The sequence below is a fragment of the Lynx canadensis genome, chromosome C1, assembly GCF_007474595.2.
Source record: "Lynx canadensis isolate LIC74 chromosome C1, mLynCan4.pri.v2, whole genome shotgun sequence".
In the NCBI taxonomy this organism is placed as follows: Eukaryota; Metazoa; Chordata; class Mammalia; order Carnivora; family Felidae; genus Lynx; species Lynx canadensis.
Window position 1 is genome coordinate 111136879 of NC_044310.1, and position 68397 is coordinate 111205275.

Below are 68397 nucleotides of genomic sequence, written 5' to 3' on the forward strand. Positions count from 1 at the left end.
AGAATATTTAGGAAATTAAGAGGAAAAAATCAGCCATAATCTCTCGACCTTAAACAAAGCCTGTTTCCTTTGTGCATGGTCCTTTTGAGTCTTGGATCACGAGCACTTATATTTATTTTTAGTGGTTGCAAGGACAGAGTGCATGCACAGTGTTTTTTGTCTTCTCCTTTTTGCTCACAACTATACTGTAAGCATTATTTTCATGTTGCTACATCTCTGGATGGTTGTTTAGAATGATCCCCTAGCTGACTCCATCCTGCTGATAACCATCTAAGTTGCTTCCAATTTTTTTGTCAAGTGATATTTTGCAACACCAAAGCCCAGCGAAGCACAATCTCCCACTGTTCCCTGGGAACTGATTGTAATACGGTTTGACTTCTGCTTATTTCCTCCTTTCCTCCGAGGAGTGTTGGGAGACAGCGCTCTTAGAGAACGGTTAGAAAAACGACAATCATAAAATTAGGAGAAGAGAGACCATGAAGTGAAAGCACGTTGAGCTTTTAGAAAAAAGTCGCTTTAACAACTCAGGCTGTGCTGTTTATGTTTTGTTTTTGTAATTCACGAATCGGGCATGAGTTTATAATCATAATTTTGACAAAATGCTTTCCATTTGTGCAGTGCTTGGTGCTTTTTCTGGGACGCTGTTCGATGTATCAGCTGAGGGCTTTAGTGCAGGAAGACCAGGGTTTGGATATCTGCTTCTCTCTTGTTATCTTCAGCTGCTGCAGCCCCCAGTCTGTCTTTCTGCAAAATACGAGTGGTAATAAGCCAGGAGGGAGGACTGGTTAAGATCATCCCTTATGGGCACTGAGCAGTAATGGGAAGAAGAAGGAGGAGGAGTGGCCAGAGTACAGGAGGCCTTCCACAGCAGAGGGAAGTGAAAACCTTTTATTCCTGGGCCTCAGTTTCTCCATTTATATGGGGGCGGGGCTTGGTGTATGGTCTCCAAAGCCTTTCCTGCTTCTGGGAGCCTCCCAGGGACCCCTGCCCTGGCATCTGTCCACCCACCTCAACAGGGCGTCCAGGACTCCTCTCTCCACTCAGCTCAGCCTTCGGTGCCTGAGAAACCTTGCAGGGCAGTGCCCTGGCCTCCAGGGCAGCATAGGGCTGTGGCATCCTTTATAGCCTCTGACATAATTTGGGGAAGCGGTGTGAGTGGGATCTGTAGATTCAACACATATTTATAAATCTCGAACAAGTGTCATTGATTTGTTGGCAAAGCTAGTTAGCAATAACCTTATCTTCTCTTTGAATAACGATCATTAATCATCCCCCCTCCCCGCCTCGCAGAAGAGAAGGCAGCCCAGTATATAGTGGTAGAGAGCCTGAAAGGCAGAATCAGAGATTTGGTTCCAGGCCTCTCTGCGCCCATTTGTCAAATGGGAATGATAACAGCACCTACCTCATAGGGCTGTTGTGGAGACTGTAAGCTATACCGCCTGTTCAGGAGACAGCGGAGTGCCAGGCACACAGTAAGTGCTCAGTTAATGGTTAGTTGTTATTACCGTAATAATTATCAGCAAATGGGAAGACAGAGCGCTTTGTAGGCATGGGACTAGGTGCCAAGGACAGAGATGTGAAGATGTCCTAGAGGCCCCCCCCACCCCCGAACCCAGGTGAAAACTGGTGAGTCTACAGGCCAGGACGAGGCCAAGCGTCCAGCGTGAGGCCAGAGCCAAACCCAGGGCTGGAGAGCGGGTTCCCGCCGCGCGCTCCAGGCCGGGGCTCCCCGATCCCGGGGACGCGCCCCGATCGCCGCCCTTAACCTCTGGTTTTGGAACGCACCCTTTCTCAGGCTGGTCTCTTGTCCCGGGAGGACCGCGTCTTCGTCTCCGCCCCGGGGCGGTGTCTTCGGAGCTCCCGGGGAGACCCGCTTGCCGCAGCACTGGGCGCCCTCGCGCACCTCCCCTCGCTCCGGGTCCGCGGAGGGTTCCGGCGCCCGCGGAGGCCCTTTAAAAGGCAGAGTCTGGTCCGCAGGGGGCGGGCGGGGGGCGCTGACCGCCGCCCGAGGCCCGGCCCCTCCTCCCCGCCCCTCCCTCGGTCCGTCCCTCCCCGGGTCCCCGCGTCGCTCGCTCGCTCGCTCGCTCGCCGGGCGAACGCTCCGCCTCCGTCAGTCGGCTCGGCTGTCGAGAGAGCGGCGTGGAGCCGGAGCCGGGGCCGGACGCGCGGCCGGGGGCTGGGGGCTGGGAGATCGGCGCCCGCCGCCTGGCGAGGCCTGAGCCACGATGGCCGAGATGGGCAGCAAGGGGGTGACCGCAGGGAAGATCGCCAGCAACGTGCAGAAGAAGCTCACGCGCGCGCAGGAGAAGGTGAGGGAGCCAGATCCCCGGCCTTCGCGCGGTCCCGGCCACCTGTCCCCTCCCTCCCCCTAACCCCTCACCCCCAGGGGCTGGTCCTCACCCGGGATCAGGCCCTGTCACCTCCGGACGACCGCTGCTGGGAGCCTTCGGGGGTCCACGGGCTGCAGCCCCCAGCGTTCTGGGCGCCCCCTCCGGTCCGCGTCTTGTCTCCCCACCCCCGGCAGGGGCAGGAGAGGGCGCAGCTGTCCCCTCAACCCCCCCCCCCCGCCCTCGTTTCCCTCCCCCTCCCCCCCAACCCGCTTTGTATCTCCTCCGCCTGTCTGCAGAGAAGAGGCGGCCCACGCTCTTCTCGGGGCGCGAGGTCCAGAAAACCCAACGTTGGAGACCGAGGGCCGGGAGGCTGGGAGGCTGGGTGGCACCCCTAGCCCCTCAGCCCCACGCGAGCCACGCGGGCGGGGCCGGCTCCAGGGGGAAGGAGGGAGCCTGTTACCCGTCCCCCAGGGCCGCCGTGCTCCGGGAATCCCGAGGCTGCCCCGAGGCCCGCGGGTGCTGGAGCACTCGCTCTCCAGGCCTCTGGGCGCTTCCTACGCCCTCCGTTCCCTCCTCCCCGCCCGCCTCTCCACCTTCTGTCCCCGCCGGCCGCAGGAGGGATCGAGTTTCCTTTGCCGAGAGGTGCCCGCGGCCTGGCCGCTCCCGCCCGGCCCTCAGGGAGCACGGCGCTGCGCGCCCCTCGGGGAGGTGCTCCCGCTCCAGCCCCGGCTTGGCGTTTCCGGCGGCTGGGGAGGGGGTGGTGGCTCCGGTTTTGGGAGCCCACCACCTGGGTGGGGAGCTGGCTCGAAGGAGCTGGGGCTAAGCCGGGGGGCATGGAGGGGCGCCTCAGGAAACCCGACCCCTCGGCGCCCAGGGCAGCGGGCAGCAGGCGAGGGGGGACGCAGCTGGGGCTTCCAGCGGCTCCCTGACGGTGCCGGACGTGCGGGACCCGGGGGCGGGGGTCCGCGCGCGCTCACTTTTCCCTCCCAAGCCACCTCTGGTTCATTGAATTGGATCACGCCAGCTGCTGACGCCACTTCCCCTGCCGCCTCGGACTCTGAAATCTAGGATTGTAGAATCCGTGCTCCAGCCGGGGTGGTCCCCAGGGCCCCCCAGCGGAGTCAGCCCTCTCTCCCGCCCGACGCTCAGCCGAGAGGAGGAATCTGGGGACCGGTCGGCCTTCCCCTGCCTGGCTGTGGCTGTTTATAAACAATGACTTTTGCAGCTAAGACCTGCGGGGCTCCCTAAGGATGCGGTCACGTGATTGGGGCGGGGGGGGGGGGGACGGCGGCTAGAGCTTCCCGGGCGCCTCCCTAAGTCCCGTCGCTCATCCTTAAGGTCCCAGGCTAAGGAGATAGGTGGGTGTGTGTGGAGGTTAGGGCCCTCAGCCAGTCTCCAGATCTGGCCTGGCCCCAGCAGCTGTACCACCCCCCCCTCCGGGCCCCGGGCAGGGGGAGGGATTAGAGCACCGCAGATAGCTGGTGTGTGTGTGGGGCGGGGGGGGGGGGGGGGAGGCTGGGAAGGCTTCTATGAGCGTCGGTGGGGGTGGAGGGGCAGATGCTTCTGCCCTTGCTTCCTCCCCCTCCCCCCTCCCTCGCCCTGGACTGGGTAATCCATCTAGGTGCCTGGAGCCGGCAGCTCTGGGCTAAGCCTACTTCCTGCTGCTGAGGGGCTGGGAAAGATGAATGGGAAGCAGAAGGTTAGCTGAGACCAGGTCCCCGCCCCCACTCCACTGACGTCCTATTCCTTCCTAGCTCCCCTTGGCTCTTTTGGTGTCCCCATTGTCCTGGTTTGCCTTGTCTCTGCAGCAACTCTTTCAGTAACTTCAGGGACAGCAGGCATGACCTGTGTCCCTTCCTTGTAAGTGGCAGTATGTCATTACTGACCCCACTGAGCTGCCACCCCTCCCTCTTCAGCTCCTGTTCTGTGGCATGGGCAGTTGGCTGACAGCTGGTCAGCCATGGGTGCTGGCCTTGGCCAAGGGCTGGCACTGCCCAAGCCTGGGCTCTAAGTGACCGGAGTTGTTGAGTGCTGCCTGTGTTGTGGCCCTCAGGCACTGGTGAGGAGACCCTCCCCCCATCGGAAGCCAGAGAGTAGCCTTCCTTCAGTCTCCTCGGTTGTGGGCCCTGCCGCGGTACCCCCTTCCCAGAAGCCTGATGCATCTCCCCTTTGCCCTCCTGTGGTTCAGAGTGTGTCATCTGCTGGTGGTCTTCAGGACCATGTCTAATTCACAGTGTCAGTGGTCTCACAGGTACCACCCCACCCCGCCCTTCCCCCACCTGGCCTCTGCCAGATCAGTGAATGATGGGGACAGTTCCAGCGGTCCGGTTGCCCTAGGAGGGCATCTCCTGGTCAGGGACAAGCAGTAGCTGGGGTGGAGGGCCTAGACAGTATCCGCATAGGTTCAAGGGCCCCATCTCTCCTTTTCTTCTTTCCCGATTTCCCCACATCCACTCCCAGCCCAAACATCCAGCAGGACTCCGAGGGCGACAGTGTGCTCAAGTTTCCTTGCTTGCCCTCTGGTGCCTACGGAGCCAGCTCTCCTGTGCCCCCAGCCTAGTGGGTGTCTGCATGGGTCTTGGCTTGGCGTTACCCATCTCACCCTCCCCCATCCCTGTGTCGCTGCTCTGGGTGCTGTCCCTGAGGGGAGAGCAGACCTGCGTGTGCACCCAAATGTTCACCTGGCCCTGGCGGAGGTACAGTGACTATGTATGAACAAACAAGGGCATTTGAGGGCTTGGCCTGGGAGTCCTGATGCAGGCTTGTGGGTGGGCTGACTTGTGCTGTGTGCTCCTCGTTCAGCAAATTCTGCCTTGGGCATGTGCTGTGTGCCTGGCCCCGGGCCCCGCCGAGGGTGCCGTGGGGAGCGGGCTGTGCTGGCTTTGACTGCCGTGGAGCTTACTGTTGTAAGGTCCTGTGGCCTCTGGTCATGAGGACGGCGTAAGCGTATATCGGAGGGGCCAGCAGGGTCTGAGCTTGGCAGTGACACTGCTCACCTCCCAGCCGCCGGCTGCCCCCAGAGTGCTGGGGTGCAGAGCGTGTGCCTGGAGCTCGGCCCGGGGGCGTCATGAGGTCACCTTCCCATTGCGTCCATTTTTGGGCCTCAGTAGGGTGGCTGGATAGAGCCAAAGGTAGGGTGGAGCCCGGGTCAGATGACAGAGGATTAGAGGTTGGCGGGCTGGGCCCCTTGGGGGAGGGGATGGTGGGGGAGAAGGGACAGCTGGGATGGGGGTGGAACCTGGCCTGCTTGCCCCTGAGGCCCACTGCTCAGGCGTCCTCACAGAGCAGAGCAGTGTGCTTGAGGGAGGCTGTGTGCTGGCAGAGCTGGGGCTGCTGATGAGCACAAGGAAGGAGGCTCCGGCAGGGGGTGGGAGTATGCACTCTGTCCCCCTAGGCCGCCTAGAGCCTGCTGGGAATGGGGAGGCCCAGCTGGGAGAGGGCAGGGCCCAGGGCTGGCAAGTCAGAGTGGAAGGTGCGGCAGTTATTTATAGGACCCTGACACATGGCCCCGATGGCACCACATTTGCCTGGTGGTCAAGGTCTCCCAACAAAGTGGCTGTGTTAGCCTCAGCTGGAGCCAGGCCTGTATGACCAGTCTTTATCCTCACGGCAGCCGTAGAAGAGCCGTGCCATAGGGAGGAGCAGGTGCCCTGGGAGTGGGGCCCACCTGGGTGCCTCCCAGCTTCCTCTCACCTCCCCCCTTCCCCAGGCCCCAGCCACCCATTGCTCCCCTCCCCCCACATTCTGCATTTCTGTTTCCTTATCTTGGTGTCCATCTCTCTGTCCCTGGGTGTCTGAGGACTCTTCCTCCCCTCTCTTTTGTCTGTGCCCACACCCTGCCCCATGTCGCCTGTTCCTTGGCCTCTCCCTATCTGCCTGCTCTGTGTCTCTTTCCTCTGAGTTTGCACAAGGCTTTTGTACCCGCCTACCCTTGGAGCAGCTTGTCCCTGAACCTCAATTATTGATGGAGATGGTTCACCCACTGGACGGAAGGCTCCTGAACCAGGCATCATCTCTGGGAGCATGTCTATAGGGGCTCAGGACATTTGGCTAGGGAATGTGGACACGGAAAGATTGGAAGCATGGCCTCCAGACTTCCCTGAGCTCTGGGGGTCCTGGCTGGGCTGGGGCCTGGGGGTGAGCTGGGTCCCCACTCAGCAGAGCCCTGCTGGCTCATGGCAGGACTCAGAATGAGGCAAAGGCCGTTTTGCCCAGGGGCCTGCAGACCAGGATGTGTTCACTGGGCTACGTGGGGCACGGAGAGTGTTCTGGGAGGGTCCTTGTGGGCTGAGGTATGGGGCGAGAGTGAGCACAGGAGGCCAGCAGCTCGCTGACCACGTCCCTCTCCCTGGACCAGGCAGTTTGGATTCAGCTTGTCCCTTACAAGCTGTGTGACTTTCACGATGTGAAGAGAATGTTTCTGTCCCTCCTTCCTGCCGGAACCTAAGGCCAGGCCTTGCATTGTTCTTTTTCCATGAGTTTCTAGAATCCCTGGGTCCTCCCCTCAGTGTTAGGCCTCTTTCTTACTACAGGAGAAGAGACTACAGGAGCACGTCAAAAAGGCAGCCTGCATGGGCTTGGCAGGCAGGCAGTCCTTGGTTTCCCTATAGGACCTTGGGCAAGCAGCAGGACCTTCATCTATAAAGTGTGGTAATAATGGTTCCTCTGTGCTTATTTGTGTTGGAGAGTAAAGCCTTGGACGGTGCCCGGCACATAGCAAGTGCTCACTAAATGCCAGCTCTGTGGGGCAGGGCAGTACAGTGAGGCCACCCTGGAGCCTGCCGTCCCTGCCTAGGCCTGCTTCCCAACCTTCTCCCTGTGAGTGTCCATTACAGACCTCTACAGACAGCTAATCCCTGCTGAGCCCTTAGCTGATCAGGGCTTATGATGGTGTGCGTGTGTGTGCATGCCTGTGTGTGTGTGTGTGTGTGTGTGTGTGTGTGTGTGTGTGTGTTTAAAGGGGCAGCCGGCGGCAGGGGAGGGAATCAGACAGCTCTGGAGTGAATATCAACTTTCCTACAGATAAACTCGGTGACCCTGGGTAAGTTATTCCCCCTCTCTGGGCTTCTTCACTTTGGCCATCAGTAAAGTGAAGGGGGTTGCTCATCCGTTCTTTAATTCATGGAAGGAACATTGAGCACCCACTATGTGTTGGGCACTGTTCTAGGGACAGGGGGTAGAGGGCTGAGCAAAACCAAGCCCCACCCTCAGGGAGCTGACATTCTAGCTTGGGGAGACGGTAAAGAAACAAACATGTGCTGGCAGGTGGAGTGGGTTCTGAGAACTGGGCTCAGCGTTTCCCGAGCATCCCTTAGTTACCACTGCTGAGGACTCAGGTGTGGATGTGAACACGGGCTCTCACACAGTGCAAGGGATTGGCCAGGGAGAGGCTGACTGGAAGCTTCTGGGCTCCAGGTAAGAGGGCACCTGGAGGAGGAAGGCTTTCCGTTAGATGTCACCCTTGGATGTTGTGTTTCTCTAAAGACTCTTTGGGAAGAGTTTCTTTTTGGGACTAAAAGTGCAAAGGAAAGGATGCCCATGCTAAAACTGCTCAGCAGGGCACTGACGGAGGACAGGCCCGGGCAGCTTGGAAGCGGGGCAGGGGCTCTGGGTTTGGAATGTAGAATGAGGGGGTCAGAGGGGCCACTGAAAGAGGAGGAGGGAGGCACCAAAGATGACCCAGACTTGGGGGTGGATGTTTGTAAGACTTTTTAGGAAGCTGAGTCTGAATCTCTCCCTAGCATTACTGCCCGTGGGCAAGACTCATTGACCTCTCGGAGTCTGTTCCCTCCCTTGGTATCGGGGTGTGTGCCTTGCGGGGTGCTGTGCAGATTAAATGCACGGGGCTCACCATTTCCCAAAGGAGCTGGTCTTGTGCTGTGGATGGGACACCCTCGTGGGAACTGGCTGGCACCTGGGGGTGCTGGTGCCTCCCCAAAGGGGCTGTCACCTCCCAAAGAGGTCACTCACTTCAGGCAGAACAGACTCCATGCTAAGGGCTGACAGGGGTCAGGGCTGGGCAGTTGAAAAGGGAAAGGCAGGCCTCTTCTTGTTCCGAGGGAAGAGTTGGTCAAATATTAACTTGATAATAACAGCCATGGTTTACTGTGTACCTGCTGAGTGCCAGGTGCTTGGTGAAAACTCTCATCTCCACTGCAACCAGGTGAGGTCATTATGATTCCCATTCAGCAGATCAAAACACTGAGGCCCAGCAGTCGTATGACTTGCCCACGGGCTCTCCTGGTCAACTATCTGGGTTACCAGGTCTCTGGCAGAGATGTGAAATGAGATGTGAATCTCTAGTGACCCCTGCTGACCCCTCCTGACCAGGAAGGCCTTGTCTATCAGGTGGATCATCTGACAGATTTGGATCCCCAAGACCTTCTTCCTCCCCCATTAAATGAGTTTTGGGGGCTCTTGTCCCCTCTGTCTAGCCGTACACTTGGGGTGTGACCTTCACTCTTATGGGTCTTGTGGTGGGCTCTGGGGTGTGGAAACTGCCGGAGGTTTCCTGATGTAGCCCAAAGCAAGGGTTTCTGCATGCAAGTAAGGACTAACGAGGCAATGTGGTGTGTGTTTATGTGAGCGTGTGTGTTTTCCCAAATATAAAAGCTGTATCCAGTTCATTCAGTATAAAGAAACACTCTCTATTCTGAGATTCTGTCTACTTTTGTTTGTATTATTGTAACAGTGTTTCTTTTATGAAATGATGTTAATAGAGTTGTTTTTTAATGTTATAGAGGAGGATATAGTCATGCAATTGACCATACACACATGCTGGTCTTTTCCTGGAGTGGAATCTGAAAGTCTGGGACTTACTACCCACCCCTGGGGGTGTGAGGGGGGAGGGGGACCTTGCTGCCCAGCCCCACGCAATTGCTCTGGTGGGAGGCAGGTCTCCTGGGTGCAGGCTTGAGGCTGGCCCAGGGCAGCCTGAGGCAAGCTCCCTAGAATATCTGCTCCACGAGGGTGGGTCCCGCCTCCTATGGTAGCTGTGGCACCTCCAGCTCAGCACATGGCACGTGCTCAGTGCATAACTTCTGCACAGGCTCGTGGATTCCTCAGGCAGGGCTGGCCAAGGCCTGGGAGATGCCCTGAGTGTTCAGGGTGCAGGGTGGGTGGTGTAGGAGAGCCAGGACTGCAGGATTTCAGGCCTTCAGAGAGCAGAAAAGGCCAGAGTTAGAGCTCAGGGCTTGGAGTCAGATGGAGGGGCACCTCCTGCGCCATGAAGGCCATTCCGAGGGACCCAGGCATCACAGTACCATCTCCCCCAGTAAAATGGCCCAGGACCATGGCGGGGCGAACCTGAGCCAGAGGCTGCAGAGCTTGGGCCCAGAAACCGGGAGTGGGCTGGCGCCCTGCTCGGGAGCCCTGCCTGGCTTTAGGCCAGATGCCAGAGAGGACGTGGCCTGGGCCTCCTGCCAGAGTCTTCTTCCAACCTGAGAAAGCTTTTAGGTGACACAGGCGCTGGGGATCGCTGACCTGGGGGTCTGTGTGGTTTGCTGAACCCGCGACCTCGCTGTTAGGGCCGGCGAACTGCTGTCCTCAGCCCCAACCCTGCTGTACTCTTTGCTGGACCTCCTCCCTCTGCTTCCTGGACTCACCTTCAACCACACTGCAGCGCGGATGGGGTGGGATTGGGGGCCCAGCATGGGTGGAGGCGGGGGGTTGGAGACTGGCTGCAGGGATGGCCTCAGGGCACGGAGAGCTTCTTGGTGCCCTGCGGGTGGGCATTTGTGCCCCCCCCCCTGCTGTGTCCAAGCCTGAGGCGATGCGCTGCCCCCCCCCCCCCCCCCCGTCCCCCCCAAGGGCAGTGAGCCGAGGCCGCCTCCGCCTCTGCAGCACCAGGGCCGCAGTGTCTCTGGGTTGTGCCCCACAGGCTGGGAGTGAGTGGGCGGCTGCCAGCCACAGCGCCACAGGGCCGTAGGGAGGGACTCCTTGCGGCTGGTGCTGGGCCAGCGCTCCGAGGCCTTCTGGGCCCCTGAAGGCTCCCTGTTCCTGGCTCCCAGGGCACCTTTGTAGGGACGTCCCTGCTGGCTCCGTGTTTTAGATGCCTCTACCCACACTGAACTAGCTCCCTCAGCTTATTTTTCCGGCTGTCCTTCCCCTGTCTGTGGCTTGCCCACTGCGGGCCAGGATGCTGAGATGCGGCGGGTGCTGAGAGAGAACCTGCCCTGCCCTCAAGGGGCTCCCAGTGCCCATCACGGCACTCGGGGGAGACTGAGGGCAAGGGCACTGGTGCCCTGGACATGAGAGCCTCTCATCCACCTGGGGCAATCAAGGAAGTCTCCTCAGAGGAGGTGGCACTTGAGCTGGGTTTGAAAGGCAGAGAAGGTGGGTTGTGGGGTACGCAAGGATGTTTCTGGCAGCCTGTTGAGGGTGGCTGGAATGTGTGTGAGTAAGGGTGGTGGTGGGGGGTGGGGCCCGAGACTGAAAGGATAGGTGGTGGGGGGTGGGGGGGAGCAGGCCCCGGAGGGCTGGGAGGGACCCCAGACCCCTATGCACCTCAACCTGCTTATCTTTCTTCCTCACGTGTTGCCTGAGCCATGGGTCTGTCGTCCAGTCTGGGCTTAGCTGAGGACCCAGTGTCTCACTGGCCAGGGCCCAAGGAGCCCCTGGCTTTGAGGAAAAGGAGCCCCAGGGTAAGTCCTGCATCCCCTGAGGGAATGGCCTCTGGCTTGGCCAGGCTGGGATCTAGGTGTGCCCGGGAAGGGGGCCTGGGGTAGGGCTGCCATCCTGGAGTCCACCCTGTCAGGTGATGTCTGCTCCCCAAGCTTGCCGGAAACCACACAACGTCTTATACTCCCTGCCTCACATGTGTCCCTGCTTCTGGGTTTTGGGTCCCCAAGGTGACACTGAGGGTGAGTGACACCTCTAGGTTTGGAGAGCTTAACAGCCCGGAGGGGCCATCATGGCATCAATTCACCCTCTCCAGGCAGCCCTGTGGGCTCCGCCCTTTGTGGCCAGGCCACTGGTCAGATGGCCACGTGGGGGTCCCCTAGTTCCTGGGTTGGAAAAGGGGGGGTCCTCAAGGGAGGAGGGGTCGTGCCAGCGGGTGGGGTCTCTGGCTGTCAGCGCAGACTGCAGGGAGAGGAGTGGACAAAGGAAAAGTACTGTTGTACGGATGGAAGCCCAGGGGCGGCTCTGGCTGGCGAGGCGGTTGGCCTTCTGCTCCCGCCTGTGGCTTGAGGGGCTCTCAGAGGCCGTGAGGCCGGAAGGCGGATTGGGTAACGGGAGAGCCTTTGTCAGACTGGCTGCTTTTCCAACAGCTGCTGCTACTTTCTTTGGACCCTCTGCTCAGCTCAGCCTCTCCCCAGGACTGTGGCCAACATGCCTGAGCCCTGGACGAGCCTGGGCCCACCATTGGGCACCAGGGACAGACCTGGCGCAGGCAATCTGGGCTGGAAGAAACCCCACAAGGGGCCCCCCGCTCCCTACCCCCATCCACTATAGAGCCCCTATTTCTCTGCTCTGAGGGGGCATCATCACTCTGCCAGGACATGATAACTATCTTGGGGGTCAGATACAGGTGGGGGTGATGCAGGTGCTAACCTGGGGCCCCGGGCACTGGCAGTGGAGCAAGGGCAGAGATTGAACTGGGGTTAAGAGGTGTGTGCGGGGAGGAAGACAGACCCTAAAAGAGAGGATGGAGTGTGGCCCCAGTGACCGCTCGCCTACTCTGCGGGCCTGGGCCTCTCTGCAGCCCCGTTTCCTCCTCTGTAAATGGGAACAAGAGTTCCTGCCCCACAGGCTTGTGTAGAGGGTCCAGGAGGAAGTGAATGCAATCAATGCCTGGTCCCTGGTGGGAGCTGACACATGGGTTTTTTCCCAGGGAGCATCTTGGGGAAGCACCTGAGAACCCACACGTATGGACCATTCTGGCTTTGGTGTTTTGAGCTGTTTTGCTTATGACAGGATTCTTGACATTGAACTGTGGTGTACTTTTTTCCCCTTCTTTTTTTTCCTTTATTGGCTGAAAAAGCTAATTTGGGAGGTGGTGGTATCACCTCCTAGAGGAGGGAAGTCAGAGCCCCCGAGCCAGAGCCCGATTGAAGGAGGTGGTGGTGGGGGGAGGCAACAGGTTCAGGTGGGCTGTGCTTTCAGGGACCGGGCGAGGGGCACAAAGCTGGGGTCAGAGGTGAGGGGTCGCCCATCATTCGTTCATTCGAGGAGCCTGATGTGCAACGGAAGACTCCAGGCTTGAGAGACTTGGGCTGAACCCTAGCTCGGCCTCCAAGCCTCAGTGTGCCCATCTGGGAGTTGGGAAGCATGAGACTCTCCTCTCCATGAGACAAGGTGAACCCGGGGACTCCTGTAAGTGCTAGTGGCAGAGCTGTGTCCCTGCTGGCTCCAGCTGGCTCTGGAGAGTTTAGGAGGGAGCACAGTCTTCCTGTCTCTGTGGAATTTTGTGATTTATGAAGAACACTTATACCCACCATTTTTCATTTTATGCATTGTCTTGCTGACCCGTGAGGTAGGCAGGACTGGATTATGGTTCCATTTGGCAGGTGAGAACACTGATGCTTAGGGAAACCCTGGGATTTCCTCCCTTCCATTCATCAGACTTGGCCCCAGGTTGGTCTTTCCCAGGTGCTGCCACCCCCCTCCCTAAATCCAGGACTAGGGAGAGACTGCTGAAGTGCACAGGTGCATGTCTAGGCATGGGGTGCGCGCGCGTGCGTGTGTGTGTGTGTGTGTGTGTGGTGGGGAAGGCGGCCCCTGGTCGCCCCAGGAGGCTGGCACACCAGAGGAGAAGGTAAAGCTGCAGAACTGGCCCTTCCCTGAGTTGGGGGGTTTCCTCATTGCCTGCCATTCGCCAACCAACTTTACAAGAGGTGGGAGTGTGGCTGTCCCCAGGAACCAAGGGACCTCAGAGGGTCAGGTTTGGAGAGAGCGGGTCTGATCCGCACTCCCCGGGGAGCCCAAAGGTAGAGGGGGAGCTGAGCACAGGCACCATCACTCCCACCTCCCATGAAGAAAGAGCCGGGGGGCCCTGGGGCAGGGGAGACTTGAGGATGAGCTAATTGCTGCAAGTGTGAGCTGAGTGAGTCGTGATCTAAAATGAGAGACAAAATCCACAATTCATTGGATGCATTTGCTGAACCTGGGACAGGACCCAAATACTGTTGTTTTTCTGAAATAGTAAACCAAGCCAGGGGTTTATTTATTTGTATCCTCTCTCCACCCCTCAAGGATTCAGTCTAACAGTCTGTCCTGGCAGTGGGCTTGGCTCAGCTAGAATGTCACTGCCCTCCCCAAGTTGACTGCCTCCCCCTCCTGGCTGGGTGGACTGTGGGTCTGGAGGAGGCCACAACCAAGGGGGGGCCCGGGGCCCAGGCTGTGGATTTGAGGGGGGCCTGCTCTGGATCTGGTGGACCAGTGGGGGCTTCCTCCTCGTGTCTGGTCCTGGCACTGCTGGCCTAGCACACTGCAGAAACTACCTGGAGGGCGGGGCGGGAGGGCTGAGTCAGCACTGTGGGAAACCCACGGGCAGCAGCAGGACGGGACCCGGCGGCTGCACCCCCACCGGTGCCACTGCACTCACAGGTCACCCTGTCCGCTATGCACCCCAGGACACCTGGGGAGGCTGCCACCATGTTCTCCAGCTGGTGCAGTGCTACCCCCGAGCCACGCGGTGGGGAGGGAGGCCTCTGCACAGCCACGTGCTCTCAGCACACCCTGAGACCTGGGATTCTAGCTTGTGCTCTCCCTCCCCCGCTTTTTTAAGAAAAAGAATTTATCTACTTATGTAGCACAAGCTGGGGAGGGGCAGAGAGAAAGAGAGAGAATCCCAGGCAGGCTCCTCACTGCACAGAGCCTGACATGGGGCTTGAACTCACGAACCGTGAGATCATGACCTGAGCCGAAAGCTCAACCCACTGAGCCACCCAGGTGCCTCTCCTTCCCCTTACCTGCGCCTTGAGCCAGGCACTTAACCCCTTCCGCTATGGTTTGCTCCTTCATAGAATGTGGTAACCATCTTCCCTGTTTCACCCAGAGTCTTGGAGGGTGAAGGCTGGTCCCGTGGTGAGTGTGTGATCCTGGCATCTGCACCTAGTAGACACTTAATGCTAAGTGAGTTGGAGTGTAAGGCTCCAGTGCAGAAGCAACGGGAAAGGTTTTGCAAAGCACCTTCTCTAGTGTGGCAAGGTGGCAGGCTTGGGTTCAAATTCTAGCTGTCCTCCTCTCAAGCCCTAGACTTTGGGCAAGTTACTTACCCCTGAGAGCCTCAGTTTTCCTATTTGTGAGGATTAAATGGAGAATAGTGTCTCCATTTCACACCAAGGGTACTGGAAGTTGGCGTGCCAGCTTACGGGCTCAGCTCTACACTGGGGCGGGGGTGGCTGAGGCACCTTAGGCGGGTGTGGGGTGTTCGACTGTGCCTTGGCACTCTGTGTGTGTCCTGTTGGGCTATCCTGGCTGAGTCCAGGGCATGCTTGGCCCACCAGTAGTGCAGGAGTCCAAGCCCAGCTTGGAATCCAGATGGTGGGCCTGAGGGCTCCAGGGAGGATGGAAGGAGGCATTGCTTGGAGAGGACCTCATGGGGGCCAGGTGACTTTCATCCCTCCCACCCTGACTCCTTCTCCTTGTAGGCAACAGAATCCCTTCCAGCTTTTAGAAGATCTACAAGTGTCCAGAGCTGTAGCAAGGGATGGTCAGGGACCGACCTTCAGAATCTGGGGTTGGGCGTCTGTCCAACTTGCCCCTCTCTGGACAATCTTCCCCTTCAGTACGCAAAGTTGCCTCCTTTGGCACATTCCTGTGATTTTTTTTTTTTTTTTTTTTTTTTTTTTGAGAATTGGTAACTGTGCCTCACTGTTCAACTTCCCTTTGGTGTTGAATTGTGTTTCTCCTGGCAAAGAGGGCCCCAGGGGAGGAAGGGGCAGTAGGCATGAACCCAGCAGGCATAGAGGGTGTGCTGGTGTTTGCTATCATTTCTGGGGGTCTCTGCCACCCCTCCCTGTCCTCACTGCATCAGCCTTCTTGGAGACTTGACTGGGAGCCCAGATGTGTTGAGTGAAGGGATGTGGGTCTGATCCCTAGGGTCCCTCCGTACTCGGTGAGACAGGGACTCCTGTGCTGATGGTCTGAATAAGCCCTGGGAAGCCGAAATGGATGGGCCTCTCACGGTCACCTGGTCCTCACCTCCCTCCTTTGACTATAGAGGTGGGACACCGAGACCTGGAGCGTGACGACCTGTCCAGGCCTCTGGCGGCCCCTGAATGATCCCCCTGAGCTGCCCACTGAGCCAGTGAGGCCTCTAGGCCCCTGTTCCTGCCCACTGCGTCTGCTGGGGCTGGGGCTGGGGCTGGGGAAGATAGCACCTTCCCCTTCGGTACGCCCCTTGCCCACCCTATCTCTCTAGCCTCCCCTCCCCCACAGAAGCACAGAAAAGCAGGTGCAAGGTTGTCAGAAGGAAGTCTGAAGGGGCGCCTGGATGGCTCAGTTGGGTGAGTGTCTGACTCTTGGTTTTGGCCCAGGTCATGATTCTGCTGTTCGTGCATGGAGCTCGCTTGGGATTCTCTCTCTCCCCCTCTTTCTGCTCCTCCCCTATGTGCACACACACACTCTCACTCTCAAAATAAGTAAATAAACTTAAAAAAAAAAACAGAGAAGGAAGCCTAGAAAAGCCTGCCCTGGCCCCCGAACATTCATTCCGCCTGCCAGGGGCAGGGGCGGCCATGTGGCACCCCCTGGTGTGTCGGTGGTCCCACTTTCTTCCCCCACCCCAGGCTTCACCCTTGACCGGATTACCTGGTGGTCAGCCCCTCCCTCCCCTCTAGTCCGTTCCCACTTCTCCTGCCTCCACTGGTGGAATGCAGCTGAACTAGACTTGCTCCTCTGGGGAACCATGAACCAGCCAGTCCCCACCCCTTGATTCCCAACTGTGAAGTTGGGGGTCCGTGTGGTGCCCTCATGGGTACCGGGGACTTGTGGACGGTTCAGGGCTGTGGCAGGGGAGCTTCCAGGCAGATGAGGGCCTGGGAGTAAGCACAGGGGCTGGGGTGAGGGCCCCCGTTCCCCTGACTACTGGGCCAGGGGTGCTTGTCAGCACTTTGGTGGCTGGACTGGGTGGGAGCTATTTAAAGGTTATTCCAGGCATCCACTCCCTTGAATAACAAAAATAACAACAGTAGCCAAAATAGTATCAATAATATGTTTGAAAAAAATACCACTATCTTGTCTCCTTTAGGTGCTATTTATTTATTTTTTAAGTATTTATTTTTGAGTGAGAGAGAGAGAGAGAGAGGGGATGAGCGGGGGAGGTGCAGGGAGAGAAGGGGCAGAGGATCCAAAGCAGGCTCTGTGCTCACAGCAGAGAGACTGATAGGGGGCTTGAACTCATGAACCATGAGATCATGACCTGAGCTGAAGTCGGACACTCAACCAACTGAGCCCCCCAGGCGCTGGTAGGTACTATTTAATAGTTACAGTTTCACAGATGTGGACACAGAGCATTCCAACTGGTGAAATAAATGAATGACCTGTTTGCGTACTTAGGTTGAACTTCTCTGATAGGAATAGATGTAAGTAAAGGGCTAAGGACATCCAGTGGGGCAAGTGAGCCTCTGTGGCGGAGGTGGAGTCAGGGAAGGCTGCCTGGAGGACGTGATGTGAAATAGCAGCATGGGCTGGTATCAGTAAGGAAGTAGGGTTTCCTGATGGAGATTTGGGGGCCCCAGGGCTGGCCTTTGCTTGGTCCTGATGCAGGTGGGTGCTGGCAGGGACTTCATCCTTCCTTCCCCCGGCCCTGGCTTCATGCTGTGCTGAGCTGTGGGCTTTTTTTGCACAGGCTGTTCCCCCACCGAGCTAAACAAGCAGCTGATGAGGGGTTTATGGGAGGCCGTGCACTGGAGGGACAGCTTCCACCCCCTCTGTTGGTGGCCAGTGTCCTAGAGCCTGGGGCTAAGAATAGCACCCACACTTGCATGGAGCGGACAGGTGGGGCCGGGTGGTGGCTCTGGGGGTGGTTGTGCTGACATCTCTGAACAGGTGGTGTGGGGTGCTGGGCCAAGGGTGGGGTCGTTCCTGTCCTCTGCAGGCCCCACCCAGAATGACAGGAGGCCAGCAGGCGGCCCTGTGTCACTCACATGCCCTGGCTGTGAGCCTTCTCTGGACCTCTTCCTGGGGTGGGCTGCATCCCAGGCTCGGGGCCAGCAAAGTCAAGGTGCATCAGGGCTGCTCATGGGGGCTGCCGCTGGTCACAAGAGGCCAGTACTCTTAGCTGCTGTTCTGTTTCCTTGGGGCCTCTTACCACCAGAGGGGGCCAGGGTAAGGGGGTGGCTTGCAGGATCCTAGCAGAGCTGGGGGGCAGAGGGTGCTGCTGGGGGGAGGTGGGGTGGATTGGTATTTGCTGTCCACCAGGAGCGTCGTGCGTAAGCCTGCGTGAGTCATGGGGACAGGTGCGCTGGGCGGCAGGCACCGGGAAAGTCATGTGTGGGCTGAGGGTGGGAGGGCGGGGCGGGGCTGAGGTGGGAGAGGCCGCCTGAACTTTCTGGCCTGGGTGTGAGGAGTCCCAGGTTAAGATGAGGGGAAGGGGACAGAAAGGAAGTCACCTACTCAAGCACACCGCATCCTTAATCTTCCCATGAGGGAGAGGTCTTGGCTCCATTTTACTGATGGGGCTCAGGGCTTAGAAAGGTGTACTCCCTATGTAGGGTTTCACAGCCTGGGCCTGCTCCCTGAACCTTCTGCCCTGAGTCCTCTCCCCATGGAAGAGGTCCTTAGCCGGAGATGCTCCTCCCTCTCTCCCTCCCCTTGGCAGCTCTCCAGACCAGACAGACACTCTGAGCTGGCCCTCCGGAGTAGGAGTGACGGAGCGGGGAGGTGGGCAGGGAATGAGTGCAGAAGCCTGATGTGGGGTCTGCCCTGGCTGCCCTGGGCTTCCTGGCTGTTGTGTCCCCACCTCCCTCCTTGACATCTCTGGGCATCTCAGACTCACCATCTCCAGTGATGACAGCTCCTTCCCTCTTGTCACTCAAGCCCTGGAGTCTTCTTCACTTCTCTTAGTCACCCCACATTCCGCCACTTCTCACCATTTCCTGCTCTTGCCAAACCAGCTTTGGCTCTACCTGGGTCACTGCAGTCACCTTTGAAATGGGCTCCCTGCTCTGTGAGTCAGATCACAGCTCCCCGGGCTTCCTATTCCATGCAGAGCATCAAAGCCAGAATCTTCTAGGAGCCTGCAGCTAAGGCCCTGTGGTCTGGCCCTGGCTGCTAAGGCCGTGTGTGCAGTGGTTAGAGCAATGGCCTCTGGAGGCAGGCTTGGGGTTTGGATCCCAGCCACCCTGCTGGCTGGCTGTGTGGCCCTGGAGAGATTTGAAAGCAGTGCCTTGGTTTCTTGCTCTGGCCTTGCTCTTCCCACCTCAGGGCCTTTGCACTTGCTTGCCCTCTGCTTGACAAGTTCTCTCCCCTTCATCAGGTCTCAGGTGTCACTTCCCTGAGCTGCTTCCTAAGAACAGCACTTCTCTGGCTTCACTCTTTCTGTGCATTGCTGTGTTTTTGCTCAGAGACTCTTGTATTACCACCAGACATGCCTCCTCTTTGGAGTGTTGGCTCAGGGACTTTGCTTTGCCCCCTGCAGAACAGAGCCAGGCAGGCTGGGGGAGGGTGTCCAAGATGAGCCCCAACCCAGGGGGCCAAGTCCCAGAGTCCATGGGGTAGGGACTCCTCACTGTGGAAAGTCTGGGAGGGTCAAAATCAAGTGAGAGCCCTTGAGGAGGGAGCAGCTTGGGCTGTCCTGGAAAAGTTGGTGAAAAGTTCCTTTCTCCCATGGGAATGTGGCCTGGGTGAGGTGGAGTGCTGTGTGGGGAGGTCTGGATAGTTGGGTGGCTTCTGATTGTGGAAGGGGGTGGCCAGCCTTGGTCTGGGTGGTTCTAGCCCTTCCAGAAGCCCTCCGACCCACTGTGGAAGCCTCCTTCTGCTGTTGACTAGGGATGGGCTCCGCCTGGTGGGTGACCCCTGAGGGGAGGGGAGTCGTCCCAAGCCTGCGCCCCTCTGGCCCCCTTGGGGCTGTAGTGCTTCTTTTGGCCTAGACCTCCTCTTGGCTGACTTTTCTATCTTAGCCCTGAGATCACAGGCTTTGAGCCTCAGTTTCCTCCCCTGTGGAACACCTCCCTCTTCTCACAGGATTCAGAGAACACTTGTAAGCCTCTTGGATGCCTTTGGCTGAGTGACTGCTGCTGATTTGTGGTTTCCACCTCCACTCTGGCAAGCTCAGCTGGGCCCTTCCGGGCTCTACCCGACCTCTTCCCCCTCCCGACGTGGGCTCCTGCTGCCTCTGCTCCCCTGTGCTCTGTTCTGGGCTGTTCCCATCTCCCTACCCCAGCCCACCCTAGCTTCCTCTGGGCTCTGGGTGGCCCTACCCTGGCCGCTGGCCACAGGCTTATCTGCTGAACAGGCTGGAATTTCAGGTCCCCTGGGAGGGGAGGGGAGAAGGGAGAGGGGGAGGGGCATTCTGGCCCACAGTTGCCTGGGGTGAGGGCCTTCCGGTCCACCTGGACAGATGGGTGTGGAGGAGTAGGAGACACCCCCTCCAGGCTCCCTGCCGTCTCAGGGGTTAGGCCTCCAGCCCCAGGATGGACCACGTCCTCAGGACTCTGTGCATTCTGGGTTTTGACCAACCAATCAGATCTCAAGGCAGTGTGGTGGGGCCAATAGAGTTAGCGGGCCGAGTTTTTTATGTATCCAGTTAAGGACGTAAAAAAGAAAACCAAACATCACTCTTTACTCTCACCAGTGTTTCGTAAGGGAAAGGGAAAATTGCTGAAAGAGGAAGGAGATGATTTTAGACTGACCGTCTCCCAAGCAAGGCCAGTTGACTTCCTCAGCCAGGGGCCCACAGAAAAGGATGATGAGTCTTTGTGGCCTGGTGTCAGGGGCCAGTGACTTCCAAAACACCAGGACCTGTGAGCGTGAGGCAAGGAGCTTTCTGGGATGGGGGAGGGGTGGGCGGGTGCAGCCCAGCCTCGGTCAGTTGGCCAGGAGGAACCTGGAAACATTTTTCTAGTGTTGTATTTCCTTGCAAAAGTCTCGACAGCTTTGCATTCTGCTACGCAATCTGTCTATGTTGGTTATGTCACAAAAGTGCTTCCGTTACCAGTTACATCTCCGGAAGGCGGCAAGGATGCAGCAGCAGGATGAATCTTTTGCAGTAAACCCTGCACGTGCTGCCTGTTACTGCCGGGCATCTGGGTGCCTCCCACTTGAGAATGACAAGTGCAGTCTGGGCTTTGGAAAACCATCAGGTTTGGGGGGATCTCTCTGAACCTCAGTTTCTTCATCTATAAAATGGGACAACAGCCCCCACGTCAGGATGTCCTGCTGATCTGAGCCCAGCTGAAAGCGGGGGTTAGGGTGGTGGGCTTCTCTCAAGGGGGGGTCCTTGGACCCTGCACCCTGGGGTCATGCTTTGCAATGTGATCTTTGTGGAGCTTAGAAGGAGGCGTGGTTGTGGTGCCCTCGGCTGGAGCCTGCCAGGAGCCCGGCTGGGGAGGGGAGCCCTTCAGAATGTGAGGTGAGCCGACAGCATTTTTCCCCCTGGGAGGAAGGCAGGATGTGAGACACCTGTCCTCAGAGCCAGTCTCTCCTGCTACCACCTTGCAGCCAGCCTGGGGAAATGGAGGTCCTAGGACAGCGGTGTAGAGAGACCAAGAGAAGGGACGCAGGCCCCTGGCCGGGCTTGTCTTTTGGGAGCTGCAACGTGTATGTGTGTGTGCGCGCGTGTGTGCGCGCGTGTGTGCGTGCATGCGTGTGTGTGTGTGTGTGTGTGTGTGTGTGTTTGGGGGTAGAGAGAGGGAGCTGGAGTCTAGAGGCTCCTTCTGGTCCCTGAGACCCACCTGCCTGGGGCTGCCGGGCCCGTTCCTGGCCTGGAGCCCATCTTGCCACCCTCAGCTACTGTCGGTTTCCCTTTCTCTGGTTTTCTCTCCATTTCCCCTTCCTCATTCTGGGTTCTCCTTGCACAGTGTCTCCTGGCCTCAGCTCTGCTTCTTGCCTGGCTCTGTGGCCTCCTTGTGGTTCCCGCTGCCTTCCCACCATGCTGGGGGGCGACCAAAGGGCCGTGGGAGGGAGCCCCATCAGGAAGTGTGTGCGAGTGTGTATGCACAGACATGGGTGTGAGCATCAGCAGGTGAACGTGTGGGTGCTGGGTGTGCCTGCCGCCTGTGCATGGGAGCCTGTGAGTGTGCACATGGGTGCTGCGTGGGGGGCCTGAGTGCCAGGGAGCATTCTTGCCTCCTGGGGATGGAATGCTGTTCTTGGCTCTTGCCCAAGGCCAGTGTTTCCACATTTATCTTTCTTAAAAAGTCTTGGAGCCTCCGGGAAGTTGTAAGGGAAAGCCTGATGTGCGGCCAGCCTGGCTCTGCAGGAGGGCCTAGGAGTTTCACTGGCCAGGGCAACTCTGCCGCGTGTTCCGGACTTGCTTTGTGGGACCCTGGGCTCTGCTCCCAGGCAGGGGCCTGAGTGGCTTCTCCCTCCTGCTGGCCACAGCTGGGCTGGAGTGGGGCCCAACTCCTTCCAAGAGAGGTCAGGCCCCTCCTTCTATTCCTTTCCTCTTGGTCCCTGCCTAACCCTAAGGCACAGCAGGAGCTCTGAGGCTGCTAACCATGTCAGACTAGTCTCTGGGAGACCACCAGCCTCTGGGGGAAGTGTTGCTGCTTGCTCTGAAGGCAGAGCCACCTGACTGCTCGTCAGGGAGCTCGTGAGGCTCCCTGGAGGGAGGGGCAGACTTTGCTGGGGCTGGATGCTACATGAGAAGCTGGAGCTATTTCCTTGTGCCCAGGGTCAAGAGCCACACTTCAGGGGTGGCACCCCATGGAAAGGACCCAGGAGTCAGGAGCCCTTGGGTCTAGCCTTGGCCAGGCCACAGGCCACCTCAGCACTCTGTCCTTCTGTCTTCTTTCTCATTAAGTGGGAGTGCCTTATGGCCACGTTAGAAGAAGAGGCCAAAGAAGGAGCTCAGCCTGCAGCACAGCGCTGGGAAGGGTTCAGCAAGGCTGGTGGGGCATCCCTGGGCCAGACTCACCTGTTGGAGGGGCCCATTGTCTCTGCAACCCCAGCACACTCAGTCACTGGCTAGAGTAGGCCCATGGGTGGTGTGGCCTTGGCTGGAGCGCAGTGATGGGCCCAGAGGTCTAGTTCATTTGCCACAGCAGATGAGATCTGAGCCACGCTTGTTTACAGCCACAGCAAAGCCACAGAGTCCTGGGTGGCCAGCCAAATTACTTAATGTCTCAGCCTTACTTTTCTTATCTCTAAATTGGGGGTACGAGTGTGCAGCTCAGGACATGGCCTAAAGATTAAGTGAGATACTCAGGAGGAAGGATACTCAATAGCAATGAACACACCTCCCCCTGAAGACAGCCAGGCTCCTTGGAGAAATGGTGGGCTTTAGGGGCATATGCAGGTGGCAGTGAGTGCTGGGCTTGGGGGCCTACCTCTGTCCTCTCCTTCCTTGCTCTCTTGTGGGTGCTGCTGGGGTCCCGCCCAGCTCCTGGGTTGCTGGAGGGTCTGAGACAAGCATGGGGAAAGGTTCAGGCCACTAGCGTCAGAGCCCATCACACGGGTCTAAGGGCTCGCAGCATCAGCGCGGGGGACCAGAAGGCCAGCTGTGCAGCTCCCTAGCCTGGCCCACCCCAGCTTGTGTGGGAGAGAGGGTGGAGAAGGAGGCATCCAGGCCCCATCACAGAAAGAAAGCCCCAAGGTGTTGGGGGTGGGGGGGCGGTGAGCCAGAAACCCAGAGGCCCATGGGCAGAGTGGGCAGAATATGCCAGATTGGCATGTCTACCCTGGGGGAGGGGGCAGCTCTGGCCTTTCCCCCCTTGAGGTGTCTCCCTCAGAACAGAGCCCAGTTGTGTGTGCTGAGCAACCTGTGGGAAAACCTGGCCTTCTTTCTGCCTGCCCATCTGTCTGTCTGTCTGCCTGTCCTGCCTGTTTGGGAACCTGTGTGTGAGGTGCAAAGACGTGCATCCTGTCGCTGTGGTCCCCTGACCGCAAGCTCTCCTGGGAGGAAGCTGTGAGGTGGCAGTGCTCAGCCCCCCTGGTGCAGCTCACTTCTCCGCCGACCCTGACAGAGGCAGCGACCGGGCAGGTGCCGGGAGGAGATGATGAGGAAGGTGAAGGCCTGACAGGGTCTCAGCTGGGTGGTGGGTTCTTGCAGGGGAGCTGGATGAGTCTCCCCACTATCTCTCGTGTTGTGAGTGTGTGTGGGGGGGTTGGGGTTTGGGGGACGCTCTGGGTGAAGTGTGGGTGGGTCCCCATCTCAGCTGGCTGTGTGAGACGCCTTTGCAGTAGCCATGACAAGGGGTGCCGTAGCTGCTGGAGGAGCCCCCGGCTTTCCTGCTTGGCCCAGAGCCTGGGGACCAGGGCTGATTGGGAACATGGACTTTGCCTCCCTTTGGGCTTCCCTCCTGGGGCCCTGGACTTGGCTCTTCTCCCCAGCCTTGGGTTCTAGAAAGCACTTACTCCTGCCATCTGCCATGCCATTCAGATGTGAGCATGTGTCCCCGCAGTGCAGGGGAAGCCAGCCCCTCTCTGGAGGAAGGAGACGTTAGAGTCCCCCCCCCTCCCCATAGGGTGTTGTCCCGGATTCAGGGCTCCAAGCAGGGCCACCCACTGTAGCCCAGTGGGTGAGTGCCTGCAGACCTCTTATCCACACTGTATCTGTGGGGCTGGAGTGTCGTGTGCTGGGTGGGGTCTACTGGGTTCCCCTCCTCCAGTTTCGGAGGTTAGGAGCGGCAGAGCAGCTCAGAGCTTGCTCCTGGCTGTCAGACCTTAGGCTACAGGGCCTGATTTATCCACGCTCACCTGCCACCTTGTCACATGGCAGTGAAGACTCTTACCTACAGGAGGGAGCATTTGGTGTCTGTAAAGTGCTTTGCTCAGTGCCTGGTGAACAGTCAGTGATGAACTGCTCCTAGTTCAAACAAGACTGGCCCTGGGGGGACCTTCCTGTTCCTCTGGGTTTGGTGGTCACACAAGCATGGCTGTGTAGAGGCCCATGTGCCTGTCCCCAGGAGGCCCCAGGAGGAGAGGTGAAGGTTTGGCAGGACTCCCCATACTGGGCAGTGGGAGCGGGGTGCTCTGGGCTGTGAGAAAGGCCACAGCAGAGAGGCTGGGAAGGGGTCCCTCCCTCCTTCGAAGCTCCCCCTGAGCCCTGGTGAGCCTGCTGCCCTGCACAGGGAGGGGCTGCTGGCCCCGGTTCACAGCGCAGGCTCAGTGAGGCCGAACTGTGTGTGGATGTTGTCGCAAGGAGGTTTGTTTCTGCCACCAGCTGCTCCTCTCCACCCTGCCCTGGACTGTCCCTTCTGAGGACGTCAGCTCCACTGCTCTTGGGCTGGGCTGAGGATGTGTTGAGAAGAAACAGGGGCACTGATGAGGCTTTCCAGGCTGCTGAACTGCCCTCCCTCCCTCCCCCGGGCTAACACCAAGGTGTGGCAGGGTCTGTGCACCTCTCCTCTGCCCCATCGTGAGAAAGGCTCTCTGTGTTTATTACAAAGGGAGACACACGTGACAAGAGCGTAAGTGTGACACTGGTGTGTCTGGGGCTCTCCCCCTACATAACCCTGGACAGACCATGGGAATCCTGCCTCTGTCCCCACCTCCTGCTCATCCTATAAGGCCATCTTCATTGTCCTGCATTCTCTGGGCCCCTGGGGGCCAGGCCCCTCTGGATGCCCAGAGTCCCCCAGCCACTCTCAGTAGTCTGTGTGTGAGCTAGGCACAGGGAGGCCCCACTAACCGTGTATTGAATGGGTGGAGCACCTGTGTCCCTAAGGCCTGTGGCCTTGGCCACGCTTGCCTCCTGGTGAGCAGAGGGCTGAGTGTGTGCAGGTGTGTCCTAATGAAGGCATTGGATGAAGGGGGCTGAGTGTGTGCATGTGTGTCCTAATGAAGGCCCTAATGAAGGGGGCTGGAGAGAGCAGCCCTGAGTCCTCCCCTGGGGACGGGGACAGATCTCAGCATGGCAGAACAGCTTCAGGTGGCAGGGAGGGGGTGGGTCGTGGTCTGGGCTCCCCAGCAGCCGGTCATAAAGGTCTGCTAGCCAGCGGCTGGGCCATGGCAGGAGTTCCAGTTACAGAGGTTGGAAAAAAGGAAGCTGGTAGCGGGAAGCTGTGGGATTTTTACCGGACCGAATTTTGTCTTTGTCCTTGCTCCGAGGCAGGCAGTGCTCGGCTTGCTTTTCCCTCTAGTAGCCACACCAGCAGCACCTTGAGAGCGGGAACCCACGCTGTGTGACCTTCTGTCACCTATAAAATGGGGTAGGTGCAGGGGGGGATTAACGAGGCCAAGGCCAGCATTCACTCACTGGGCGTTTTCCTGAAACACAGCCCTGCAGCCATGCCGTGGTTACCGTTCACAGTGTGGACAGGTTGTGGTTACCGTTCATGGTGTGGACAGGTTAAGCAGTTAGACTGAGGTCACGTGGAGCCAGGAGCCTACCCCACCTTCCCGAGCTGGTCACTCCCCTGCACACGGCCCCTTCAGGCTTGGGACCTGCTGGAGTGGACCTGGGTTATCCAAGACCGGTTCTCAGGTCATGTGAGTGCCAATCCTAACCCTCATCCTAATGTTGACCTTTCACGGTCAGCTTTCTGTCTGTGTGTCTGGCTGAGTACTTTCTGTATGCAACCCTCCCATTTTGCATAAGAGGATACTTAGCCTCAGAGATGGGATGTTCTGTTGAAGGTCATGGCTTAGATTAGCCAGCAGGCACCAAGAACAAGTTGTGCATCTGCCCTGTGCCCAGCCCTTTGCAGGAACTGGGAACATGTAAAAGGCTGGACACTGTCTCTGACCTCAGACTGTTTGCATGGCTGGGGCAGAGAGCCAGAGGCAGACACTTGGGCACATCCCACAGCAGTGAGGAGGGTGGGTCCCAGGCCTTCAGTGGTACAGAGTGTTGTTGGGGAGAGAGAGGGCAGGGGCAGCTTTGCAGAGGTATCATACGAGCAAAGTTTTGAAGGGTGAATAGGAGTTTACTGTGTGCGCATGCATGTATGTTCAGTGTGTGTGCGCCTGAATTATGTCTCGTGTCTTGGGATGCTATCAGTCTGGGCCCAGTGTGGGGGTTGTTAGGTGTTGGGCTTGGCCCCCAATTGTGTGAAGGTTGCTCTGAAGGCCTTTTAGGAGATTGTTGTTACTCGAGTATGCCAGGTACAGACACACGTTTTATAGATATGAGCCTTAAGGTGGGTGCTGGTGTTCTGTTTATTCATCAGACAACGCACTTGAAGTTCAGAGAGGAAGTGCCTTTTCTAAACGGTCTTCTCACTGCCTGGCATTGCTCACTGTGGCTGGCTGTCCTCAGGCCTGCAGGTGTCCCTGGTGGGGAGCCGTCTGGGTGGAGTGCATTGCCAGTTGGGGAAGTGGGGCCACGTGTGCGTGTCTGTGCAGATCTGGGGGCTTGGAGCCCTCAGGAGCTCTGGTGGCAGGATGGGCACTGGGGACCTTTTGCTGACAGAGTACATCTCCTTGGGGAGAAGGGAGACAGGGGGGTGGACAGGGCCACCTTCCCAGTCTTCCTGTCTCGAGGGCCAACCAGGCCTGGACCCTGTTCCCTGGGAGCCTCTTACTGTCTCTTGTGGCCTCTCTTGACTTCTGGAAGTTCTTTCCCACCTGGTGTTCCATTTCTGTCTTTGGAGGTGGTGGGGCCAAGGGGCCGGTGTCTGATAGGGGGTGAGTCACCTACTCAGGCTCAGTGCAGAGCAGGCCAGGTGCCTCCACAGCTCCGCCCTGTTTCCCCAGGACCAGCTGGGTATTGCTGCCAAGGGAGGAGTGGGGGAGCCCGTGGATGGCGGGAAGTGCTGAGTTTCTTGCTCACGGGGGTTTAGTTTTGCTCTTTTCCTCTCACCTCAATATCAGCCTGCAGCTGCCCTGGCCTGATAAACCGTGTTGTGACCATTATAGCACAAAGTTGTTGGTGGGCCGCCCTCCCATGCCCACGCTGCTCCTCCCACTGCCCACGTCCTCCCCCAGCATCCTCTGTGACTTCTGGTCACCTTGAGCTATTCTGAATTTCCTGGTAATGTTCCTCATCTCTCTGGTCTCCTCGCTTTGCTGCACGCTCTCCCCGGCCGTCTGAGCTGCCACTTCCCCCAGGAAGTCTTCCCTGATTGCTGAGGCTGCGTGGGATCCCTACCCCGGGCTCCCACAGTCCCATGTGCTTCCCTCTGTCTGGCTGGATCCATGTCTGATTGATGTCTGCTGCCCCAGCAGAGATGCCCATGGCTGTTGTACATAGCAGGCACTTGACGAGATGGCTAAACGTTCTCCACGCGGATAGTGGGTCTGAGAGCTGACAGACCTTGCCGTGGTCCCCGAGCCAGCTGGACAGGGTGCAGCAGGACAGCACGGGCCATCCCAGGTTCAGTCAGGGCTGGGAAGGTCCGGACTCTGTTCTGGGACAGGGCCTCCCTTGGTTCAGGCCACCTTTTCTCCCTCTACCTGCCACCCCCACCCACTGCTACCTTTCTTTCTCATTCTTGTGGGGTTGTGGCCACTGCCTCTGCTGAATGTCTCAGCGGGGTCCTCCTGTTTCCTGTGGGGGTGCTGTAAGTGGCGGGGGGGGGGGTTCTCTGCCTTCCCTGTCTTCCCATAAACCCACCTTGTCTCTGCCCTAACTTCCCCTTTCGGCACCCATCTTTCATCCATCTCTTTCCCGGCCCTCTCCTCCCCTGTTGCCTTCACCCCTCCTAGCTTCCACCTCCCTATCTCTCTCATCATACTTCCTCTCTGGCTCCTGCTCCTCCCTCTTTAGGTCTTTCCCCCGCTTCTGGCCTTGGGTCTCTCTGCCCTAACCCATCCATCTCGGCTCCCCCCACACAGCTGAGAAAGCACAGTGTGACTCACCACGGGGAGAGTCCACCTCTGAGATGTCTAGCTGGGAGTAGAGCGGGTGGCTGCAAGCCTGTGTGTGTGTGTGTGTGTGTGTGTGTGTGTGAATGCATGTGTGTGAGTGTGAGTGTGGGTGCCAGCAGTGGGCCTGGCACGGCCTGCTGGGCTCTAGAGAAGGGAGCAGGGTGGCTGGGGCAGGTCACATCTGAAAGTCTAGTCAGATTGGGACACAAAGAGCCTGACCCCCAGCCACCCTTTGCTGCCTTCCTTGTCCTGGGGCTGTTCTGCTCCTCCCTCTGGTATTCCCAAACTCTCAGCCCAGGAAATGGAGTCATGTGGGGGAAGTGGGGCTGCCCTTACCTGGCCCCTCTTGTGCTCAGCTCACATTTTAGCTGCCAGGGTTGGGGCGGAGCCCCCAGGGTCGCAGTGTGAGATCAGCAAGGAGGGGGCCCTGACCCCACAAGCTGCCTTTGGAGCTCCCCTCCTCCTGGTTTCAGTCACTACAGTAAACCTGACCTAAGTTCATTCTCTTGGCCAATGGGCGAGCCCTGGATAGAGGATGGGGAGGTCTCAAGACTTGATGGACTCAGGGTTGCCTTTGGGGATCCCAGCAGCCACGAGACCTTCTGATGGTCCTAGCGCCCTGGGCTGGGTGATACTGGCGGCGGGCCTCCAAGACCCTGGTCGGGGTGGGGGGGCTGTCTGTGGTATTGGCGATCGGGCACTCTTGGTTTCGCATCACTTTCTCATGGTAACACTCCCTTCTCTGTCTGCCTTGGCAGGTCCTCCAGAAACTAGGGAAGGCGGACGAGACAAAGGATGAGCAGTTTGAACAGTGTGTCCAGAATTTCAACAAACAGCTGGTAAGTGTGGGTGGCCTTTGGCCTTAGGGAGCTTGTGCAAAATGGAATTGTGGCTTCCAGGTAGAAAATGTCAAGAGCTGAATTTATGGAGTAAGAGAGTGTGGAGCAGGGGCCCGTGCGGGCTGATGAGGTTACAGAGGACTTCCTGGAGGAGGGAGCAGTGGTTCTGGGCGTAGTCCACGGGAAAGAAGAAGGAGGCCTGGGGGAGGGGGGTGGCGTTCAGGTGGGAGCAGGCAAGGGGTTTTGGCCACACTCTAGAAAACCTTGAACGTCGAGGCAAGTGGGAGCTGAAGAAGCTTCTTGGGAGGAGAGTGGCATTTGCAGAGTGTACTGTGGGAGCAGAGCAGACAGGATCTGGTGTGAGCAGCTGCTAAGCATGGCCCGGTGTGCCTCCCAACATCCCTGTAAGGTATCCGGTGTCATCGTTCCCTTTTTATAGATGAAGCAGAAAGGCTCAGAGAAGCTGGGTAATTTGTCCAAGGCCATCTTGTTTTGGGAGTGGATTTAGATCCATACTTGTTTGGTCCCAAAGACTACAGTGGCACTGTTATCAGGTCCCTTTGCATAGGTCAGAGACCAGTGACAGAAGGGGCTTAATCACATTGGCAGCCTGGGGGCAGTGGTTCGATACAAGAGAGGACTTCTTGTATCTTCTTGACTGAAGGACCCTGAATACCTGAACTGGGACGTCCCTGAAACTTTTTCCTCACATGAATCTGCTGAGTCTAGAATAAGCCACTTGTGTGGCTGTGTCTGAGGACATAGAAGTGGGGAATGAGATGACCTTGGTGACTCTCCCCTCCTGGAGAAGGGCTGAGGTAGTAGGAAGTGAGGGAGAACTGGGCCGTGGCCCCATGGCTTCTGCAGGCCAGGCTCAGTGAGTGACAGATGGGGGTGGAGGCCAGGAGAGGCCACAAGGAGTGAGAATCGGCATGGGGGTGGGGTTAGGGCCTAAGCTGTCCTGGGAAAGGGGCCAAATAGGCCCAGACCAGTCTTCTTCCTCCTCCTTGTTCATGTCTGAGGCCACTGAAAGCACTGAAGGTGCCCACCAATGCCTCTTCAGCTGGAATGCAACCTGGGGGAGGGGGTCCTCTTTGGAGAACTTTGACAATTCACTGGCTGGGGGCTGGGGACCATGCTGGGAGATGGCTGGGGTGACAGGGGAGGGTCAGGGAGCATATTGGGAGAGTTAAAGAGCAGCTAAGGAGAAGGTCAGAAAGCAGCTGGGAGAGGTTGGGGAACATGTTGGGAGAGGGTCTGGAGGCATGCTGGGTCAGAGTTGGGGGCATGCTAAGAGAGTCCCAGGGAGCATGCTGGGAGAGTCCCAGGGAGGATGCTGGGAGAGGGCTGGGGGCATGGTGGGAGAGGGGGATGCAGAGAGCAGCTTGGAAAGTCCCCAGGACCAAGTTTATCCTTGCCTGTCAGAGGAGCTCTGTTGAAAGGTTCCTTAGGGCAGGGATAGAAGCCCTCGTGGCTGATTGTCCCCCAGGCTGCTAATGGGAAGTGTTTCAAGGCCCCAGTAGGTGCCATGACAGAGCCGTGTGGCCCTGGGTGAGCCCCTGCTCCTTGGGCCTCAGTTCTCTCACCTGCAAAATGGAGACTTGGCTAAGAACCCTGAAGTCTTTGCTTCTGATTCTGTCACCTGAAAGCTCCAGGGGTCTGTCCCCTACTCAGCTGCCTTCCTCAGGTTGTGGGATGCTCTGAAAGCCCTTGGGGGAATCAGTGTTGCTAGAGTACCTACTATAGACTAGGCACTAGACATTAACCTTGCATTCTTGACTATAGATTAGGTACTGCTTGTATTTTACAGACACTAACCTTGCATTCTTGAGGCGGATGATGATATCCTCCATTTTACAGATGGGTACTTGAGGCTCAGAGGGGTTAAGCGACTCTTCCAAGGGCACACAGTGGTGTGGTGTCCAGATCTGTCCACTCTCAGGCACCCCTTCTGGAGCTGAGTCCCAGGCCTGAGGACAGCTGGCTGGGCTGGAGAGAAGGGTTAGGGCTCCTGAGCTGGGCAGGGGGTGATGGGGCTGCCTCAGAGCAGGCTGGGCTGTCTGGTGGAAGGAGAAAAAGCACAGGTTTGGGATCTGAGGTTGCCTGTGGTCTGGCCCCAGTGTTATGACCACAGCGTTGCTTTCCACTTTCGTCCCTCACAGTCACCCTCTCTGGGCCCCAGCTCTGGACAGGGAGTCACTCAGTGATCCTTGGGCTCAGGGACCAGGCAGTGAGGCCAGAGTTAAAGATAGCCAGTGCGGGTGGCAGGCATGGAGTGGTCACTTGAGCTGGGGCTCTGTCTGTCCTCAGATTGGGGAGGGTGGCTGGCTTTTCAGGGGCCGAGCAGGAGGGGGTGGATTTGAGGTCTCATTTGAAGCTTGGGGTAACCCTCTCTTGGGGTTTAAGGCAGCCATGCAGTTCTGGATTTGATTGGTGTGTGGGGGTAACTGGGGCCCTGGGCTTGGGTGACCCCAGGAAAGGCGGGGTGGAGTCTGAGTGTGGAAAGTCTGGAAGCTGAGTGTTCTCCTGCTCTTTATCTGGGAATACCAAGCAGAATGGGCCCAGTGCTAGTTGGGAACTAGGATGGCTGGGAATATGGGTTTCAAGGCAGCAAATCTCCTACCCCTCCCTCTGGGTGCCCTAGGTGAGGGTGTAGGTCACCTGGCTGTCGCCGGCTCTCACAGGGGCACATCAGAGCCCTTCCTGGCCCCACTTAGTGCCAGTCTAGCCCTTCTGCCCTCTGTCCCTGCACTGGGGAACCCCAAAGGGCCCATTCACCTCCTCCACTACCTCCCCGCAGCTCAGGTCCAGCTTAGGCCTTTCTGGAAGCCATCCTGGGTCCTCCGGGTGGGCCATGCTCTTTGTCCTGGGGCCACCTGTAGCTTGCACCCCAGGGCTCATTGCTGCTGTTTGCTTTTCTCGCCGAGGGGGCACAGGCCTGATTCCTTCTCGTTCTTAGGGCCTGCTCGGCTCAGAGAAGGCATCTCTGGCTATTGAGTTATGATCCTCTGAAACTGACTGCAAGCAGCAAGAGTCAGCCGGAGCCAGAGAGGGTCCATGTGGGAGTCCCCCGCATTCCCTGGGAAGATAGGAGCTTAGGTCTTCAGACCACCGGTTGGGGCTGATGTCAGGGAAGGCAGGGAGCACTCTTTGAAGGGAGGTCTAGCAGGGATATGGGGTGATGGCCAAGCCACCCCCCGTGCAACTGCCCTGGGTTTTGGTACTGGGTAGTTGTGTCCTTCCAGAATCCTCTGAGTCCAGAGCCCACAGAGCCAGGCTGGAGGGACTGTGCTTTTGAGCTTTATTCTTCCCCCAGCTGCTCTGCAAGGGGTGTTAGAGCCCTGGGAACCTCCAGAGAGTTGTTTCTTGGATGCTCTATTGGGGGGTGGGGGGGTGAGGGAACCAGTTTGGGAGCAAACACACAGGTTCTGTGTTGGCCTGAGAGCTGGCCTGCATGGGGGAGGGCTGTGTCTGGTCCCGGGGACTGACTGGGGAGTGTGGCTTAGGGTCCCAGCTGCGGCTGGCACATGCGAGGCAGAGCTCTGGGCGGCCCCTCGCACATCTGTGCCCAGTGTGCCTGCTCACAGCGAGGCCTTGTTTGGGAAACACAAGGAGCCCTGGTACGGCCTGAGGCCCAGGCAAGCACGGCAAGCCACCCCACGGAGACCCCTTCCTCGGGGTGATGTGTATGATGCTGGGGAGGGGAGTGGGATGACGGAGCTTGGCAGGAAGAAAAGCTGAGTCTGGAAGATTCTGCCAGCTCAGATGAATGCAATGGCATCACATCATGAACACACTTGAATCCTCACCTCAGCCACCAAAGCGTCAAGAGTGGGAATGGCCCTTCTTCATTCCCGGTCCCGCACGGTTCACATCTGGCCTGAGATAGAATTCCAGGGAGCTTTGGATGCTGTGGCCTGGCCTCCTTTGATCTCTAATTTCTTCCTTTGATCTCTAATTAACAAGCCTCAAACTCTAAAGTTCTCAGAATTAGGTGTGGCCACGGTTCTATAGGCTACTCTGGGGGGACTGAAGGAATTTTGGAGAGGGTTTTTTTTTCTTCCCTAACTGTACATCTTATGCACTGCCCTGAAACCCTTCCTGCATGACGCCTCTGCTGTTTTCTGGAAGCATTAATTGTAATAAGTAGGCAGCTGCGGGTGGGGCCTGAGTGTCCAGGCTGTGGGGGTCCTCACTGGGTCTTCCAGTCTGTGAACACCGGGCAAGCCACTGAACCACTCAGCTTCCTCGTCGGTCAGGTGGGGGCAAATGATACCATGAAGACGGTGCAGGGAAAGAACCAGCTGGTGCGTGATGCTCTGGGGACACTGTGGGAGGAAGAGGAGGCCCTGGCTGTGAGGAGGGAGGGCCTGTTTGGGGGGCGGGGACAGATGAGGTTTGAGGGTGCCTGGGTGAGCCTAGGAGGTTGGTTGTGTCCCTGCTTGCCCTCAGCTGGAGTAGAGACCACCTGTCATCTGCAGAAGCGCCAGGCAGGCCAGGAGTAGGGCTGTGGCTGCTTGCCGGGTCTGTGTCTATCTCACTCTCCACCAGGGCCGGGGGATCCAGGGGTGTTGCTGACACGTGAGCAGGGAGGGCAGGGAGGCGCCAGGACGGTGCTCCTCCCCTGCAGAAGTCAGCTTCTGGCACTGCCACCTTTGGCTCTCCAGAGGCCCTGCCCTCCTCAAGCTTCCCCCCTGCCCCACATCACCATCGTCCGCATAAAGCCCATCTCCTGAAGCTAGGGGCCTGGCCTCGCTCACTTATGCTGTTCCCTGAGCACATGTGAGCTTGTGGTCTGCCAGGTGGGGCTCGGTCACCCCAGCTGGCAGATGAGGAGACCGAGGCTCAGAGAGGTTTGGTAACTTGCTTGAGGCTACATGTCTAGTAAGGGCCTGACTTGGGCCTTCATAACTCTAAAGCCTGTGTGTGCGCTCTCCCACTTTACACATGGCCTCTGGACACTTCAGCATCTCACTGTTGGTGGTCTCATACGTCACCTGTTGCCTCAGCCTGTTGGCCCCCTCTCTCCCCTGGGACTCCGCTTTCCTGCTCCTGCCTTGTGTGGTATTGATAATCCAGAGGGACTGGAGGCTTTGCCCAGGGGGCCATCCTCTGTGCCGGTCCTGCTGCCTCAGGAAGCTGCTGGGGCTGCCTCCCCAGCTCAGGGTCTTCCCTGCCTGGCCCAGTCCCCTGGCCAGCCTTTTCCTACCTCCTGCCTCCTCCCTCTTGGCTGGGCCAGTGTCCTGAGAGTCCCGGGCACGACCCCGCACTTCTCTGAAGCCTCGCTAAGCCATTCCCTTTCACCTCCGCAGCCCACCTGCCCACCCCTTCCAGTGCCATCCTCTGTCTCTGGCACGATGCAGTGGGAGCCTGCTGGCCTGAGCTTTCAGGACAAGGTGCTGGGTGTTCCACTCCTGTGTTCTGTGCTCATTGGTCACCTGGTCCCCGGTCGTGTGAGAGCATGCCTGGGGGCCGCCGACCCCATTGTATGTGTGTGCCATTCAGCCTGTGCCCCCGTGTCTTATTCAGGGTGGAGGGGTCTCCATTTTCCTGCCTTCCTTACAGGGCTCTGAAGAGTCCTTGCAAGAGGCAGGTGCTGACGGGCTCAGGACAGATATCCTTTGGGGTCAGGGCCCCTGAGGCAGGGGTGGTGCTGAGGAACGCTGGAGGCCCAGTACATCCTGTCGCCAGAGAGGCAATAGCTGCTGTGCTCCGAGTGGTGCTCCAGGCTGGGTTGTGCTCGGGGGCTGTTCCACATGTCTCGTCTCCTCTCATCCCGCTGGTGCCCTGATGAGGACAGCTGATCTGTGGCAGCTGTCAGAAGCAGCCTGCATTTGTCCACGCTGGGGTGCAGGAAGGATGGGGACAGGTACGGGGTGTGCCCCGGGCCCTCATGCTGTCCTTGTCATTCTCTTTGCAGACCGAGGGCACTCGACTGCAGAAGGATCTCCGGACCTACCTGGCCTCCGTCAAAGGTAAGGGGCAGGTGGGTCTCCTGGGGCACACCCGGCCTGGGGAGGGGGGCTTCATGGGACACTGAAGGACCTTTGCCACGTGCTGCTGATGGGTGCAGAGCTGGGAAGGGGAGCAGGGTTTGTGGTGGAGGGGTAAGGGCTGGTAGTGGGGACCCACACACCTCCAGGGCCTTTGGAGGTGGGGGCAAGGGTGACCGTGGCCCTGGCTGCAGCATGGCCCTTCTGCCCCACAGCCATGCACGAGGCCTCCAAGAAACTGAACGAATGTCTGCAGGAGGTGTACGAGCCCGACTGGCCTGGCAGGGATGAAGCAAACAAGATAGCTGAGGTGAGCGCGTGAGGCAGGTGGCCTCAGTCCTTCCCGGAAGGCCCTTCTCATCTCAGCTCCCGGCCCGTTCCTCACCCACGGGGACAAGCCCTTCTGGTTTTCAGGCATCCACATGCCGTGTGCCCTTGGGCAAATCACCTCGACTCCCTGACCCTGGGCTTATCCGTTCCCTTAGAGTTGCCCCATGAGAGGCCACAGGGCAGGAGTGATTTTATAGTACACCCATTCCACACCCAAGGAACCCAAGCTTCTGAGAAGCCTCTGAGCTGTGAAGTGATGGGGCTGAAGCTGACCCCAGGTCACTGGGAGGAGAGGGTGGGGGACTGGGTGCGGCCCAGCTCGCCCAGCCGTATACTCAGGGACTCTTACGTCCTTCAGAACAATGACCTCCTCTGGCTGGATTATCACCAGAAGCTGGTGGACCAGGCACTGCTGACCATGGACACATACCTGGGCCAGTTCCCTGACATCAAGGTGAGAGGCACTCTCTATAGATCGGTCCTGCTCTGGCCTGGTGGCCTGTGCAGGGGAGCGGGAGAGGAGACAGAGGGGTGGGGGGAAGGGTCAGCCTCCGGCCCCGCTCAGGCACTGAGGTGGCCATGCCCCGAAGGCAGGCATCTCCCTCACCCAGCGATTCATCCCTCCAGGGCTGCTCCCTCTGAGGCCAGCCCACCAGCCCCCAGCCCTGGGCCTTTCAGAGCTGACAGCTTTTGGGCCCTGAACCTTTGGGTCTCCGGACTAGGGGAAGAGACCCCGTGGTGCATGTATGCGTGTGTGGCCATGTCACTGTGGAACGACTATAGGGTTGTATAAGGTGTATTGAGGGCATGTAAGGCTTGGGCCTGTGTGCCTATAGGTGTCCTGCATTAGCCTATGTGTGCTTAGAAGGGAATGTATGTATTGTTGTGTTTATTCCCTCTTATCTGGGTGTATATGTGTTATTGTGTGTGTTCCGAGAGCCGGCCCCCAGGTACTGGGAACTGTCAGTGTGCCAGGGTCCCCACTGAGGCCAGTGGGCCCCAGATGCTTCAGACGTGGAAGCAGAGATGTTGAGCCCAGATGCTGACTGCTGTGCTAGACCTGATACCCGGGGGGTCAGGCTCCATGCTGGCCCCCATGGCTGCCCAATGCAGATGGCTCAGGCTCCTGAAGAGGCCTTATGAAGAGTATGGAAGGGAGGCTAATGGTGGTGGCCTGGGAGAAGAGAAGCCTGGGGTCCAGGAGGCGTCTTTAAGGAGCTGAGGGCCAGGCCAGGGTGGAGGCTTGTCCCACAGTACTGGCTGGAGGGTACTGACAACAATGGGTGGATATTGAAGGACATGGTTTGGCCTCTGTATGAGAAAGGACCCCAGAGGGCAGGGACTGCCTCGAAGGTGTGAGCTCTTTGCCACCAGAAATGTTGGAGTACGTGTTTCAAGCATGTATGAGATGCCCTTCTTGAGCCCGGGGTCGACTGCCCTGGGCCCTTCGTCTTCCCCCAGTTTCTTTGGGCCCAGCCTGGTCAGCATCTCAGCATGGGTGAGGCCCTGTTCAGCACCGCTCCCCCACCCCGTCTGTCCTCCAGTCACGCATTGCCAAGCGAGGGCGGAAATTGGTGGACTATGACAGCGCCCGGCACCATTACGAGTCCCTCCAAACCGCCAAAAAGAAGGATGAAACCAAAATTGCCAAGGTAAGGGCTGGAGGGCAGGGCTGCAGGGGAGAGTTTTTAGGCTGGGTACCCACGTCCCTTGGAGGGGCCTTCCTCTGTGCTGCCCTCCCTGCACCCCTTTGCACTGTTGACTGTCTCTGCTCCCCAGGGGCAGGAACCATCAACGCCGCTTGCAGATGGCTTTATAGCAGGTGACTAGTCCCAGGTAGCAGAGGCGGGTGGAGGATGGTGCTGGACCCACGGCGGCGAGTGAAAGGCCCTTGTGGGCACTTGGGTGAGGGCCCACTTCCTGCCCATCCTCTGGTGCTTGCTCTGGCCCTTGGTTCCTCCACCCCACTCTGAGGCCACTTTCCAGGATGAGAACAGGCCTGGCTTGGGTTTCACTGGAACGGCCCTGCCCGACCTGGCGTGCTCTGAGTGGAATTCTGTCATGGGATCTGATGTGACCCTATCTCAGCTGGAACAAGCCTGGGGGCACAGGGCTTGGGCTGGCCACACTGTCCACAAGTGAGGGGCCGAGGGTGGGTCCCCCTCCCCTCCCCAGCCCACCCCCACCCTGGAGCAGGACCAAGCTTGCTGAGCCCCTCTGCCCCTGCTAACGATTCTCACATTTTGCTTTGCAGTTGGAGTGCAAGTTTGCTTGCACAGTTTGCTTTGCACCCCCTTGTCTGCCCCTTGCCTGGGGCTCCCCTTAATTCTCTTGACCTCGAGGGGCCTTTACCTGCTGGGCGGCTGGCCCCCTGGAGGGGCGGCCAGCTTGTCTGTCACTGTGTTTGGGACGTTTGGACTGGTGTTTAATATCTGTGTCTCTGTTTCTCTCTCCCCATCTCCCTCCTGTTTCTCCACTCTCCTTCGCCTTGACCTCCCTTCCCCACCCCCAGCCTGTCTCGCTGCTTGAGAAAGCCGCCCCCCAGTGGTGCCAAGGCAAACTGCAGGCTCATCTCGTAGCTCAAACTAACCTGCTCCGAAATCAGGTGACACTGGCTTCTAACCTTGCACGTGCTGGCGCCTTCTGGTCTGTTGTCCTGTCCTTGGCGCTGGGCGCCCGTCTTGCACTGCCCGGCGTGGGGGGAGGGCTCAGTCTCTTTCCTGGGTTGGTGAGGGGCAGGGCTGTTTTCAAATGCCTCTGCTGGGAGAGCTCCTGCTTCAGAGGAGACCTGAGGTCAAATGTGGGCGACTCAGAGGGGCCTGGGGCTCCGGTTAACCTGGGGTGGACCCCAGTCTGTTGCTTCATGCCTGGGTCTCTGGTAGTCCTGAGAATCTATGAAATCCTAGCCTCTGGGAATGCAGGAAAGCCTCCGAGCCATTTGCCCTCTCTGAGGGCTCCTGTCCGGACATGTGTTGTCCTTCAAGCCTAGTAAAAGTTGTGAGGTTGTCCAGAATTTATTGAGGAGACACACCTGCCCAGAGAGGCGAAATCTCCAGCTCGAAGGGACCCTTGGGAACTGTGGGCCCTCATGGTGCCCCTAGAGGGGAAACCTTGGGAAGGCTCTGCAAGTGTGTTTGGGATCTGAGACCTGGGGCCTGGAGGGTTGGCTCTTTGGGAGTTTCTCGAAGGGCAAACTGTGCACCACATTGGTTCTGGAGGGCTTCTCAGAGGAGGCCTTTGTACAGAACTCCTGACTGATCTTAATACCCTGGTAACACTTCGCTCTTTGCAGACCTCTGCCCTTGGGATGGACTGGGTGCCTGGTGAGCGCAGTGTGGCCAGGGACGGCTAGATACACCCTGGGAGAGGTGGCCTCATGGTTTCTCTCCAGGGAAACTGGCAGGACTCCAGCACCCCTTCGTGGTCCTGAGGTGGGGGTGGGCAACAGAGCCCTGACCCAGTAGGTTGGGTTTCTCTTTGGGCAGTGGCCCCATTTTTTCTGGGCCACCTCCTGATTTCATCATCTTCAGCCTGCACGTGTTGAACGCTTGTGATGTGGAGGGCTCTGGGCTCAGCATGGGCTCGCGGCCCAATTTCTTATCTGACCTGCTGCCTGATTTCTTTTAGACTAGAGTTATGGGGTGACTTTGGAGGCACTGAGTTGTTGACAGCCCTACCCTGAGGGTGGCTTGACCCTGGATCTCCAAAGTCTGGGGGAGATGGCCCTCAGGAGGTGAAGGAGGAGCTAGAGGCTGGGGCACCATCCCTGCCTGTAGAGTTCAGGACTTCTGGCTGGAGGGGGTTGGGGCCACTGACCCAGACCCAGGCTTTCTGCATAATTTTCCCTGAGATGGGTTTGGCAGGAGACCAGGTGAAGATTTTTGTTGCCTCTGGGAGACTGTGGAGCTTGGGGTGGTGCCTGTGGCTGCTTTTGAGCTCCCGGGTGGGGTGTGGGTAGGGGATCCTGCTGGGAGGGCCCCATCCCCCCACCTCAAGGGAGCCACTAGGGAGGCTAAGGCATATGATCTCATCTTTGGATGTTGGACTGCAGATGTTTGGCCTTTCAGCCCAATTGGCTTTCCCATTTGGACCCAATTTTTATTTGAGCAGATCCTCTTTCTGCCCCCACCCTGCCTCACGCCTGGCTGGAAGCTGGGGAGTCTTCTGAGTTCCCACGGGCAGCTGTCTGGCTGTGAGCTGGGGTACTGTGGTCCCGGGGCTGCCCTGCTGGCTGACTTGACTTTGGGGAGATAGTGTGACCTGGTGAGGCTGTGTTCTCTCAAGCTGACCAGTGCCACATATTCCCTGGGCCAGTTCTGAGCTGCTCTCCGCACTGGCCACAGTTCCCTAAAACCTGCCTGCGGGACCCCAGTGCCCCATGGCATGGTGAGCGGGCCTGTTTCCATCTGTTCCACGTGTCCATTGGCGTGTAGCCAAGCCACCGGGGCTTCAAGATCTCTCCAGCAACGGAAAGCTCTCCCCCGGCCCCCTGCCCCCTCCAGTGCTTCAGAAACAGCCAGAATATGAAGAATGTGACCCAAAGGGAATGACAGACACAGGCCCTGACTTCCAGGAACGCTAAAACGGAGCCACCCTGTTCTTCACAGGATTGCTGGGCGTGCGAACAGAGTTTGGCCTACAGCAATGAGCTACTAGGCCATCTTCAGTGTCATTGCCACCGCTGTTCGTCTGGGGAGTCAGGACCAGTGTCGTGGGGTAGTGGCCGAATCACCATGGAGAGGTGGTCTCTGGGGGTACGGGAGCTGTGCCAGAGCTCCTGGGGAATGTGGGTCTTCAGCCAGACCCGTGGCAGTTGGGTGGGAGGGGTGTGTGACAGTGCCAGAACTCATTCTGTGGGTTCTACAGACCCACAGTACCTACCTGAGTGGCTGACCGTGGAGTACGGCAGGGTGGGCCTGCTGGGTCTGGTCCTCTCCAAGAGCTGCCGGAGGCGTGCATGCTCAGACAGACATTTCTTTACTTCCTTTCTTTCTCTCTTTCTTTTCTTTTCTTTCTTTCTTTCTTTCTTTCTTTCTTTCTTTCTTTCTTTTTCTGTCTTTTGTTTTTCTGTCTCTTTCTTTCTGTCTTTTCTTTCATCTTTCTTTCTGTCTTTTGTCTTTCTTTCTGTCTCTTTCTTTCTGTCTTTCATCTTTCTGTCTTTTGTCCTTCTTTCTTTCTTTCTGTTTCTTTTCTTTCTTTCTTTCTTTCTTTCTTTCTTTCTTTCTTTCTCTCTCTCCCTCCCTCCCTCCCTCCCTCCCTCTCTCTCTTTCTTTCTTTCTGTTTTTCTTTCTTTCTTTTGTCTTTCTTTCTTTGGTCTTTCTTTCTGTCTTTCTTTCATCTTTCTTTCTTTCTTTCTTTCTTTCTTTCTTTTCTGTCTTTTGTTTTTCTGTCTTTCTGTCTCTTTCGGTCTGTCTTTCTTTTGTCTTTCTGTCTTTCTTTCATCTTTCTTTCTCTTTCTTTCTTTCTTTCTTTCTTTCTTTCTTTCTTTCTTTCGTGTTTCTGTCTTTCTGTCTATCTTTTGCCTTTCTTTCTTTCTTTCTTTCTTTCTTTCTTTCTTTCTTTCGTCTTTCTGTCTCTTTCTGTCTGTCTTTCTTTTGTCTTTCTTTCTTTCTTTCTTTCTTTCTTTCTTTCTTTCTTTCTCTCTTTCCCTATTCCACCTTTAATTTTTAAGTTAGATTTTAAACAGTTAGGCAAGGAGCTTATTCTAGCAAGCTCCAGCAACCTGAAGATAATTGTCATCAGGAGCAGGGTGGTCCCTCACTCCTCCAGCCTCACGCCCATCCCCGAGGCTGGGCTGGCAGGGAACAGCAGGGATAGTGGGCCCGGAGCTGGATGGGACAGCTGGGTGGGCTGCGGAAATCGTGTGCTTTGTGGCTCTGGTCTGTCGCTCTGGTCAGGTGGCTGCCTTTGCCAGAGGCCTGAGAATGTAAGGCTGCTGGTGGGGAGTGTTCCCCGGGGAGGGGCCTGCTGCGTTCCTGGGATGTGACTCAGACTCTGAATCCAAGTCACCCCCCTGAGTCACTGTTTCCAGCAGTGTCCTCCCAATGAGCTAGCAGAGCCCCTTCTCTGCCTGGGGTCTGTGACTCACTGCCACTCTCACCAGTCTCCGCCTTTGGCTCTGGGATGGGGCCTTAGCGCCACCTGGTGGGTGTGAGCGGGTCTGGAGGGCACTGGGCTGGCCCTGCCAGGGTGAGGGCTTTGGGGGTGAGCCCTGGCACCCTGCCCGGCAACCTAGCTCCCTCCTCCCCTGGCCCTGCCCTCACCCCCATCTTTCCCCTGTCCTGCTTGGATGCCTGAGCAGCTGCCTCTGGACTCTGTGTGGTGGGGACAGGTCACAGAGGAAATGCTGCTACCACCTCCTCCAGGGAGGTGAAATGCAGGCTGGGGGCTGGGGCTGAGTAGGAGCCTACCCTGAGAAAGGGGTACTCAGGCAGGGACAGCAAGGACAAGGCCAAGGGAGCTGGGCAGCAGGCTGACACTTAGTCTGAGAAGGGTTCACGTGTAAGTGGTCAGGGTCCCTGCTGGGCTGGGTCTGTGACCTTCCTGTGCCCCAGCCTCTGGGCCCCTTGTCTGGAGCCTTCTTGTTGTGCCCTGCTCATTCCTCCTCTCCCTCCTGGCCCACCTTGGCCTGACGCGGGTGGGGGTGGGTGGGGCGGGGGTGTCCCTTTTACCATGGGGGTGGGAGGTTAGGGGGAGCAGATCTTGGGGCTGGGAGGTTAGGGGGAGCAGGTCTCGGGAGGTGGGAGGTTGGGGGAACAGATCTGAGCGAGTGGGTAGGAGGTTGGGGGAGCAGATCTCGGGGGTGGGAGGTTGGGAGAAGCAGGTCTTGGGGGGCGGGTGGGCCTGGCCCGGTCCCAGCTGGCTGGGACAGAGGCCTGGCGGAGGGGCGGGGAGTGACGGGTCCTGCCCCTCAGGCAGAGGAGGAGCTCATCAAAGCCCAGAAGGTGTTTGAGGAGATGAATGTGGACCTACAGGAAGAGCTGCCGTCCCTGTGGAACAGGTGAGTCCCCAGGGGTGAGTCCCCAGAGGTGGTGGTGCTGAGCCTTGGCCTCCCTCCTGAGGATGTCTGTCCGCTGTGCCCTGTGCCCTCCCACAGTTGGTGTCTCTGGTGAAGGTGGAGGTGTGTCGGTGTGTGTGTGTGTCTCCTGGGCCGCCCGCTGACCTGTGTGTTCTCTTTGCCCCTCCCTCCCTCTCTCCCGCAGCCGTGTAGGCTTCTATGTCAACACGTTCCAGAGCATTGCGGGCCTGGAGGAGAACTTCCATAAGGAGATGAGTAAGGTAGGTCCCGGTGACCCCTTTGGGCCACGCTCTGCTGCCAAGGGCCAGGGTCAGAGGCAAGGACGGGGCCGGCCAAGCTCCCTCTTTTCCTGCTGGGGCTTGGTGCACACTAGTAACCACAGTGCTGCCTCTGGGCCTTGGGGAGAGCCGCCTGGTCCTGGCCTCCAGGAGCTCGCTGCTCTAGAGCGTCCAGGCCCAGTGGGAGTGCTGGGGAGGCTGTGAGCAGGGCCCACATGCCTGGCCCTTGCCCCCTCCTCACCCCGTCCTATCCTCCCTGCCTGGATGGAACCAGACCCTCCTGAGGTTTCAGTGTGTTCTCAGGCGACACTGGCTCAGGGAGCTCTGAGAATGCTGGCCCTTTCCCCGCTCGTAGGCAAATAGTCAATAAGTTCCTAGAATTTCTCAATTTTTTTCTCATGTTTCTTAAGACATTGAAACGCGTCTGTTTTATCTGCCAGAATCCGGGGTAAGAAGGGGTCTGATTAGCTTGAATTCCTATGTTGTATTATTTTCATTTTAACTGGCAGTTAAACTACGAAGCAGAGTTGGAGAGACCCAGTGTTGGCAGCCCCTCCCTCCATGCACTCGAGGGGTCACTGACTCTGTCTCTTGGGCCCAAAAGAACCAAGTGATGGCGGTGGAGTCCAGGCCCAGGGCAGGAGGAGAAGCAGCAGCTTGGGGTCTCTTCCTGAGCCACCACCCTGACTATGATTTCCTGCCTTTTAGGTCTTCCCATTCTTTTCCTTCCTGCCTTTAAACATTTGAGACAACTTATGAAAAGTTTAAAAAGGGAAGAGGTGTTTGGAGGAAGAAAACATTTATGTAAAGTAGGAGGAAAATTCAGTTCTGAGCTTCCTAGTGGTCAAAGCGAAAGAGGGAAATTTTTTTCAGGAGTGAGAATCACTGTGTACACGGGATAAACCTCTTCTATCCTGTCTGTGCTTTTAGTGAAATCTTTGGCAGTTGTAGGGTGGCCTGAAAACATCTTGGCACAATGACCTTAACAATTAGAATCAACAGTTAGTTTGCAAAAACAATTTAAAAACATTTAAAAACTGTACAAGCTGCATGAGGCATTTTAGGAAATTTCTACAAGTAGAAAGAAGAGAGAGGATGGTCCTCAGAAGCAGTAACGATTAGTAATGTAGCCCACTCCCTCCATTCTTCCCCTTTGTTTTTCTGGGTTTGGTGTGCAATTCCCAGCTCCCTACTCCTGGTAAGGGATGGGGTGCAAGAAGGGGTTAGGTATGGGGAGGAGCAGGGATGTTACTGGAGAGACAGAGGTGTTTGGTGGCCCCAGAGGCTCTCCCCACCTGCTTGCTGTCCCCCTGCAGCTCAACCAGAACCTCAACGATGTGCTGGTTAGCCTGGAGAAGCAGCACGGGAGCAACACGTTCACAGTCAAGGCCCAGCCCAGGTGCGTGTAGCCCAGCACTGTCTGGCCGTCTGGCTGAGGGTGGGGTGGAGGGAGGTGTGGTCTGGGGCAGGGTCCTGGGGCAGAGCTTGCTCATTCCTGGAAGACCAGGGCAGGGCTGTGTCTGCCCCGCCCTGGGGGTTTGGCCTCTCTGTGCTCAGGGGGACAGGTTAGGGCACCCCACATTCCTCTGGTGTGTGGCATCAGAGAAGGAGCACTCCTGGACAGTCTGAGCGTCACCTGACGCCTGAGCCTGGGCCTGGGCCTGGGCCTGGCTTCCCTTCCTGTGGAGCCCAGCAGCCAGGGTGCCTGCGAAGCCTTGGAGGTGGGGCCCGGGGACTCCAAGCTTCCGTGCTGGTGGGGAGCCACCTGGAAGGGGAGCCTTCCTCCCCCAGCAGGGGCGTAGTGCCACCTTTTCCTTTCCTTGCTCCTGGGAAAGCCCAAGTCCCTGGATGGTGGCATCCTGGGCACACACAAAATCATCCTTGTTCCTGTCCTTGGCCTGGTCTGGCCTCTCAGGGTCCCCTCCAGCTGCGAGGAGATTCCTGCTTCCTGAGGGGAAACCGTGAGGGAGGAGGGAAGTGCCTTGCCCTCTGGCTGCGGGTCAAGGGAAATGATAGCCTGTCTGGGATTTCCCTTCCGTTTTGGCTTGCACCTGTGACAGCACAACCCACAGGGTATGGATGGACCTCAGCTTCCTCTCTGTGAAACGGGGAACATATATCTGCGTCTTGGGGCAACTGGGGGGCCATGGAGGACTAAGGAGTTATTCAGGGAATGTTGCTCTTCCTCTTCTCTCTGAAAATGAACCGGAATGTGTGTGACTGAGAGAAAGGAGCCCACAGGAGGCCCTGAGGCCAAGGGGTGAGCAGGGGGCAGGGTAGGGGTGGGGAATCAAGGCCAGGTCCCTGCAGGGAGGAAGGGTCTCTCCCTGTGCTGGGCCTACAGGTAAGATGGGAGGGTGGTGAATGGAGGCCACCTGGGCAGTGCAGCGGCTGGACCCAGTCTTCCTGTGGGAGAAGGCTGGTGTGAGCGGATGGGGAGGGGAATGGAGGGGATGGGGGGAGTGGAGCTCTGTGAACCTCCTTCACTGCAAGGTGGCCCATTTTGCAGCCTGGTTGCCTCCTCTCAGAGGCCTTCCAGCGGCCAGCTGCACCCCCCTCCAGGCACTGTGGGCCCCCAGAGCCCCCGTGTGCTGAACCACAGGCAGGGTGGGTGGCCAGCAGTCTCCCTCAGCTGGTCAGCCCTGGTTCGGGGCTGCACCCTCTCACTTTGTCAGCTCTGTTCCAAGGCGCCTGGCCGCATGCCCAGGTCAGTGGGGTTCCCGGGACTGGGCGATGGGGGTTAGGGTTAGGGCAGGGTCAGGCCCTCTTCATGGCCTTTGAGCTTTAGGGGAGGCTTTGCCCCTTGGCACCCCTCTGAGCAGAGGGGTTGCTGATGAGGAAAGGGAGCAGGCCAGCCTCAAACTGGGTGTTTCCCCAAAATGAAGGCCTCTGCGTCCCGTCCGTTCCCACAGAAAGAAAACTAAACTGCTCTCCCGGCTGCTCAGAAAGAAGAACAGGTACCGGCACCGAGTGCTGCATTGTGGGGGTGTCTGGGGCCGGCACCTGGCCGGCCGACCCCTGTGCATGCGCCTAGCATCCTGCTCCGAGGGTGCCACTAACCCCTAACCTGTGTCCCCTGTTTGGTGCTGCGAGCAGGGCTGCTGTGGGAGGGAGCCGGCGGGGCAGCAGGGCTGTGCTGTGGCCTGTGTGTGTGTGTCGTGGGGTCGGAGGGCTCAGGGGCTATCTGGTGGGAATGAGGAGGGCAGACAGCCTGAACTCGGTTGAGTGGGTTCCTCTGTGTGCCACAGCACGTCCACTTGGCTGTGGCCCAGACCAGGAGGTTAACGGGAGGAATGTAGCCAGAAAGGAGCCTCGGCGAGAGGGGAAGGGGAAGGGGGTCTTGTAACACAGTGGTGGGTTTTAAAATCTGTGTGTGTGTGTGTGTGTGTGTGTGTGTGTGTGTGTGTGTGTATACTATGTTTATATGTATGCTTTAAGGAGGCAAATACATTCCCATGAAACACAAATTCGGTAGAGATGAGAAGGGACCACAATGTCTGTCCCATCATCTCAACACCATCCTCCAGCCCCACCCCACCCCCCAGGCGATGTGGTCAGTAGCTTCTTTGGATCCTTCTAGAACTGCCTTGTCCAACACTTGCCCTGGGAGGCTGGTGAGCACTTGAAATGTGGCCAGTGTGACTGAGCAGTTGAACTTTTAGTTTCACTTAATGTAAATATAACCTTCAACAGCCATCTGCGGCCGGTGGCTAGTCTTTATCGGTACCGTCCCATGGTTTCCTTATGCAAGAACAAACGTACATTTTCATTTACTGCCCCCTTGCTCCCAAGTGGTGCTCATGTGAGAGACCGCAGCCTCTCACCCCCGGATGCCACTCTGTGGCCCTCTGTCCCAAAGGGCCTGTAGGCGCAAAGGTGTGGATGGTGACCGCGGTGTGGGTGGGAGCATGGGCCCTGTGAGTTGGGCAGTGGTCGGTGTCCCGGTGTGAGTGGGTGGACTGGCGGGGAGGCCGGCCGGGGTCTTTGGGGGCTGGCTGAGGAGGGGGGCCCAGCTGGGCACAGGGGCCGCTGCAGGACGTGTGGGATGAGACTCATTCGCCTCTAGGATGTTTGGCTTTCTCGTGCTGTGGAGCTCGGCTTCCTGGTGGAGCCCAGCAGTGGCCTGTGGGTGGCTTCCCCGAGGACCGAAGACCTCCAGCTTGGAGCTCCTTCCGGGCCGTCACTGTCTCCAAGGCAGGCCCTGTGCCCACACCCCTTCGTTTCCACCCATTCTGAATCACGCATACATGAACTTCTCACCTGTAAGCACGGGGACACACACTCGTACACACGTGGACATCGCATTTTCATGGTGAATCTATGTGAACACACACACATACACGCTCTCCAATTCACATGTTAACAGACACATGCTCATACGCGCATGCACATGCATTTCCACACAGATCCGTGCACACATCCCATCACAGGCACACCTGTGCATTTGCACATTCCCTTTTGTACGCAGTGACTTCCCTCCATTGAGCTTTCTCCCCGTCTTGCCTCCACAGTGACAACGCCCCTGCAAAAGGGGACAAGAGCCCTTCGCCTCCTCCAGATGGCTCCCCGGCCGCCCCGGAGATCAGAGTCAACCATGAGCCTGAGCCGCCTAGCTCAGCAGCAGCAGGGGCCGCCCTCCCCAAGTCCCCGTCTCAGGTAGGCTCCGTGCCCCCTCCCCTGCTCCCTCTTCTTCCTGCTTCTCTCTCCTTCCCAGTCCTCTCCCCAACACCGGCCTGGGCTCCCCTCAGCGGCCTGCCTTCTCCTGGGAACGCCTGTGACCGTGTGTCTCCCTCTGCTCTCCCACAGCACCCTCTCCTTCCCTCTTTCCCTGACCCTTGGGGCTGCTGACCTCCTCATCTTCCTTCCCCCCCCCCCCCTACAAGGGGCTTGGGGCCCTCAGCCCCAGGGCATCCAGATCTGCAGAGGCCATTGCTTTCTGTCCTCCTCACCTCTCTTGGCATGAGGCCATGCAGGACCTTCACAGGGTCAGCGAGGGAAAGGGCTCGGGGAGGGGAGCATGAGGTAGCCAAGGGGCACAGGCCCTGGGCTTCCAGAAGCCTCCCCCAAGAAGCTTGGCCCCCACTCCTACCCTCACCAGGTTCCTCCAGCTTTCTGCCATGTCCCCAGGAGCTGGCCTGTGGCCCCGTCTGAACTGATAGGCTTTCCCAGCTGTCAGCTCCTGGCAGCAGCCCTCTTGGTGGTTGGCCATGACCTGCCCCACAGCTGATTAGACGTGAAGAGTGTGACAAGAGCCCACACTTGAATAGCACTTGCTCTGGGCCCAGCACTATGCCACCACTTCCCACATTTTCATTCATTAAACCGTCACAGCCACCCTGTGAGGCAGATGCCCACCCCACCTCAACAAGTGAGGAAACCAAGGCTGGGGGGCGGGGCATGGTTCCTGACTTGCTGGAGGCCCTCCATGGGCAGGTGTGTGGCCATCCTGCCTGGCCCTCTGCTGGGCCCTGGCTCCTGCTCTGTGCTGACCTCCACGGGTGACAGACAAGAGAGCATGGGCCCCTCCCGCAGGAGATGCAGAGAGGGTCCTGAAAGGACAGAGAGCCCAGGTCATAGCTATTTCTCAGCGACAGCTTCTCTCCTCAGTGTCTCACCCAGGTGGGTGACAGCCCAGACCTGCAGCCCCCTCCCCGCCCTGCCCCCGGGCTCTCCCTTCTTTCTCCTCTTCTTTTCTGTTCTCTCCCTGTCTCTCTCCTTTCACTTCTTCCCCCTCCTGTCCCCTTCTCTGTCATCCACTCTGTCTCTGCGCAACATTTCTGGACCTCCTGCCTCAGTCTCCCTCTAGGGGTGGCCCTGTGGTCCTGCGCCTCAGGCAGCCGTGACTCTTCTTGTCTTCCTCAGTTGCCTGGGTGGGGCCAGGGCCTGGGGTGTGACTAACCGTGGCTTTGTCTCTGTCTGTCCCCCCTCCCCCACCCCCACGCTCTGCTGTGCCTCGCTGTGCGGCCCCTCACCTGCTGCCGACCCACAGCTCCGGAAAGGGCCACCAGTCCCTCCACCTCCCAAACACACCCCGTCCAAGGAGGTCAAGCAGGAGCAGATCCTCAGCCTGTTTGATGACACGTTTGTCCCTGAGATCAGCGTGACCACCCCCTCCCAGGTCAGCCGCGGCCACCGCGGCCCAGCTCTCTCTTACTCTCTCGGGACATGCATGGCCTTCTTCCTTCATCCCACGCCCTGCGCCTCTGCCTCAAGAGCCAGAATCTGGCCTGAGAGGTTGGACCTGAGCCTCCCCCTTGCTCATTCATCCACCCCTCCGTTCATCCTCCCCCATCCATTTCTGAGCATGGACTGTGGCTAGATGCAGGGACACAGGCGGGTGGTCCTCGGGCAGCCGGTCAGCTTGGTAGTGGCCTCATGCTTCCACTGGTGCGATGGCTGAAGAGGCATCAGCAGGGAGGATCCCGGCCAGTCCAGGAAAGGCCTCCTGGAGCAGGTGACATTTGTCAGGTAGCTGCAAGTAGACACATTGCTTTAGCCAGAGTCAACAGTGTGTGTGTACGTCGGGAGGGGTAGGACATGGGCTCAGGAGGTCAGAGTTCAGTGCATGCAGAGTGCAGCAGTGGGGCAGTGAGAGGAGGCAGGGGGGAACACAGTTGGGAAGGCCCTGGAAAGTCTGGCCAAGGCACATAGACTGTAGCTCCCAGACATGCCGACTGGCCTTAGGAGTGGGACAGTGCTTGGGCCACGGAGCAGGGCTGCTGCTCGGAAGTGTCCTGAGAAGGCATGTAATGCTCATCCATAGGTGGACAGAAGGAGGGCTGAGCAGGAAGGTTACTGCGGGGGCACGGACGTGGGCTGTACAAGGTCAGATGGGCTCACAGAGGCCACCGTGTGCTCAGCCCTCCAAGCCTGCCCTCCAGGCCTCGAAGCCATGGCCCTTCCCACTACAGCCTCGCCTGTGGTGCAGGCTTGCTGATCCCAGGCTGTGGCTGGCCCGTGCTGGAGGGCTGCCCTAGAACTACTCTGCCCAGGGCCTCTGGTTGCTGCCTCCTGCCCGCTCCTTTGCACAAGCTCAGAGGCCTGGGGTTGGGGGGCGGGGGAGGCGGTGCAGGGCAGAGGGTGAATGTGGAAGGAGAGGCGGTTGGGAACCGAGGATGGTGATCTCTGCTAAGAGTGGCCTAAGGCTGAGTGGGCTTCAAGCCGGGACAGAGTTCTCTGAGTTAGAAATAGGAACTTCTGGTATGGGGTGGCTGGGTGGGCAGGTGGGTGATTTGCTGGCTCGGGCTCGGCAGGCCTGGGAGCCCCTGTCTAGAAGGTGACCAAGGCCGGTTCAGGGGCTTCTGAGAGGAGAGGACACCGGGTGGCATGACCTCCGGGACAGCTCGCTGCTGGAGCGCTCACCAGCCTGAGTAGGCCTCCACCCTAGAGGTGCACATGAGGGACACGGGGTCACGCAGAGCGCTAGGAAACGCTCAGTAGGGGATGGTGCCAGCCCCTTATCGACACGACCTTGTTGGGTTTTCACCTGAGCTCTTAGGAGGGGGTTGTTGCCCCCGTTCAGCAGGCGAGGACCCTGTAGGCCTGCCCGGCAGCCACACCGCCCTCACTGAGCGTGTTGGCCTCTCTGTGCTCACCGCATGCCTCCTTGCTACCTGCTCTGCCCACTCCAGGGAGCCAGGTCTCTGCCCGGAGATGGGAAGCCTACACCATGGGTGCTGTTGCTGGGGGCTGGGGCAGGCTGTCTGTGATGCTGTGCTCACAGGGCTGCTGGGCAGGGCTGAGGTGAATAGCCTGCATCCCTGCACCGGAGGACAGTTGTGGTCCTGCGTGGTGGGTAGCTGGCTCGCTGGGAGGCAGGGAGGGAGGATGTGGTCTGCCCTTTGGTGCCCCTGTCCCCTTGGAGCACAAGAGGGCAGCTGTCTGGGCTTGAGTGACCTCTGAGAAGGAGCTGGTGGCAGGGCTACTTGGGGGAGAGAAACACTGCTACCAGCTGGCAGGGGTGGTGGGGCACCTACAGGCCATGCACCCACGGTGTCTTGAGCACTCACTCACTTAGAGAGGGCAGGGTCATGGGGACAGAGCAGTGGCCCCAACCCCAGCCTCATTAGACAGGGATCAACCTAGGGAAAGTCACTAGCTGGGGGTGGGCTTGGGGCAGGGGCTTGGGACTTGGGGCCCCGTGTCCAGGAAGTGAGACCACTCAGCCCGGGCTCTCCGAGGTCTGTGCCTTGTCCCCTGAGCTGTGGGACAGCTGGCACCTAGTGTTCTCAGAACTGAGAGTCTCAGGTCTCTGCTGACAGGCCACAGCTCCGCTGTGAAGTCCCATCTGGGGAACCCATTTCCCCAGGACCCAGGTCTTGGGTCCTTCTAGACGCAAGGCTTTACGTGGACGTGGGCAGTCTCCTGGGGCCATGCCTGTTACCAGCACATTCCTGGGCTGCACTCAGGCCTGCTGAATGGGAGTCTCTGGGGGTGGGGCCTGCGGTTTGAGTACAGGTGCCCCCAGTATCGGGGAACCCACACCTAAGATTTGGCTCCCAGGCGGTGTGTGTTGGCTCAGCCCTGTCCTCACTCTGTGGAGCTGGCGGGTGGGTGGGTGTCACCACAGGTGAGCTGTGTGGGGCAGCGAGGGGGGCCTGTCCTAGGGAGGGCGGTGGACTGTGCTGCTTCTGGGGGGGCAAGGGTGAGGCTGGGAGAGCCTGTGGGTGCGGGGAGCAGAGAGGAGCATGCACCGGGAGCCCACTGCGGTCTGCAGGACAAGACAGACCTCTGGCTGGGCTGGGCTGGTGGGTGGCTACCCCAGTGGGCCTGCTGCTGATGTCTGAGGGGGGTGGCGGGTGCGGTCCTGTGTGCGTGGAGCTCGTGCCAGAGTCGTGGTGGGGGCAGTGCTCCCACGTGTGAGGTGGACGTGAGCGTGTGTGCCTGCCGTGAGCTCCCCGTGGAGTGCTCCCAGCCTGTCACTAACTGCCTTCCTCCTCTGCCACTGCTGCCAAGTTTGAGGCCCCGGGGCCTTTCTCGGAACAGGCCAGTCTGCTGGACCTGGACTTTGACCCCCTCCCGCCTGTGGCGAGCCCCGTGAAGGCGCCCACACCCTCTGGTCAGGTTGGTCTGAGCCCGCCACCACCACCACCTGCGGACCTGCGGGTCTCTGGGGCGCCGGGCCGTGGGCTCATGTCTGGCCATGGGTGACCATCTAAGCCACCAGGCCTTTAGGGTCCTGGGGTCAACAGGCTTTCCTCCCACTCACTGCCCTTCCCCTGGTGCCCTGGCCCCCTATCGCCCCCTGGCCCTGCGCAAGAGGAGGGGAAGAGCAGACACGTGTCAGGGAGAGGGCCCTCGGGAGGAAGGTCAGCTGAACACGCACTTGGTAACTTGCGGCCTCGGTCAGCCTCCTGCCCCTCTCCTGGCAGCGGCTCTGTGTCTGGGCACTCCCTGGCAGGTGTCCAGGACTTGGCCCCCTGGAGACCCTGGAGCCTGGCTCCGTGCTGCCCTGAGCCCGTTGGGCTCCAGGGCCTTGGGGTGGGGGTCCCTGGGGACTGCTCGTCTGCCCCCTGTCACTAACCTTTGCACTAACTCTGTCCTTCTCCCCTTCTGCTGCGCCTAGTCAATTCCATGGGACCTCTGGGAGGTAAGCTGTGTTTGCTCTGTGCCCACCCCCAGGGGGAGCTGCTCCTCCCCGGCCCACCTTGCCTGGTCCTGCACCTGGCCTGCTCACAGGTGCACACACACGCACGCCCGGGCTGGTGCTCATGTGCGCAGGAGCTGGCCGTCACTGCCTGTCTCCAGGTGTCCCACTGCTTCCCCTCTGCCAGGCCCTGCGGGGAAGGGGCTCTTCGGTTTAGCCAGAGAAGGTCCTCTGTGGTTTTGGCTCAGTCGTGGGGTCTGTGAGTGGCCCCGTAGGATGGATGTGGTGTTCTCCTGCTGGGCTGCAGCCTGCGAGGCAGGGCAGCCTTGGGGTGGAGGGTCTTCGTCCTTGAGAAGGTTTGTGTTTGTGGGGATCCTACAGGGCAGCGGCGTCGGGGAGACGTTGGGATAGAGGACAGGAGGAGGGTGGCTCGAGGGACAGGAGAAGCAGGGTGAGGCCAGGTGCCCTTATGCGAGCAGGCCTGCTGGGCAGGTGTCCTCATCACCTGGGGGCTCAGGCACGAGGCTCAGGGAGGGCGTGGGGCCGCACTACCACTATGCAGCTTCTGAAGGAGCAGGAGCCGCTGTGTGCGAGTGCTGGAAGCACTTCTCCCAGGAGCTTGAAGGCTCCGAATAGCCTTGCTGTGGAGGAGGCCAGAGGAAAGCCTGGCACGGGCAGCCGTTTTAGCGAGGGGTCTTTGGTGGGTGCTGAGCCGCGTGTGGCTCGTTTGCGCCTGCTCATCCCTTTGTCAGGAGTAGGAGCAAGGAGGTGGGAGTGGTTTTCCCTTCAGAGGGTCCGTGTGTGTCCCTTGATGGGCCAGGCTGCCCGCCACAGGCACCCAGTCTCCCCTCTGCCAACGCTGGGCCGCTCATGACTCTCTTCTCTTGTCTTGTGCCCTTGCCCAACACCCCCTCCTCCCTGGTCTTCCACCCCTCCCGCCCTGCTCTCCCTGGTGGCCCATCACTAGCCCACAGAGAGTCCAGCTGGCAGCCTGCCTTCCGGGGAGCCCAGTGCTGCCGAGGGCACCTTTGCTGTGGCCTGGCCCAGCCAGACGGCCGAGCCGGGGCCTGCCCAAGTAAGTGCCCATCTGCCAGCTCCCAGTTGTCCCCAGTCCCTGGGGGTGTAGCAGTGAGGAAGAGCCTGGAGGAGGAGGCACAGGATGGACAAGGCCACTGTGGGCCTGAGGGTGAGGTCAGGGCGGTGAACCAGGAGGCCCCTAGGATGGGGCTTACCACTCCTGCTCGCTGTGATTTAGGCCAGATTGGCCCCTCTCCCCCTTGCCAGTCCCACCCCAGCCTCCCAGCTTAGGCCTCCTGCAGTGGGAGGGAGGAGCGTTCAGAGCATCTCTCTGTTTGTGGCAGGTACTTTCCAGAATTTTCTCATTTAACTTTCACCCTAACCTAGACATTTCCTCCTTTTACAGATGAGGAAGTGGGGGCTAGAAAGCTTGAGTGATTGATTGTGCCCAGAGCTCGGAAGTGGCCGAGTGTGAGTGTTGGCCCAGGTCAGCCTGACTGAGGCTGGACAGTGTCCACTCTGCCTTGGCCAGGCCCCTCCCCCCATGGTGCCCAACACTGTGCTGCCCCCTCCTTGGGGAGCAGGTGTCCAGGGCTGGGCAAAGGCTGCTCCAGCCTGCCCTGAGTTGTTTGGCCAGGGACAGGCACTTGTTGCTGTCCCCGATCGCGGGGGTCTCATGGCTCAGCCAGCAGGCCAGGCAGGTGGGAAGAAGCTGAGGCCTGGCCAGGCCTTGGCCTTAGAGGACAGGGCCTGTGAGGGAAGGTCGGGGCGGCATCCAGGGGCCTGTGTGGCACGTCACTTGGCATCTCTGTGCTGCCAGCACCTTCTCCAGCAGCTTCCCATGACAGGCACCCAGCCTCTCCTCCAGGAGCTCCCTGTACTGCCCAGCTCTAGACACTGCTGCTGTCCATGGCCCTTTCCTTGTCCAGGTCACAGCATCCGTCCCGTGTCTGACCCCATGCCGGCATTTGTGTTGCAGCCAGCAGAGGCCTCCGAGGTGGCGGGTGGGACCCGACCTGCGGCTGGAGCCCAGGAGCCCGGGGAGACAGCAGCAAGTGAAGCAGCCTCCGTAAGACGACAGGGACCAAGACCCTGTCTTTTCTTTCCTGCTGTCTGCCCGCCCTCCCGCTTGTGGCTTCCTAGCCCTGTGTGTTCCCTGTGCTCCTTGCTCTGTGCTGGTCCAGGTCATAGTTCCCGTCGAGGAACCCGGAGGCAGACCAATCTGGCATCAGTCACAGAGACCCTCCCCTTCCCTTGCCCCTGTGGCCCCTGCCCTCTGGGACCCACTCCCCTACCACGCTGACTGTGCTTCCTCCCCTCAGAGCTCTCTCCCTGCCGTGGTGGTAGAGACCTTCTCAGCGACCGTGAATGGCACCGTGGAGGGCAGCGGTGGGGCAGGACGCTTGGATCTGCCCCCGGGGTTCATGTTCAAGGTACGCCCGGGCCAGCTTGACCCCACAGCCTCTGCTGCCATCTGAGCCGACGGTGCCCTGGCGGTGTGGTCACCCCCTTTTACAGATGAAGACCCTGAGCTGGGAGGCTATGTGGGTTTGCCCAGAGTTCCCCTGCCCCCACTCCCCCTGCTACCCAGTGGGCGGGGTGGCGTCTTGAGCTTTCAGGATCTCCTGTCAGCACGCTGAAGCCCCCACAAGGCCTGGTGCACTGTGCTAGGTTGCAGGGGGGGACCAAAGGCGTCTGCGGGAAGGGGTGTTGAGCTGTTCCCCAACCTCTGCAGGTACAGGCCCAGCACGACTACGTGGCCACCGACACGGATGAGCTGCAGCTCAAGGCTGGTGATGTGGTACTGGTGATCCCCTTCCAGAACCCTGAGGAGCAGGTGAGGGCCCTGGCTGGCTGAGGCGGGAGTGGCCAGCAGGGGGCAGCAGAGACCTGCCAGCTACAGACCTGCAGGCACAGCGCCGGCTGCTCTTCCCTCCTCCTGCTAGCTCCTTCTCTCTGTCTCTGTGCCCTTCTCCCCTGACTCGTTTTCCCCTCCCTTCACCTCCCCCACTCTCTCTCCCTTCCCTTTGGCCCCTTTCCTGGGCCATCACATCCCCTACCCCGGTCTTCTCTCTCTGTTTCCTCGGTCAGCTCTCCTTCTTCCTGGGCTCTGCCTTTCTCTCAGTTTTTTGCATCCAAGTGGCTTTCTTTCTCCCCTCCTCCCTTCCCTGCCCCTGTCCTCCACGGCCTCCTCTCTCCTGGGACAGGATCCCTGGCCACCCCTCTGTGAGCCCTCCTGCTCGGCAGTGAGCTGGCGAGGTGCCCACTCTGCAGCGTCACATTGGGCCGCCTCCTCCAGGCTGGCCTTGCCCTCTGCCCACAGGCACAGTGTATGGGTTCCAGCAGGCCCCCCTGAACACCCTCAACTGTGTCCCCAGCTGTTTCCCAGGCCAGATACCTCCCAGACCCTCCCTCTGCTGTGGCTTCTCCTGGTTAGTTAATGTCACAGTGAGCTCCAGCCGAGACTGGGGCTGGCGCAGAGCGGGGACTGCCCTCTACATTCTGACAGGCTGCTCGGGTTCGGGCCAGGAGGTTTGAGTGCCGAGGGTTTCCTGGGCCCAGTGCTAAATCTAACAGCTTCCTTCAACCCTTGGGTCTCCACTGGTCTTCTGGGGGCCAGCCCTGGGCTAGGCGGGATTTTAAGTGGAGTCCTGGCCCCCAGCCCACAGTGGGGGTCATGTGGGTGGGTGGATGAGGTTCAAAAAAGACATACATAGGCTCTGTGACAGGCAGGTAATGACGTAACAAAGGCCTAGGGAGGTCCCAGGCAGAGCAAGGTCAGTGATGGCATCTGCCACGGCCAGAGGTGTATGGTCCCTGTGGACCTAGGGATCGGGGTCTGGGGCTGGGAACACTGCCAGGACTTGGGTAGATGGTCCCTGTGAGGGGTCAGTATGAAAGCAAAGGCCAGGTTTGAGTCTGAGGGCTTGATGGGGTGGCCTTGGGTCACTTGAGGTGCGTTTAACTGGTCAGTGCTCACCAGAAACTTCTGGTATTGTTTGTAGAAGTCTGGAAGGACAGCCAATGTGCTCTGTGAGCACCAGACAGTGAGAAACTCCTTGGCCTGGGATTGAGGGATTTTAGACACATTCAGACCAGCACAGCAGTTAGGTTGCCTTTGTAGAGAGAGGAGAACTCACCCCAATGACAGTTAAATCCACATGCTGAAGAGCGGATGTCTCCTGGCTTGGGCAGGTTTGGGTCTGGGATGGCAAGGAATGCTGCCTGGAGGAGGCGTTCTTTCAGGTTGGGTGTGACAGGCTAGAGGAAATGATCAGGCAGAGGAGAGGACATCCTCCCAGCAGATCCTAAGTGAGCCCCATGTCCTGTAGGGTTTGAGTGCCCTCCGTCCCCATCCCTGTGTGACCTGGGTGCCCTGTTTTGCTCTCAGGATGAAGGCTGGCTCATGGGCGTGAAGGAGAGTGACTGGAACCAGCACCTAGAGCTGGAGAAATGTCGGGGCGTCTTCCCTGAGAACTTCACCGAGCGGGTTCAGTGAGGGCAGCAGCTGCTGCAGCTGTCTGGGCATGTGGAGAACACCTTTTCACAAAAAATGTGTGTGTCTTTCTTTCTTTCTTTCTTTCTTTCTTCCTCTTTCTTTCTTTCTTTCTTTCTTTCTTCTCTCTCTCTTTTTTTTCCTGATTTTGTTTTTGAACTTTTGAAAAGCGAAGGGAAATCGAGAGAGAGACCTAAGCCAAGAGGTGTTCTCCCAGGGATTAGGTTGTGTTCCAAAGAGTCTGGTTTCGGCGAGTCCAGTGGCATCACCAGTGTTCTTGAAGCTGCCGTGTCCCCTAGTTGAGTTCCTGGCCGCCCCCACCTCCCACCGCGCCCGCATGTGTGCCTGGCCGCAGGGCTGGGGCCTGGGGGCCGCTGAGCCGCCTCGCTTGCCTGAAGCTTCGGGCCAAGCAGTCTGGGCAAGTGTCCTCTTTCTCCTGGCAGCTGCTGTGGGTGGGGTCGGGTCTCTCCAGAGACCTGGGGGCCCAGACATCAGGCTGGCCTGGCCCTGCCCCGCAGACCGTCTGTGTGCTGTTTGAAAATAAACCTTAGTGTTCAAAACGAAATGAAACAAACTGAACAAAAACCCTCAGAAAATGTGTGTTTGTTGTATTAGTTCTCCCTCTGTTTCTGTCTGCAGTGCAATGGAACCGTGATTATCGGTGGCTTTTTCTACTGGGACAGTCCACCCCCCTTAACCTGCTGCCAGGACAGGTGCTGCTGGGCCGGAGGCTGCATTCTGGCTGTGGCCCCAGCAGCTACGGTGTGCCCGACAACACTTCCTTTAGAGCTCTTCTGGGTCTGGACCCTGCGGAGCGCTTCAGCCCCTGCCCCCTAGCGTTTTTAGTGGTGGTTGGTTGGGATACAGGAGATCGTGGGCTTGAAGACTCAGTTGCCTGCCGCCTTATTTATTAATTTAATACATGTGAGAACTCGGAGGTCAGGTGCCAGAGACTCCATTTCCCAGATGAGGAAACTGAGGCCCAGGGAGGTTCAGTTGCTTGCTGATCAGCAGTGGGACTAGGTTCTGAACCCGAACATTTGGCCCTGGGTGCGTGGGAAGGTCTGAGCCTGGTGGCGGTAAAGACAAGTCAGCCCACCCAACTGCTCCTTCGTGCCACCTGCCTCCCTTTCCAATAGGAAGGTCCCCATTGCATGCAACCCTGTTCTTCAGCTCCTCAGTAGACTTGGGCTGCCCTGAGAAGCCTGTGACACATGCCTGTGGTGGCCTGGGTCCCTCCCAGCAGCCACCGGAGCTGTGCTCATGGGCCTAGGGACCAGCTGGACCTCCAGGTGCAAGGGACTTGTCTCTGCAGAAATCTGTATGGTGGTAAAAAGCCAGTGAAGGAGATGAACGTCAGAGTCTTAGATTTATTTTTGGGTAACACCCTTGAGCTGTGCTTCAGGTGGTGGCATCGTCGCTGCTGTGGCCCTGCCCCGTCTGTGGTTCGCAGTGTGGGCCCTGCCAACCATAGTTTCTATGAGCACAGGGAGGCTCATTTCCTGTCAGTTACCCCCGCTTCAAAAGCTTTAGCTTTTCATTTGTTCGTCCCTTCCACATTGACAGCAATTGCTGGTGGAGCCGGGCCTGAAGCCCAGACTTGGTCAGCTCCACTGTGCTTGAGAACCTGGGGTGTGTGCCCTGGGGCCTGGGGGTGTGCCACGAGAGTCTTCATTTTTATTTCATGATGAAACACTGAAACATTATGCAGGAGAAAGCGTTTGTCTTAGGTTTATCACAACATGAGATTCATGGATGTCTCAAATGGTGGCTTTAAGCAACACCCCCTGACCCTCAAGGGGGTCCTGCCCCCTGCACCTGGGCTAAATTTGTCAGGAAAAGCCCTCCTCTGTATCACAGGGGTGGGGTCTGCAGGGAGCTCCCTGCGGGCAGTGGGAGGAAGCTGAACCTGCAGAGAGAGCTCCCAGAGGCCGGGAGCCTGGGTGCAGTGCCCCTGTCCAAGTGGGTGGGCAGTTGGCCTGAAGACTGAGCGGGGCTAAGTGGGAGCTGGGACGCTACCAGGTTTATGTCCACCTGAGAGAAACTGGAAATTCAGAGCCGAGCAGCCCACACCTTGTCGGTGCTAATGGTCCCTCCCTTTCTATGCCCAAGGCCACAGACTGTGCGCACAGTCACCAGGCTGTCTCGGAAGGCCCTGGCCCATCTCAGGGAAACCCTCCTGGATTCCTCTCCCTTCTGCCAGCTCCCAAGCCCTTCCCAGTGACTCAGACACTGGCCAGCTCTGGCTGGTCTCTTGCTTCTCATTCTTGGTTGGGTTTGGTAACCACACTGGCATTGCTTTTCTTGGTCCACTCGCCCTGACACCCTTGGTTCTGCCTCTGGGAATTTAAGTATTCGCTCCCCTAGTGTCAGTCCCAAACACCAGGTCTGAACTGGGACACTGTGACAGAACATTGGGTTCACTTGCTCAGAAAGCCTCGGCCAGGCGTTCTTAGCATCCAAAGTAGGTGGGTACCCAGGCTACAGCTCAGCCCTCCACGAAGCTTTGGGGTCCCCTGTTCCCTGGGCGCTGGCTTATCTTTGGACAGGTTCCCCAACAGTTCCGGGTGTGATGTCTGTGCACTGCAGTGTGCAGAAGAGACTTCCATAGAGAGGCACGAGTCTTCCTTCCCGGGAGCCCCTCAGCAAATCTCCTTTGTCTCATTGGCCTGGGTCCCCAGTGCTGAGCCAGTTTCTGTGGCTGGGGGCAGGCCTCTAATTGGCCTCAAAATTACAGGTGGGAGGTGGGACTGGGCTGAGTAGAGGAGGGTGGACACCTGAACGCAAATTTGGGGTGTGGCTTCCAAGGAGAAGGGGGATGAGTTGTAAGAGCCCAAACCAGTGAATGTGCACTGCATGGTGTCTTCCAGAAAAGGCCACAAGATCAGGGAATGTGACTGGATAGAGGCTACATTTGTGTGTTTGTGAGTGTGAGTGTGTGTGTGTGTGTGTGAGTGTGTGTGAGACTTGGGAGACCCTTACTTTACTCACTCCATGCAGCCTAACTAGGGCTGACCTCAAAAGGGTCAGGTGTGACCAGGGAACATAACCCATGTGGGGATGTTCTTCCATGTTCCAGGAGGAAGTCATCTCACCCCCAGCCCAGAACTTGTCCTGCCATGGGAGATGGTGTAGACAGTGTGCAACATTCTTCAGCATATGTGGTTGTATCTATACGGGAGAGAGGTGTACAGATCCAGTCTCCTAAACATTCATTCACTTGCTCATTCATTCATTCATTCACTCAGCCAGTTCCCACACGGTCACTGAGATTACAGAGAAGATTCAGGTGTTATTCCCACCCTGATGCCCTCACAGTTCGCAGCAGTTGGGGAGTGGGGGCGGGGTGGGGGGGGGAAGCAGGCAAGAACAGGTAGGACCACACCAGGGGCTGTCATGGTTGTGAGTTCAAGGCTCTGGAGACAAAAAGGAGCTAGCGCCTGGAGGCACATGGGAGGAGGAGTCTTCCCTGAGCCTGTCAAGGTGATGGGTGTCCCCAGGAGCTGATGCGAGGGAGGCTCTTCTCAGGCAGGGAGAAGCAAGTAGAAGAGGAGGCAAGTCTGGGCAAGAGCAGGGGGGTGGTTGCAGAGGCGTGTGGGGGTTCAGGCTCTCATGGGAGGGCCCGGAGCTCAGGAGAGAGGTCAAGACTGAGGGGCACTGAGGTGGAGACAGGGGCCGGGGAAGAGATGAGAGCACTAGGGTGTAGGCGGGGGGGGGGGGGGGGGGGGACGTGTGTAGAGGAGGCAGGTAGAGGGCCCCGGCAGGGGCGGGGCTGGGGTGGGGGGCTGATCACCAATGTCAGGAGGGAGGAAGAGGTTTCCAGGCGGGACTGCTGAGGAGCTGAGAAATGCTCTCCTGTAAGAAAAGCTTCTGGGGTGCCTGGGTGACTCAGTTGGTTGGGCTTCTGACTTCAGCTCAGGTCATGATCTCACAGTTTGTGGGTTTGAGCCCCTCTTTGGGCTCTGTGCTGACAGCTCAGAGCCTGGAGGCTGCTTTGGATTCTGTGTCTCCCTCTCTCTCTGCCCCTCCCTTGCTTGCGCTCTCTCTCTGTCTCAAAAATAAATAAAAACATTTAAAAAATTTTAAAGAGAAGCTCCTTTTTCAGCAGCCACTTATGGTCTGTGAGGTTGGGCAGGGGAAGGCAGTCAAGACAACCTGCCTGGCCGGGGCTCCCAGGAGGGGCTGCTGTGGGCCTGGTGGACACGGCAAACTACCACCAGTGGCATCCCAGGCCCCGCTCTGGCTGCGGAAGAGCAAATCGCTGAGGAAAGGTGTTTCTCAGCATAATTAAAAAGGATAATTAACAAGCAAGGAATGCCTTCCTGACAGCCCCTGATTACAGATGAGGACCCCGGCTGAGGCGGGAGATGGGGAGACGATGCTCTCTCCCAGTCAGCCAAGGTCAACACACAGTGGCAAAGAGGGACATTGAGTCTTGCTAAAGGAAAGGCTTTGTTGGAGTCCCAGGGCGGCCCATCCCTGGCCCCGCAGCCTGTCAACCCCCAGTGTTCATCTCACGTCTCCGAGGTAGCTTGCTCTGTGTGAACTGCAGGTGGCCACCAGGAAGAAGGCACAGCTCCCTTCCCAGGGAGATGAGAAGCTGAGGGTAGGCCAGGGCTCATACACAGAACCACCCAGAACTAAGGAAAAAGGGATTCTTTCCTCTGGAAGCCTCGTGCAACACTGCCATTCTTACTTTGGCAGTTCTGGAGGGTGGGTAGCTTCTGTAGGGTGGAGTCACGAATGGCCTGGAACTTCTGTATGGTCATCCTCATTAGGAGCCGGCAACTCCAAATCTATGGCTTCAGATGAGTGTGCTCGCTCAAGCTTTGGGTGGGTGCATCTATTGCCCATCTTCCCTGGATATGCATGGGCACCTGTGTATGTGCCTCTAAGCCAGGCTTGTCAAACCTGGGGTATCCCCTAGACATCTCCTGTGTCCCACATCCCCCAGGGGCAGACACTGCTGGGTACTCAGCCAATACTCAACTGTTTCTCTTCTCTAACCAAACAGATTTGTTTTCAGGTTACTGAAGAACTCCACTAAGGTCACTGGGCCTTCCTTGCAGCTATGTGGGGGCCTTATGATACAGTCCTGGCCAATAAGATAAAGGAGGACATCCCTTCCCAAATAAAAAGACAAAGCTTCCTCAAGACAAAGGTCCTTGCTTCCTTCCCTGCCTAGAATGAAGGCTGGAGGTACAGCAGCCATCTTGTGACCCAGAGGCCACACACCTGAGGACAAAGAACCACTCAGTGAGGATTTCCAGGTGGAGGGATGGCATCCCAGGGCTGTGCTCATTCCAACCCGCCTTCCATCTTCTGACTTTGAGTGTGAAACAAACAAGCCCCTCACATTTGTGGGGGTTTTTGTTACTTGAAGTGTTCCTGACAGTGCCATGCTCCTGTGTCTGTCACCGGGTCCTCTGACTGGTCTCTTAAAGAGTTTTGAAACCAGTTTCTCTCTGGTTTCAAAACCTGACCTTCCTGGTCGAGGCTTGTCACCTCCTCCTGCACTAATGTGACACTGTTCTGGTGGTCTCACTGCCACCTCAGCCTCTCCCTCTGGCCCATCCCAGGAGCACACCATGGCTGCCGGGACAATTTTTCAGAGACTCATTCCTGACCACATGGCTCTGTGTTTTCCCACACAAGTCCAGGTCCCTCACCCAGACCCTTCAGGATCTGGCCCCTGACCATCTCTCGACTCTGTCTTCCTCTATTCCCTGCCTTGACATGGCTGAACCACATGGCCTCTTCCCATTGTCCCACTTTTGACTGCCATGCTGTGGCCCAGTGCCCTCAGAGACAGGCCTTCTCCTCTCCTTCTGAAACCCACTCCCCTTTAGACCTGGGTGTCCAGCCCCGGGGGTCAGCCATTTCCTCCGGGATCACCCTCATGAGTCTGTCTGTCTGTCCCGGCATTTGTCATGCTGCATGTAGTGGGCTGAGCTTAGCTGCTACTCCCTCCCCCTACCTGCAGGAGCCCTCTGTGGCCCTTGGCTCCAGGTGCTCAGAGTGTGGTGCTCCACCATGCTCTCTGCTCAGACCCTGCCCCATGGCCACCAGAGTATTGCAGAAGCCACAGGGCATCATCTACTAAAAACGAGAACAGGTGAGTGCCAATCCCATCACCCCAATCCAGTGACCTATTTCATTTTTGCCTGTTTTGGAGTGTAGTTTTTATTTAAAAAATTTTTAATCGTTAGTTTTTTTTAAGTTTATTTATTTATTTATTTAGAGAGAGAACAAGCAAAGAAGGGGCCCAGAGAGAGGGGGACAGAGGATCTGAAGCAGACTCTGTGCTGATAGCCTGACGTGGGACTCAAACTCGTGAACCATGGAACCATGAGATCATGACTTGGGCTGAAGTCTGATGTTTAACTGCCTGAGCCACCCAGGTGCCCTGGAGGGCAGACTGGTGCTTCTCCTGGCTGCCTTTCACCTGGTTCATTTGACCTAATGATAGTCTTAGCCCTCTGTGGGCTCTGAGTCTGCCACAGCCGACTTCTGGCTCAGCCTGTGTCCTAATGTGGGTGAAGCCCGGCACCCAGGATGGACAAGAAAACCAGTCCTGACTCTGCTCAGAGCCCTCTGCGGGACCTGCAGCAGTCTGGTTAGAGGCTTTGAACCCAGCTTCTCCGTATGTAAGTAAGGAGGTTGATGACAAGATCAGGTGTAACAAAATCGCTGAACTCCACAGAGCCACCCCCTGCAGAGCCCTGAGGCACACCACTACAGACTCACACTTGCTCAGATTCTCTTTTGAAATGTTGGTTTCCCCAGTTTGACACCCGCCCCCCTGCCCCACTGTCCTGTGAGCCGTGAATCTTTCTCTTTTTTGCTCAAAAAATTTTCCGAGAGACCACAGGCAAGATGAGTGTCGGTAATTTCTTGAGCCATCAATTCATGCAAATGAACATGATCTTCCAAAATAGTATGCTGTGTGTATGTGTCCTTTTTTGAACAAAAGACTGCAGTTGCTCAGCACATTCTAGAATTTCCTCTCTGGGAAGTGTCTTCAGGCTAGCGGCAACGCTGTTTGGATGCATTCCATGCTGACAGATTATCACCTTCTGCCGGGGAATTCGTTTTTTTGTGTCATAGGAAGAAAACAATTTCTATTAGAAAAGTTGCCTAGAGTTTGAAGTTGAAATGGATTGGGCTAGCAAGAAACAAAAAAAATTCCTCTAACAGAGTCAAAAGGTCATTTGTTGGGCGGGGGGGAAGCTTAAGATCGTATTTAGTTCTGAAACATGATTCCTCTACACTCTCCCACATGGCCTGAGTAGCAGAAGCCAAAAGGTGAGTTGTTCTTCATGATAAAGTGATTTTACTTGTGCCCGTGGGGGATGAGGGAGGTGAGGATCCCACAAGGGGAAGGGTGGAGGGAGAGGAAGAGTCTGGAAGAAGACAGGAGCCTGAGGAAGTGGCAGTGAGCCAGGCCTGAGGAAGGACCAAGGGCAAGAAATATCTTCGGTGGCAAACACCTGGTGTTCGTGAGACAGTGGAGACTAACATTCAATTTAACTTGCTTCTAATTCTGTGCTGGGTTGAAAACCCCACCTTTTGATCCTACACCTTTAGTGTGTCAATGTTGCTTTGAGGAAACCAAGGAGCAGGACCCAGTTGCATGCAGAAGCTGACCCAGGGCAGAGAGGGGAGCTGCCGGGGACGGAGGTCGTGCTGGGAGCAGAGGGGGGACAGAGCAGTGCTTGGGAAAAAAGCCACATCCCCCCAGCCCTCTGCCTTGAGGAGGAAGCCCTAGGAGATGGTGGGGCAGGAACTGAAATTTTCAAAATACAAAGGGAAAGGACAGTGAGCTGTTTGACTCAGGAACACAGGGAAGGGTGATTCCAGAGGGAACAGGGCTCAAGGCACTAAAAAGGCTGATGTGTGGGTTATATCCAGGCCCCTGCAAGCAGGTGTAAGGGTGCTTGAGAACTGGGTTCTGGCACTGGAGGCATGTAGGCTTGATGGTGTGACCCCACCTTGGGTCTCTGTTTCCTATCAAATAGTGGTGACAACACTTAATTCACATAGAGGTAGTGGGAATTAAGAAGCTTTGCAGGGGTGCCTGGGTGGCTCAGTCGGTTGAGTGTCTGACTCTTGATTTCAACTCAGGACATGATCTCGCAGTTCATGAGTTCTAGCCCTGCATTGGACTCTGTGCTGGTGGCATGGAGCCTGCTTGGAATTCTTTCTCTCTCTCTGCCCCTCCCCTGCTCATGTTCTCTCTCTCTTTCTCAAAATAAATAAATAAACTTAGAATAAAGAAGCATTACAGAATAATTTTAAAAAGTAAAACCATGCATTTATATATACATGTCTTAAGCAAATAGAAATGCAACACATTTTATTTAACTAATGAGGAGCCAGTGACCTGCTATAGGCAGTTTACATGAGAACTGGATTTACAGAGCTTTATAGTTTCTCCCGCACAAATGCACTTATGTGCATCTCAGTCAGCCTGCATTAACAAACTCTATCTCTACAGAGCTGCAAAACAGCCCAGCTCCAGACACTCAACGCTGTGCGCCCCATAGAGTCAGACAACCCCAAGGCCTACTAGGTCATGCCCAGATTTCCAGGGAAGAGACACACAGTAATTCTTTTGCCTATTTAAAGTGTTTCATATTTTTAAAAAAGTCTTCCTCCTTCTCCCCCAGGGTCATAATAATCTCAGAAAATTATTCTTGATCCTAAAACAATGGGTCTCATCAGGCTTGGCCTGATTATTTACACAGGTGCAGTAAAAATGTTCATTAAGTTACAGGCCTCCTTGACTGGGCTTTCAAATCCAGGGAGCCGTACAACATCGTGCGACGGCAAAGGCCCTGGAATTCCTGTGTGTCTAGAAGTTTTCATTCTCAGCCTTGATATCTAGAAGCTTCTATTATTTCCCAGGAAATGGAGCCCAAGGAACCATCGACATCACATAATTGGATGATTTCCTCTCTGTTCAAAGTTCCTGAGACTGGGGAATGCTCCTGGCCTGCAGGAAACCACCTTATTTCCCACCTGTGAGGCTGGCCCTGCCACGCTCTCCCGGGAGGGCCTTGTGGTATTGATTCTGTACGTAAAATGGCTCATTGTACCTGGATAAATGAGAGTTATCCCCAGGTATGGCATCCCAAATGCACAATCCAATTATACTTTGGTAAAAAGGAGGACAGTTTCTCATTGAACGTATGACATTAACTACACTTCCATGAAAAGTTGAAAGAATGAAGTAAGAGCTTCTGAATTCTGGGGGGAAGGGGGGTGTCAGTGGGAATCGAGGAAAATGTTTCTTTTCATGCTCAGCTGTGAGCTGTTTTAACAGCTAAACACAGTGTCCGTTTTCCATGGGAGGTGCTTCTACTCAGTAAGCAGGTCATGAGACCTGTACAAAATGTCTAGTGAGCACCACTGGCACTGACCAACAATGGCAGGGGCCTAAATGTCCACCAACAGGAAATGGATAAAGTATGGTCATGCGAGGGGGAAATGAATGAGCAGGAAGTGTATATATCAACATGGACACATCTCAAAAATCAGTGTTCATCACCTTTTCCCCAAAAGAGAAAGCTGCAGATGGAGAGGTACAATCTGCTCCCGATTTTATGAAGATTAAAAGCTTGAAAACTGCACTATATATCACTGATGGATATCTATACATAACAAAGTGTTTAAAAATACATGGGGAGAATATATATTCAATTCAGATGAATAGCAGCTTCTGAGGAGGGAGGTACATGGGAGAAAAGACACCCAGGGACTTTGGCCATTTCTAGGGGAAAAAAAATGTTTCTTTTCAATTTACAAAAGCAAAGTCTATTAAATTGTAGGTTAAGAAGGAAGAGAAAGGGCTTCCTGACAGATCTGTAAATGAAGATAACTAAAGCAACATCAACAATGCTCCAAAAAATAATCACAGTAAAATAGCCTCATTCAATAAAAAATAATTATTGTTTGCTATTGGCTTTCAGAAAGCTTCTTTTTTTTTCAAATGTTTATTTTTTACTTTTGAGAGAGAGAGAGTGGGAGGGGCCGAGAGAGGGTGGGGATAGAGGACCCAAAGCTGGGGCTCTGAGCCGACAGCAGAGAGCCCAGTGCGGGGGCTCGAACTCACCAACTGTGAGATCACGACTTGAGGCAAGATCATGACCTGAGCTGAAGTTGGACGCTTAACCAGCTGAGCCACCCAGGCGCCCTGCTGAAAGCTTCTGCTCTGAACCGAGTCCTAGAACTCCTGATCCATCTGTTGGTGTGGGCTGAAGTTTGTGCAGGCAAGGTCAGCTGAGCAGCCTGTCCCCAGAGGTGACTCATCAGGTGTCGGCAGTCGGAGCCACTGGTACAGTCCCTTCATGATGACCTCAGGCTGCCTTCTGTGCCGGACACAGCCTGCGGAGGATAGCAGAGCTCCCAAACAGCAGAGTAAACTAAGAGCGACTGGTGGAAAAACTGTGGTTAATTTTGTACAGTAGCCAGTAACACAAAGACAGAAGAGAGTAAAATACTATATTGGAAGTAACTATCTCACAAGAGTTCTGATGAGTGTTTCCCTGAGAATAAAAGAATGATGGACAGCAAGGGCACTGGCAAGACTTCAGGGCCTTCCTGTAAAGCAGGCGACATCTGGAATATTCATACCGATGACATTTACGGAGACAAACTTAACCTAGGGAAGGCTGAGGGTCTCTTCTGATGTGATAACCCTTCCAATGCAGCTCTGATACGGGAATATGGAACCCATTAAACAAACATAATTACTTAGCATCTCTTGTCCTCATCTCATAAGATGAAGGAACAAATCTTTGTGAGTTTCCAGGGGATTTCTGGGACGTTTCAAAGAACGTTTTCACTGAAGATATCTGAAAGTTTTGTTTTACTGTTTCTGTATTTAGGATTTGGTCTTAAGAAGGAGGAACCAAAAGAGTTGTCAGGGAATATTTGGGTGCTTGATTAAAAGAGTACCATGGGCACCCAGAAAGAATCCTTGCTCATCTGTTTAGTATTAATAGAAAACTGTGGGGTGCCAGGGTCGTTCAATATTTACAAATCAATCAATGTGATACATTACATTAATAAAAGAAAGGATAAGAACCATATGATTCTCTCAGTAGATGCAGAAAAATCATTTGACCAAGTACAACATCCATTCATGATAAAAGCCCTCAACAGGGTAGGTCAAGAGGGAACATACCTCCACATAATGAAACCCATATATGACAAACACACAGAAAACATCATTCTCAATGGGGAAAAACTGAGAGCTTTTCCCTGAAGGTCAGGAACAAGACGAGGATGTTCATTCTTACCACTTATATTTAACATAGTACTGGAAGGCTTAGCCACAGTAATCAGACAACAAAAAGAAAAAAAAGGCATCCAAATTGGTAAGGTAGAAGTGAAACTTTCACTATTTGCAGATTACACGTTACTGTCTGTAGGAAACCTGAAAGAATCCACCGAAAAACTGCCTGAACTGATAAATTCAGTAAAGTTGCAGGATACAAAATCAATGTAGAGAAATCTGTTGCATTTCTATACAGTAATAATGAAGTAACAGAAAGAGAAATTAAGAAAACAATCCCATTTACAAATTCACCAAAAATAATAAGATACCTAGGAATAAACCTAATCAAAGAGTAAAAGACTTATGCTCTGA

General features: G+C 57.2%; 1 protein-coding gene and 1 long non-coding RNA gene across 21 annotated transcripts; one reads left to right on the forward strand and one right to left on the reverse strand.

Annotated features, from left to right (window-relative positions):
- Positions 1-482: 482 nt before the first annotated feature.
- LOC115520614 lies at positions 483-2024 on the reverse strand. The gene is made up of 3 exons (XR_003970822.1): positions 1786-2024; positions 1009-1162; positions 483-744 (listed from the first exon to the last, which is right to left on the reverse strand). It is a non-coding gene; the product is annotated as an uncharacterized LOC115520614 (long non-coding RNA).
- A 94-nt stretch (positions 2025-2118) lies between these two features.
- Positions 2119-57340, forward strand: BIN1 (bridging integrator 1). 20 transcript variants are annotated; one of them, XM_030325127.1, is made up of 20 exons: positions 2119-2309; positions 28946-29026; positions 34947-35001; positions 35235-35329; positions 35708-35803; positions 36894-37001; positions 37862-37954; positions 42264-42349; positions 42552-42627; positions 43962-44044; positions 45558-45602; positions 47157-47301; positions 48635-48763; positions 51601-51708; positions 52211-52234; positions 53199-53306; positions 54228-54317; positions 54571-54681; positions 54984-55085; positions 56640-57340. In XM_030325127.1, exons 1-20 carry the CDS (start codon positions 2226-2228, stop codon positions 56745-56747), a joined length of 1827 nt encoding a protein of 608 aa, XP_030180987.1. In that variant the 5' UTR covers positions 2119-2225; the 3' UTR covers positions 56748-57340. The 20 variants fall into 20 exon arrangements, with proteins under 20 accessions (XP_030180987.1, XP_030180988.1, XP_030180990.1 ...); XM_030325128.1 differs by lacking the exon at positions 45558-45602 and having other exon boundaries at positions 2121-2309; XM_030325129.1 differs by lacking the exon at positions 37862-37954 and having other exon boundaries at positions 2123-2309.
- The last annotated feature ends 11057 nt before the right edge of the window (positions 57341-68397 follow it).

Bases quoted from the DNA above. Each gene is read 5' to 3' on its own strand.
- BIN1 (XM_030325127.1), top strand. From the start codon at position 2,226: ATGGCCGAGATGGGCAGCAAGGGGGTGACCGCAGGGAAGATCGCCAGC. The intron at 37,955-42,263 runs GTGACACTGGCT...CCTGCCCCTCAG, and splicing joins CTAACCTGCTCCGAAATCAG to GCAGAGGAGGAGCTCATCAA. The intron at 44,045-45,557 runs GTGCGTGTAGCC...CCGTTCCCACAG, and splicing joins ACAGTCAAGGCCCAGCCCAG to AAAGAAAACTAAACTGCTCT.